Source organism: Gossypium raimondii, chromosome 9 (assembly GCF_025698545.1).
Source record: "Gossypium raimondii isolate GPD5lz chromosome 9, ASM2569854v1, whole genome shotgun sequence".
Classification (NCBI taxonomy): domain Eukaryota; kingdom Viridiplantae; phylum Streptophyta; class Magnoliopsida; order Malvales; family Malvaceae; genus Gossypium; species Gossypium raimondii.
In genome coordinates this window covers 16,819,130-16,891,218 of record NC_068573.1, presented here as the reverse complement: position 1 = coordinate 16,891,218, position 72,089 = coordinate 16,819,130, and the positions used below count along the sequence as shown (strand labels likewise).

At 33.5% G+C, this 72,089-nt stretch overlaps 4 protein-coding genes across 5 annotated transcripts; all 4 read right to left on the bottom strand.

Moving 5' to 3' along the window:
• Positions 1 to 15,983: 15,983 nt before the first annotated feature.
• On the bottom strand, positions 15,984 to 16,976 carry LOC105797503 (uncharacterized). Its single transcript, XM_012627462.1, has 2 exons — positions 16,655 to 16,976; positions 15,984 to 16,606 (listed from the first exon to the last, which is right to left on the bottom strand). Exons 1-2 carry the CDS (start codon positions 16,974 to 16,976, stop codon positions 15,984 to 15,986), a joined length of 945 nt encoding a protein of 314 aa, XP_012482916.1.
• A 5,272-nt stretch (positions 16,977 to 22,248) lies between these two features.
• LOC105798544 (heavy metal-associated isoprenylated plant protein 39) lies at positions 22,249 to 23,284 on the bottom strand. 2 transcript variants are annotated; one of them, XM_012628655.2, is made up of 3 exons: positions 23,116 to 23,284; positions 22,962 to 23,043; positions 22,249 to 22,792 (listed from the first exon to the last, which is right to left on the bottom strand). In XM_012628655.2, exons 1-3 carry the CDS (start codon positions 23,122 to 23,124, stop codon positions 22,575 to 22,577), a joined length of 309 nt encoding a protein of 102 aa, XP_012484109.1. In that variant the 5' UTR covers positions 23,125 to 23,284; the 3' UTR covers positions 22,249 to 22,574. The 2 variants fall into 2 exon arrangements, with proteins under 2 accessions (XP_012484109.1, XP_012484110.1); XM_012628656.2 differs by having other exon boundaries at positions 22,962 to 23,040; positions 23,116 to 23,283.
• Positions 23,285 to 47,648: 24,364 nt separating this feature from the next.
• On the bottom strand, positions 47,649 to 49,999 carry LOC105798543 (actin-depolymerizing factor 7). The gene is made up of 3 exons (XM_012628654.2): positions 49,764 to 49,999; positions 48,865 to 49,124; positions 47,649 to 48,047 (listed from the first exon to the last, which is right to left on the bottom strand). Exons 1-3 carry the CDS (start codon positions 49,764 to 49,766, stop codon positions 47,897 to 47,899), a joined length of 414 nt encoding a protein of 137 aa, XP_012484108.1. The 5' UTR covers positions 49,767 to 49,999; the 3' UTR covers positions 47,649 to 47,896.
• A 17,500-nt stretch (positions 50,000 to 67,499) lies between these two features.
• Positions 67,500 to 67,895, bottom strand: LOC105797502 (uncharacterized). The gene has a single exon (XM_012627461.1). The coding sequence runs from the start codon at positions 67,893 to 67,895 to the stop codon at positions 67,500 to 67,502; it is 396 nt and encodes a 131-aa protein (XP_012482915.1).
• Positions 67,896 to 72,089: the final 4,194 nt, after the last annotated feature.

Sequence of the window (72,089 nt, the reverse complement as noted above, 5' to 3'; positions counted from 1 at the left end):
ACCATTCTTACCTCATTTCTCACGCCCCGACGGACTTACCTAGAATTTACTCTCCTGGAAGACTTACCTCATGTTTACTGTCCTGATAGACTTTATTTGTTCGATGTTTATTGTCCCAGTGGACATTCTTTGTGGATACCATGGAGTTTTTCATCCATGGTCTTATACCTCTTCACCATCCTAGCGTAGTACCTCATGATGCCATTAAGTTTTTCATCCATTGTCTTATTCATCATACCTAGTTGTCATGGCATCTTTCATCTATGGTCTTACACCGTATACCTTATACCTTATACCATGACACCATGACCTTTTTCATCAATACTCTTACGCTACATAACTTTTACATTGTATCATGCTGTTATGACATCTTTCATCCATGGTCTTACTCTACGTACCTCATACCAGAATACCACAACATCTTTCATATATGGTCTTACATCATATATCATTGTCACAGTGTTGCCCCGAAAGACCAATTCATATTGTCGTCGCGATAAACACCTTTCCATGATTTCATTTCCTGAATTATCCTATTATTACCTCCTTTACACCACTTAACCTTTATGCTCAAACACCGCAGTGTTCTCTTTGCAAGGCTCGAAGTTTTGCACGAGGTAGTATTTAATAGGTTCACTCCCCATTTCTCATCCTAATATTCACCTATACCCTTAACAATTTTTCCCACAAACATGCTATGAATGCATATATCATCATATTTCATGTTTATCCAAACATGACATACTTAAACAACATAGACCATAACAATATTTTTGAAGTCTATAACTCACCTGAAACCTTATCGTTTCCACAGCTTAGCTTCTTCGAACGCCAGAGTTTCCATTCTCCTAGTGGCTAAGCATTTCAACCAAAAACCTACTAGTTAAACTTGCACTTCATCTTAAAAGCTTAAACTTTCATAACATACAAAACCTTTAAAATAATTCTGAAGATCCATAATCTCATTTCTTAACTTTTATGTATACAGAAGGGTTAAGAACCTTACCTGCTTGCTAGTTTCCCTTATACTTTATGCAGAACCTTCCATGACTATATCTTCTTCAAGCTACCGAATAAGACGAATAAGAGAGAAAATGAAATAGAATCGGGAAGAAAATTATCCCTAGGAGCCATCTCCCAGCTATTTATAGCTCTTTCCACGCTATTACCAACCTTATAAGAACTGTGCATTCTAAATCATTATGTCTATCACAATGGAACGGATTGGTTCCATTTTAACCAAACTAGAATTGGATCTTAATCATGTCCAATTATGTTTCCAGCTTTCTCGTTTCTTTCAATAGAGACCGCAAACTTGCAATCTCTTTCAATTTAGTCCTCCAATTATTTTAAGTTTTTGGGTTACTTTGAAATTGGGTGTTAAAGGTCCTCCTTATTGCAGTTACACAAAGCGGTAACCAAAACATACTACCAATAAAGCCTTTGCAATTGTGGAGGCTGAGAACATGGAATCGCGTCAATTTTTCTTGATGAACTTTCGGAGGCATGTTGTTAGAAATGAAAACATTTTCATAATTTTTGATCGATCGAAGGGGATAATTACGGTGATTCGGCATTTTGGTGTTCCTTGGAGACCTGTGTACTGCATCCGCCACATTGCAGTTAACTTTCGCAATGACTGCAAGAATGCATATTGACATAAACAAGTCATGAACATGAGTAATTCAACAATCATATTTTTTTCATCTTTTGAATACATTTAAAAACTCAAATAAATGATAACATGTATTATGGACCTACGTGCGTAGGGTATAGGCTAGAACAACACCGTTTCAAATAGAGGATGGTGAGGCTTCAGGCTGAAATGAACCATGATTTACACAACTATTTCAATAGCATGGAGTAGTACCAATGGGCTCAATGTTTCGATACAGGTCCTGCTATATGGTCATATGACCACCAACTTTTTAGAGTCTGTTAATGTCGTCTTGAAGCGTACATGACATCTGCCCATTTTAGTTGTTTTCTCAGCTACATTCTATATGCTGGAAACCTTGATCCCAAAATGGGGTAACAATAAGCAAATTAGTTGGCGGCGGGACAAGTTCACTACAAGGAGGTTAGAAAGGCATTGGCGGTCAATGCACGAAGAGAGAGGTCAATAAATGTAAAACTATATTCCTAGTACTTGGAAACTTTCTAGATGATGAAGTCTATTGATCATTGAGTGGGTATCCCGACTAGGTCATATGGAGTTGATCTCCAAAACAAGCGATGCGACTGCAAGAGGTTAAAGACTCTTCGGTACCCATGTTCACACATCGTTGAAACATATGCATGGGTCAATGTCGATTGTGACCAATACATTGATTAGGTGTACACACTGGAACGCACGTAAGGTATTTGGGAAAACAAGTTTCCCACTTTCAGAGATGTCTCTCAATCTGGGAAGTGCCTGCACCTACATTCACTTTGCTCCCAAACCTAGGGCTACGTAAGGGACCCAAAGGTCGCCTGCATGCCACCAGGATTCAAAATGACATGGACTTGAGGGAAAAAGTTGAACCCAAATGTTGTGGTCTATATAGAATAGTTGGCCACAGTTGAAATAATTGCTCGTATTGAAACTTCCATCTTGGAAAATCGTCGCAATCGAGGAAAACATAAATTTATGTATCCGATGTTCAAATGTATATGAATTATTTTTTTTACAAAATTGAAACAATATGTATTAAATTCATTTACAGTAAGAACTTAAAATCATGATAAGAAAAATATTTCTTCTCATAAATTAATTTAAAATATATCGTAAGTAAGTAAGCTTTAGCATTAATTCAAACAATTTTTAATTCAGATAATTTCAAAAATAACTTTAGAATAAGGAAAAAATTTGTAAATAATTACAAATAAAGTTACACTTACTTCACAATTTACATGTATCAAAATTGATGGTTGGATGGAGTTGTCCGTGGGATGAAACATTGTGGTGCCCTTCATTGACGTCTAGGTTGTTCATGATGGTCAATCGGGAGCTCAATGTTCTCCTCACCCAAACTTGCATTCTCATCATCTATCGACGAACATTGGGGTGTGTCGACGTAACTCAAAAAATCGTATGTCCCAAAGGTTTGACGCCTACCATCGATGTGACCAATCAGTCATGGCTCCCTACCCTATGTCGAAACCATTTTTCAATATTTGAGAAATGGGAATCTATTTTGAAAATGGAGTCGCCACCAATCTTTTATTAAGGTGTGATCGGATCACCTTAAACATAATTTTTGGTCTACAAATTTTGAGAAAGTAAGTTCGGAAGTCGATTACGCACGAGGAAGGGTTAGCACCCTCGTAACGCCCAAAATTGGTACCGAATTGATTATTTAATGTCTTAGTGTCGAAACTTGTAAAGATTTTTAAATACAATCCCATGAAATGAAAACTTAAATAATTGAATTGGTTAAATGGATAGATTCATTTCAAAGAAATAGACCGCCACACACAGTGAGTTAGAGTGCAACAGTTCAATCTTCAAAGTTAGATTCGTCCCTTTTAAACTTTTAAAAAAAACATGTTTTAAGAAGGATATTTGATTACTTAAGTCAATCGAGAAACAAGAATCTAGTAAGTTAGGGTTCAGTTTCTCAAAATTCTTAAACATCAAATATTGCCTTTATTTTAAAATCGAGATAACAAAATATCGTATCCAGTAAGTTAGGATCCAACATTTTGAAATCTTAAGAATTTTATTTAATAATCGTATGATTTTAATAAAATGAACACTTGATTATCTAAATTCATCGAGAAGAATTGAAGCCCAGTAAGTTAGGGCACAATTCTCTCGAGAACCTATGAACATCAAGTTTTTTAAGGATTATGAAATAAAACGATTATAAGCTTTAATTAAATTCAACTCTTACAAATGGAACATGATTGAATAACGATACATATAATGTAAAAGATAAATGACAATTTAAACTTAAACTAGAAGCAACTAAGCGAATAATAGACAAATACAAACATTGACCTTAATCATATCATACAAACATCCACATTAATAATTTAATAACCTATAAAGCGAATAAAATAAATAAGGTTTAAGAAGTAAAACATTTATATATAAAATTATGTAAAAAGGTAATCCAAATTAATGATATACTCTATATATGTATGTATACTAAAAATAACTTCATATAAATTATATATATTTTAAAACAATATTGATAAATTTAAAACATATTGATAATAATTTAAAAATAATGTATTTTTTAAAAATTTGTACTAATAATAAGTTTGAAAACAATATCATACTAAATATCAAAATAATGTTAGAAAATGAATTAAAATAGGGATCAATTTATTAAAAACATTTTTGAAGACAAAATTAAATATAATAAAACAACCTTGAAAAATGATAACAATAATTATAAAAAATATTAATGAATTTAAAATTGGAGCTTAAATAAAATTTGAACAAAAAGAAAAAAACAAAATTAAATAAATATATATAGTAGATTCAAAATGTCATTATATAATGAATTTAAAAGTATCAATAACAAATTAAAATAATAATTTAATATATCTTAAAACCATAGTAATAGTGAATTTAAAATGTTATCAAAAGTTAAATATCAAAAATTATGTTAAATTTTATAATAAATGAAAGTAGGACTAATTATAATTTAAAATATTGTTGAATTTTTAAAAAAGGAAAACTAAATTTGTATTAAATTGAAATCTATTTAGACCTTGAAGAACCAAATCAGTAATTAAACGCAGACTTGAATATTCCACAATCAATCACAGAAACGGCACCATTTAAGTTTGGATCTAAATGAATACAGAATCAAATATGCGGTACAAATAAACCAACCGATCCATAATACGCGGATCCTTCCCGGATCAGGTCACCGTTCGGATCGGGTCTTCAAAGCGACATCGTTTTGAAGCCATTGTATTAGCAACAAACGGCAACGTTTTAGTCCCTGTGTTTAAAACTAAAATAAACTTAAAAAAAACCTAGCACTTTCATCAAAAACAAAACCTAAACTAAAACTCCCTCCACGCCGCTCGGCGAATCCTCTCCTCAGACCCTCCAACCCCCAGTCAACTCCGATGATGACGGAGAGAGAGAGGATGCAGTCACCAGGTACATCTTTCTTTCTTTTACTTTTATCTCTTCTCCTCTCTCCCGATTAATGAACACAAAAATGAATAAAAGAAAGAAAAGAAAGAAAACGAATAACTGGTAAAATGAAAAAGAATAGAAACCCAGAAAAATCACCTTTCAGTATTTTGATTCTTTTTTGTATTCTCAATGCGTGTAGTGTGTAACCCTTACAAATTCTAGAAAACGGCTTTATATAGCCGAAAATAAAATTAAAATAAAAATTGCAAATACATTTCGCTCTTTTTTTATTTCTTTTTTATTGGTTGTTGATTTCTGCTCTTCTTTGTTTGTTTGCTTGTCCTTCTTGCAGGTACGGCGTACGAAGGGTGGACGTGACGTGTGGAGGCGTTGCGCGCGTGCAAGGGAGAGCAGAGAGGTGCTACTGCTGTGGCTCTGGGAGACATTGCTGCTAGGGTTTTTTTTGAAACTGTTTTGCATCGTTGGGCCACATAGTAATTGGGCCACCATTTTAGGAATTGGGTCTGGGTTAGATTTGGTTTCAATTGTATGGGTATTGGGTTGAAAATGATTTGGGCCATGTTGGGCCCATGTATTTGGACTTTGGACTTTTTAAATTTTGATTTGGTTTATTTATTACGGGCCGGGCAAATATTGGGCCTTATAGCTGCCCCTCTTTGCTCGTTGTTGTGTAACGAGAATAGAGCAAAGACTAAAAAAAGAACCAATTTTGCCCAGTCGTGCTTGGACCTTGGTGCTCTTCTTCTTCAAGTAGCTTAATTCCATCCTACTGCATCTTCAGAGTTATAGAAATTGGTGCTTCGATCCACTCCAATGGGGGAAGTAGGATTTGTACCTTCTAGCTTTTTAAAAGAACAAAATTTGCTATCTTTAATCTGCTCCACTGCAACTTCAGGGAGATAAGATTGGTTTCTTCTGTCTGCTCCACTGCAACTTCAGGGCTATAAGACTGAATGCGATCTACCCTACTGCAACTTCAGAGAGATAAGATCTTCCACTCCACTGCAACTTCAGGATGATAGGATTACTGGCTTCAATCTGCTCCACTACTCCTTAGGGAGATAAGATCTGGCATCTTCAATCTGCTTTGCTATTGCTTAGGGAGATAAAATCTGCTATTCTTCGGTCTACTCTGCTGCAACTTCAGGGAGATAAGACCTGATGCGATCTACTCTACTGCAACTTCAGAGAGATAAGATCTGTTATTTTAATCCACTCCACTGCAACTTCAGAGAGGTATGATTAGTGGCTTCGATCTGCTATCTTCAACCTGCTCCACTGCAACAGAGGGAGGCCAGGCTTTGTTTTCGATCTGCTTCACTGCTGGTACAGGAAGGCGAGATTTGTTGTCTTCACTGATTTGTTCTTTGGGGAACATGACTTGTATGACGAACTTAATTATGCCTAACGATTAGGATGGCATGATCAAAATGAATCAAATACTCCTAACTAGACATGTGTGAATGGTGTTTGCATGAATGCAAGGTGCTACTGTTTGAAAACGACCCCTTTTTTATCACTTAGATTATCAATACTCAAGGTTTATTAAGGTTTTGTCACAGCCGTGCTTCAACACCTTCCTTCTTGGCCGGCGTCTTCTATGAAACATTTAATTAAATTGTCCCCACTGTAAATCTCCAAGTTCAATCCACTAGGTCGCAAAAAGTTGTATCTTCATTCTCAAGATGTAACTAAAAAATGAGGAGATCTGGTTTTTTCTCAATCCTTTCCCATCGCCATTTAAGGATACCAAATGTGTAACTCTTTGGTTTTTATACCATTCTAAAAGTGCCACATCAAATATTTATGCACAAAGAATTTTCTCCCAAAGAGATCTCTTCTTACTAACTCATGATTATTTTGTTCAATCAATGTTTCTGTCAATAAAATCCAAAAGGATTGTCTTAATTCAGACTTTTCCTTCTTAGATTTCTGACCTTTAAACTTGGTTCGTTCTAAACAATAGTTTTGTTTCAGGTTACTGTATTATTTAGAAACTTTTTAGAGTAATATGCAAAACTTCCTTTGTGAAAGTTTTATTAGTCCATTCATCATTATTTTAATGCAACAAGCTTGCAAAAAGGGCATAACAATGGGTAAGAATAAAGTTAATTTTGAGCATTACTCGAAAGAAATAAAATATCGAAAATAGTAAAAGGAGAATAACAAAAAAGATGATTGAGAATGTGTATATTAGAAAAAAAAGAAAAATGTATTTCAAGAGTAAAACATTCAATATAAATAGTATAAGGACTAGGTGCCCCAGTTATTGCAGCTTGAATTTCTCGGTACAAACTTTCTAAAGACCATTCTGAGTTTGACATGTGTTTAAAAGATCTACAGTACTCTGTCAATGCTCCAAGATGTCGCATACCCTTTCCTATTGACTTAGGTATAGCAAGATCATCATATGCCCCAATCTAATCAAAATTTGAGCAGCTTAAATCACCTCATGCCCCATTCCGATCAATATTTGAGCCTCCTTTTTCGGGTTTTCGACTCAAATCCCCTTTGGTCTCAAGGCGCCCTTTGCGGGTTTTCACCTTGGCCTCTCCAATTTTTTTTTAGGAATCAAAGCGCTCTTTGCGGGTTTTCACTTTGGTTCCCTTTTCTTTCAAGTAAAGTATTTCTCGACAGTGTTTGCGTTTACAAGATTTGGAAAATTTTTACCATCCATCTCACTTAGAATCAAAGCTCCACCGGAAAAGGCCTTCTTTACAACATAAGGACCCTCCCAATTTGGCATCCATTTTCCTTTAAAGACTTTTTGTATAGGAAGAATTTTATTCACCACCAGATCTCCTTCATGGAATTCTCTGGGACGAACATTTTTGTTATAGGCTCGCATCATTCGTTTTTGATACATATGACCATGCTGAATGGCTTTTAACCTTTTCCCTTCTATTAAGTTCAGCTGGTCGTATCAAGACTGAACCCATTCTGCTTCATCTAATTTTAACTCAGCGAATACCCTGAGGGAAGGAATTTCCACCTCAATGGGTAAAACAGCTTCTATCCCATAAACTAGAGAAAATGGTGTTGCCCCAGTAGAGGTTCTAACAGATATTCGGTAGGCTAGGAGAGCAAATGGTAACTTCTCATGCCAATCTTTGTAAGTTTTAGTCATTTTCCCCACAATTCTCTTAATAATTTTATTGGCCGCCTCCACTGCACCATTCATTTTTGGGCGATATGGCGACAAGTTATGATGTTTGATCTTAAATTGATCACAAACCTCCGTTATTGTATTATTATTCAAGTTCAACGCATTATCAGATATGATCCTTTCAGGCATTCCATACCGACAAATGATCTCTCTTTTCAAAAATTTACAAACTGCTGACTTCGTGACATTTGCATATGAAGCAGCTTCCACCCATTTGGTAAAGTAATCAATGACCACGAAGATGAAACGATGCCCATTTGATGCCTTCGGTGATATTGGTCCAATAACATCCATGCCCCACATGGAAAATGGACACGGAGCAGTCATAACATGTAGAGGTGAGGGAGGTACATGTATCTTGTCTCCATAAATTTGACATTTATGACACTTCTTGGCATAATTAATGCAATCTCCTTCCATGGTAGACCAATAGTACCCAAACCTCATGATCTGTCTGGCCATTGTGACACCATTTGCATGAGTTCCACAAATGCCCTCATGAACTTCTTCCAGGATCTTTTTAGCCTCCACGGCATCCACACATCTTAACAGCACTTGATCCTTCCCTCTTTTGTACAGCACTTCCCCATCTAAGACATATTCAATGGCTATCCTTCTTAGAGTTCTCTTGTCATTCTCTGTTACTTGATTAGGGTATTCCCGATTCTTCACATACTGTAGTATACTCTGATACCAAGGATGATCATCTTTTCCCTCCTCTTCAATACTGTAGCAATGAACTGGGGTCTCATAGATACTCATCTGAATAGGCTTCATTACCTCAAGTCTGTTATCCTGGATCATTGAAGCTAGAGTAGCTAATGCATCAGCCATTTGGTTTTCCTCTCGTGGGAGGTAACAGAAAGTGATGTCATCAAACTCATCAATCAATTCAAGAGCCAGCTTTTTAAACTGATCAACTTAGGGTCACTAATTCCCCATTCTCCTTTGAGTTGGTATATCACCAATGCAGAATCTCCATACGCTTTTAGCACTTTGATTTTACGTTCAATAGCTGCACGAATGCCCATAATACATGTTTCATATTCTGCCATATTATTTGTGTAATCAAAGTCCAACTTGCTAGCGACAGGATAATGATCTCCACTTGGGGATACCAAGACTGCCCCAATTCCATATAGCATTTGAAGCTCCATCGAAATTTAACTTCCATATGTGATCCATTTGGGGATTTTCTTCAGTGTTTGCCACATACATTAAGTCTTCATTTGGAAAATCAAAGTTCAAAGACTCATAGTCTTCCAAGGCTCTGCTAGCAAGGAAATCAGCTATCACGCTTCCATTTATGGCCTTCTGACTTACATACACTATGTCAAATTCAGAGAGCAAAATCTGCCATCTAGCCATTCTCCCATTTAAAGTAGTTGATTCCATCATATACTTTAAAGGATCCAACTTTGTACTTAGCCAAGTCGTATGATACAACATGTACTGCCTTAGTCTTCGAGTTTCCCAGATTAAGGCATAACACAACTTCTCAATGGACGAGTACCTCATTTCACAATCAGTGAATTTCTTGCTGAGATAGTATATTGCCCTTTCCTTCTTTCTCGTCTCATCATGTTGGCCTAATACGCATCCTATGGAATTGTCAAACACCGTTAGATACAGTATCAATAGCCTATCTGGACTAGGCGGTGATAGTATTGGAGTATTAGCAAGGTATTGCTTTATCTTGTCAAAAGCCCTCTGACATTCCTCATCCCATTCACTCGGATTATGTTTCTTCAAAAGACGGAATACTAGATCACATTTCTCAATCAGTTGTGAAATGAACCGAGCAATGTAATTCAGTCTTCCTAGGAAACCTCGGACTTCCTTCTGAGTGCGTGGAAGAGGCAGATCTCGTATTTCTTTAACTTTATCCGGGTCAACCTTAATCCCCTTCCTACTGACTATGAAGCCTAACAACTTCCCTGATCTGGCTCCAAATGTGCATTTTGTTGGGATGAGCTTGAGCTGAAATTTTCTCAATCTTAAGAATAATTTTCTCAAGACTCGAAGATGTTCTTCTTCATTTCTAGATTTTGCAATCATATCATCAACATAGACCTCAATTTCTTTATGCATCATGTCATGAAGCAAAGTCACCATGACCCTTTGATATGTTGCTCCCGCATTCTTCAATCCAAAAGGCATTACTTTGTAACAAAATGCTCCCCATAGTGTAATGAATGTGGTTTTCCCCATATCCTATGGATGCATCTTTATTTGATTGTATCCGGAAAAGCCATCCATGAAAGAAAATAATGAATAGCCTATCGTATTATCTACCAAGGTGTCAATGTGAGGCAACGAAAAATTATCTTTTGGACTAGCTTTATTTAAGTCCCTGTAATCCACACACATTCGTACCTTCCCATCCTTTTTAGGAACAGGGACGATGTTCGCTACCCATTCTGAATATTTGACCTCTTGTAAAAATTCAGCATCGAATTGCTTTTTGACTTCTTCTCTTATTTTTAGTACAATATTGGGTCTCATTCTCCTGAGCTTCTGCTGAACTGGTTTACAATCTTCTTTTATAGGCAAACGATATACCACAATGCTAGTACTTAGCCCGGGAATATCCTGGTATGACCACGCGAAAACATCTTTGAACTCCCGGAGTAACTCAATGAGGTCTTGTTTTGTCTTCGCGGTGATATCAGTTCTAATTTTCACCTCTTTTCCTTCCTCTAGGCTCACGATTTCCAATGATTCCCTATGGGGTAAAATTTGTTTATCCTCTTGTTCCACCATTCTCAACAAGTCTGGAGATATACCACAGTCTACGTCATTTTTAAAGTCATGAGATCCCTCTAAACACATGTCTTGCTCAAAAAGAGACTTCGTGTTCGAAGCAGTATCACTCATGTCATTGATATCTGAGGACCTATGGGGGGTACACCAAAGAATATACAAGGAATATAAAAATTTATGGATAATTATTTGTACAACAAGGTTATAAATGTAATGAAAGAATAATTTAGAAGACAATCAGCCGAATGGAAAATATTTACTTGCATGGAAAGAAGAATAATTACTCGAAATGAATGCAAATATGTATTTTATTACAATAATGATATTCAGACTTGAGCCTATTTCACAAGGGATTTTCTATCATTTTTAGGCTAAAAACAACAAGAATGTTCTGAACATTACTTTGAATAAGCTTTAAAGACTATAGGGATTTCTTCCGCGGTCCAATTGTTTAGCTCGCTCCCAGGTTAGTAAGGGCAGATATCCAACAAGGTCATTCTTTCAGTTGTTTCTAGGGCATTGATATGAACATTTTCCAACATTTCTTCAATGCCTTCAGTTCTTGGCACCCCTCGTTTAGGATAAATAAACCCACCCGACACAAAGGTTTTAGATATCTGGGGAAAGGTCAGAGGCTCCCATTGGACTTCGTCCCCGCTCAAATGTGCTCTTCTTCTCTCTTGCCTTTTCTCCGCTTCCTTCCTCTTCTGTTTCATATCTGGCTTGTAACCTAAGCCAAAACGATCAAGCTTTTCCTTCAGCATCGGTGCTTCAATCCTTCATTGGAGATGTTTTCCCAATCCTTTCCCTAGCGAAGCTCCTCTTCCTACCATCAACTGTAGACCTGTCTCGGTGGTTTTGAATATCTTTGGTACAGAAATTTTGTGCCCCTCAGCAATAAATGTTGCGTTCACAAATTCTAAAGACCGGAAAGAACATTCCACTGCCTCATCATTAGTCTCTACATAAGGTGCATCACGAGTTACCATCGCAATGATATCCTCCTCCGCACTTATTGTTACCAATCGACCTTCTGACACAACTTCACCTTCTGATGTAGTGATGAAGGTACTGCCCGTGCCGAGTGTATCCATGGCCTCCCCAATAAACAGTTGTAGGAAGGCTTAATATCCATTACCAGGAATTCAACCTCATAAGTGGTTGGGCCAATCATTAATGGTATTTCAATTCCCCCCATAACCCTCCTTTCTGTTCCATCAAATGCCCTTACTATATTCTGGCATATTTTCATATGCGAACTATCCATAGGTAGTCGATTAAGAGTGGATAAAGGTAATACGTTCAGTGCGGATCCATTATCAATCAAAACCCCCAGCAATATGTACCCCTTGCATCGGGTAGTAATGTGCAGAGCTTTAGTAGAACCTCTTCCTCCAGATAGTATATCATCATCATTGAAGAAGATAAAATTGTCAACACTTATATTGTTAACCAACCGGTCTAGCTTACTGACTAAAATGTCATTCGCCACATATGTTTCATTCAGTACTTTTAGCAGTGCACTTCGATGTACTTCTGAGCTTAGGAGCAAAGCTAATACAAAAATGCGGGCTGGCTGTTTGTGCAGTTGCTCCACAACACTGTATTCACTATGTTTCAAAAATTTTAGGAACTCCTTTGCTTCTTCTTGTTTTATTGGCTCATTAACCAATGACTCAAATTCAACTGCTTTCCCTTTCTTCTGTTCTATCACCAGAGTCTTTTCTCTTGGTAATTCTGCTTGAGTATCATAACGCTTCCCATTAAGCGTATAAGAACCTATCTCCTGATTGCCCTCAACTTCTTCTCCTGCGATTGTCACATTGCATCCATAATTCCACGGGACCATTGTATTATCCTTATATGATAAATTTGATGGTTTCTAAATTACAATTTTTAGTGTTGCTCGAACCCTAGCTTTATTATTCTTAGGGCACGAGATGATGACCACGGGATAATTTGTTTTCAAAATCCTCGTCGTTGATTCTGACGCGCATATGCTTCTTTCTTTCTCTGTTTCCTCATAGAACTTCATCTATTTGTTATCCATCATGCTTTGGACCAGAGCTCTAAATTCTTCACATCTTTGGATTTCGTGCCCTGTTTCATGATGGAATTCACAATAATTTCCATTCTCCCAACCTTTCTCGGGACCCGAAAGGACTAACCCTCTTCTTGCCATCTCTTTCCAGACCCATTTCAATGGAGTTTTTACTTCAGTAATATTAGTCTTGACTCCTTCTCCCATATTTCCACTCATCATATTCACTCCCTTATCGTTATGATTGGGCAGCGAATTTTTTGTGTTGGATGAATCACCAAAGTTGACAACACCCATGCTGATGAGTCTTTCAACTATTTTCTTAAAGGTAGTGCAATTCTCTATTGAGTGCCCTAAAATTCCCCTATGATAGTCACATTGTGCATTTATATAGTACCATTTGGGATAAGAGGGTTGTAAAGGGGTCAAGTAATAAGGAGAAACAACATGTGCATTGAATAAATTCTGGTACAGCTCCTTATATGACATCGGGATTGGCGTGAACTGGGGCTTTTCAGTATTTTGCCTCACTCCTGCTCCTTGTTTCGATGAGCCTTATTGATTAGCCACCACCTTTCTTGGTTGAATCACTGTGATTGACTTGCTGTAGGCATTCACGTTATTCACTTCATTTTCTCTTTTCTTTGGGGCTGATCTTCTATTATTCTCCCCACCTCTATTCTTCCACTTTTAATAGCATGTTCAATCATTTCACCATTCATGATTATACCAAAAAAATTCTTTGAAGCACTTCCCAACATGTGTGTAAGGAATGGGGCCTTCAATGTATTTATAAAAAGCATCGTCATTTCCTTTTCCCAAAGCGGCGGCTAAACCTGAACAGCGATCTCTCTCCACCTCTGTGCATACTGTCTGAAGCTTTCATTCGATTTCTTTTCCAAATTCTGCAAAGTGATTCTATCAGGTATCATTTCTGATACATGACTGTACTACCTCATAAAATCCTGCGCCAGATCTCTCCAAATACCGATTTTGGTTCGGCTCAACTGGTTATACCATTTAGATGCCGCTCCAATGAGGCTATCCTGAAAAAAATGTATTAATAGCTGATCATTGTTAATATACCTAGTCACTCTCCTACAGAACATGGTGATATGGGCTTCGGGGCAACTGGTCCCATTATATTTCTCAAATTCTGGCATCTTGAACTTATAAGGAAACACCAAGTCCGGGACCAAACTTAGATATTTTGCATCTATTCCACGATAACTTTCAATGCTCTCCATTGCCCTAAATTTCTCTTCAATCCATTTCCATTTCTCCTCAAACTGTTTTGGCAATTCTTCTTTTACTTTATTTTTCTTAGCTACTTCATCAAAATCTGGGACAGCAAGATTAATCAGATTATCACCGGGGTTAAAACCTGATCCGGCCTGGAAGTTCATCGGTATTGAAACACCAGCTTGAAACTGCTGAGGCCTAATTGAAACAGAGGACCTGCGCGGATGCACCTCAGTTTGAACTTGCACATGCGGAGGCGTAAAGCTTGGAGGATATAGAGGTTCATCATTGTCTTCTTCTTCTTCATCAACCATAGGACCTTTCCCCTTATTTACTCCATTAGTAAGTAGTTGAGTCAGCTTAGTCATCATGTCCTTTTGAGACTCCTGCATCTTTTCTATCATGTCATGTTGATTTTTTTCCAACTGCTCCTTCATTTGCATCTGTAACTAATCTTGCATTTTCTTTTGAAGTCGCTCAAGCTTTTCCAATCTTTGATCCATAATTTTTGACTTTGTACGGGTACCGTAACGGTGCTTGGTTGATGAGTTTTTGTTGGTTTCCAGATTAACTGAGGCATAATTTAAACCAATTAAAACCCTTTTTAATAATCATGAATGCGTATGATGTTATGTAATGTAGATGCATGAAATGAATGCAAAAAGGGTGTCGATTTTGATCCAATTCCTTTTGGAAAACTTTATTGATAAACAAAATTCTTTACATAAAATGGATTACAAATATGGCTTTGCCCTAATGCTCAAAGTTTTAACTTCCTTTAACAGTGAAGCCAACTCCTAACCCTGATCTGATTCCAGCTCATACTTTGCGCTTAATACGTCAGCCTGAATTACCATTGTTTGTAAATGATTTGCTACCTCCGAATCTGAGACACGGCCTTGCCAATAATGTAATCTCTGTTCTGGATTTGATTCCTTGAGTGATAAAGTTGTTCCTTCCAATGCTCTTCATTTCCTTCCAAAAATTCAATTCATTGCCCACAACTTTGTAATACATACTCCAATCAATCTATCCTCTTTTTCATTTCTTCAATCTTGCACAGACTTGCCTTTAATTCTACCACAGAATTATGACTTCTATATAGAGCAAGTGATCTCTCAAGTTCTGCTATTCTAGCTTTTCAATTCTGCTTAATGGTTTTGAGTTTCTAACATCTGTCGTTCTAAAGTCTCTTTCTGCACTTGAGTTTCCTGGGACCTTCTTTCCCACCAATCGGCTTTGTTTCTTTCTTCCTGAATCTCTTACCACCATTGCTCTGAAGTTTTTCCCATCCCCACAGTTCTAATTGATAGTCGTAACTTCTTGTAATCAGTCTTTAAACTATTTAGGTCCTCTTCTGCCTTATTTTTTCCTTTTCTTAATTTTTCAGCCTCTAACTTTTGAACGTCAGCATCTAACCGCAAATGCATCTTTTTTTCTTCCAACCGCTCTATCATCTTTTCAAGCTCCAAATTCCTCCTTTTGAAGTCTTGTTTTATAATTTCCAACTCTCATGGAATAACTTGCAAGTATTCTTCCATTGGTTGAGTACCTTATGAATTTAACTCCGGAATATTACCATTAATTCTCTTGCTTCGCCACTCACCGTACTCTGGAGTTGTCATTGAACCCACGGCTAGCCTTTTCATCCTACGAGCCTAATTCTAAGCCTGAGAAATTTCTTTTACCCTCTTCTTGTAATTATCTCCTCGGTATGAGAACTCACATTGAGCTAACCCGTGCGTTGCCTGCACGAACTGTCTTGAATTGTATTGCCTTAGTACCAGCAAAGGCGCATATCCGACGGCTCCCCAAATTCCAAGCAACGGAACCCAATCAAAATTCCCGCATCGGTAAAGAATCCTGTCAGGAATCAACGAAGGAGCTCTCCACTCAACATCTTCTTCTCGGAGATTATGAAGAATTGCCATCCAATTTTCCTCTAATATGTTGTCCCTTCTTGGCGTAGCCACTATCTCTTTTAACGAGGAGTAATGTTCAGAGAAAACCCGGTACGAAATCTTGTTGACCTTCCAGAAATGACTATGAAACCAAGCTAGCAACAACTGCGCACAACCCATAAATCTGCCCTCGCCAGCTCGCCTACAGGCATTCAAAGATCTAAACGTTTCAGCCAAAATCGTAGGAACATGCGTAACCCCTTTATCCAATCGGTCAAAAAGATCTGAAATCACCTCATCAATATGCCCCAGTGCCCTAGGGAAGATCACCAACTCGTAGATACTCAAAGCAAACACATCAACCTTCTTTTTCCCATCTGGATGCGCTAGAATCAAGTCTCACAAATTCTTCCATGGAATACATTTACACTCACTTTTCTGCTTGATCCTGGCCGTAATCCACTGCTCGCTCATTCTAGTAATATTCATCAATTTCTTCCAAAATGTTGGGACATACGCGGCTCTGGAATATGCTTTATCCACCTGAAGTCTTGGGCAATGTAGTAAAGCTGTATATTCCTCCACTATAGGCACCAAATCTACATTCCCAAAATAAAAATAGCTATATGCAGGATTCCAATATTGAGCAAGGGCCCGAAACAATCGTTCATCCACCTTGATGTCATATAAGTACGGCAAGTCCCCATAGTTAGAGTAGAACAACTTTTTGGTCTCATCATTCCACCAATCCCACATCTCCTTTAACTCCGCAGGCTATTTTACGTCACACTAATACGAGTGTAGTCCCATAGCTCTGACACATATCCCTTAGCTAGATTGTCTCCCTTTTTCGATTGCGCTTTCCCTGACCATATACGGACGATGGCATTGTCCTCCACTTTATCAAGAAATTCATTTGCCATGTCAATTTTCTAATTTAGTAACTGAACTTGAATCGACACTCTTTGGAATATGCAATGACATGCAAAAATATCAACAAAACACAAACAAGTCAGTACGACCCAAAAACAACAATTCAAAGCAAGTATAAGAAAATCAAGCACATATTTGGGAAATCACTAGAGTTTGGGATAGTTCTACCTAGGTTAGGCTCCAAGGTTTTCTATATGTGGTTTAGTTCTAAAGACAAGATACCCGAACAAGCAGATTCCTCGATCTTCACGCATTATAGGGTCATACAGACCGAGTTCGGTTCAGGGGAATACATTTCCCTATGGCTGCATGGAGATGAAAATCTCACGAAGACATAGGTACGGATGTATCCCGAAAGTGTTTCACTATCTTGCACGGAGGTGAAAACCTCACGAAGGAGTAGCTTCTCACTCCCACTTAAAAAGGGTAAGACAAAACAGTATTTATGCAATATGATGCCAAGGTATAAAAACACAATTTACAATAATCATACAAACATATGCAAAGAGAGGATCGTAATTTTTAAAATCAATTTTTAATTTTCGACAACAAGACAAAAAATAATCAATTTTATGGCTTGACTCTCTAGTATCCCTAGTGGAGTCGCCAAGCTGTCGAAACCATTTTTAAATATTTGAGAAATGGGAATCGATTTTGAAAATGGAGTCGCCACCAATCTTTTATTAAGGTGTGATCGGATCACCTTAAAAATAATTTTTGGTCTACGAATTTTGAGAAAATAAGTTCGGAAGTCGATTACGCACGAGGAAGGGTTAGCACCCTCGTAACGCCCAAAATTGGTACCAAATTGATTATTTAATGTCTTAGTGTCGAAACTTGAAAAGATTTTTTAATACGATCCCATGAAATGAAAGCTTAAATAATTGAATTGGTTAAATGGACAGACCCATTTCAAAGAAATAGACTGCCACACACAGTGAGTTAGAGTGCAACAGTTCAATCTTCGACGTTAGATTCGTCCCTTTTAAAATTAAAAAAAAAACATGTTTTAAGAAGGATATTTGGTTATTTAAGTCAACCGAGAAACAAGAATCCAGTAAGTTAGGGTTCAGTTTCTCGAAATTCTTAAACATCAAATATTGTCTTTATTTTAAAATCGAGATAACAAAATATCGTATCCAGTAAGTTAGGATCCAACATTTTGAAATCTTAAGAATTTTATTTTAATAATCGTGTGATTTTAATAAAATGAACACTTGATTATCTAAATTCATCGAGAAGAATTGAAGCCCAGTAAGTTAGGGCACAATTCTCTCGAGAACCTATGAACATCAAGCTTTTTTAAGGATTATTAAATAAAACGATTATAAGCTTTAATTAAATTCAACTCTTACAAATGGAACATGATTGAATAACGATACATATAATGTAAAAGATAAATGGCAATTTAAACTTAAACTAGAAGCAACTAAGCGAATAATAGACAAATACAATCATTGACCTTAATCATATCATACAAACATCCACATTAATAATTTAATAACCTATAAAACGAATAAAATAAATAAGGTTTAAGAAGTAAAACATTTATATATAAAATTATGTAAAAGGGTAATCCGAAATTAATGATATACTCTATATACGTATGTATGCTAAAATAACTTCATATAAATTATATATATTTTAAAAAATATTGATAAATTTAAAAATATTGATAATAATTTAAAAATAATGTATTTTTTTTAAATTTGTACTAATAATAAGTTTGAAAACAATATCATACTAACTATCAAAATAATGTTAGAAAATGAATTAAAATAGGGATCAATTTATTAAAAACATTTTTGAAGACAAAATTAAATATAATAAAACAACCTTGAAAATGATAACAATAATTATAAAAATATCAATGAATTTAAAATTGGAGCTTAAATAAAATTTGAACAAAAAGAAAAAACAAAATTAAATAAATATATATAGTAGATTCAAAATGTCAAGATATAATGAATTTAAAAGTATCAATAACAAATTAAAATAATAATTTAATATATCTTAAAACCATTGTAATAGTGAATTTAAAATGTTATCAAAAGTTAAATATCAAAAATTATGTTAAATTTTATAATAATGAAAGTAGGACTAATTATAATTTAAAATATTGTTGAATTTTTAAAAAAGGAAAACTAAATTTGTATTAAATTGAAATCTATTTAGACCTTGAAGAACCAAACCAGTAATTAAACGCAAACTTGAATATTCCACAATCAATCACAGAAACGGCACCGTTTAAGTTTGGATCTAAATGAATACAAAATCAAATATGCGGTACAAATTAAAAACAATTAAAGAAATTAAATCGCAATTCCAGTAAACACGGAAGGACCTGTTGAATAAATAAACCAACCGATCCATAATGCGTGGATCCTTCCCGGATCGGGTCACCGTTCGAATCGGGTCTTCAAAACGACGCCGTTTTGAAGCCATTGTATTAGAAACAAACGGCAACGTTTTAGTCCCTGTGTTTAAAACTAAAATAAACCTAAAAAAAAACCTAGGACTTTCATCAAAAACAAAACCTAAACTAAAACTCCCTCTGCGCCGCTCGACGAATCCTCTCCTCAGACCCTCCAACCCCACTTAACTCCGATAATTACGGAGAGAGAGAGGATGCGGTCACTAGGTACATCTTTCTTTCTTTTACTGTTATCTTTTCTCCTCTCTCCCGTTTAATGAACACAAAAATAAATAAAAGAAAGAAAAGAAAGAAAGAAAACAAATAACTAGTAAAATGAAAAAGAATAGAAACCCAGAAAAATCACCTTTCGGTATTTTGATTCTTTTTTGTATTCTCAATGCGCGTAGTGTGTAACCCTTACAAATTCTGGAAAACGGCTTTATACAGCCGAAAATAAAATGAAAATAAAAATTACAAATACATTTCGCTCTTTTTTTATTTCTTTTTTATTGGCTGTCGATTTCTGCTCTTCTTTGTTTGTTTGTCCTTCTTGCAGGTACGGTGTACGAAGGGTGGACGTGGCGTGTGGAGGCGTCCCGCGCGTGCGAGGGAGAGCAGAGAGGTGCTACTGCTGCGGCGCTGGGAGCCATTGCTGCTAGGGTTTTTTTGAAACTGTTTTGCATCGTTGGGCCACATAGTAATTGGGCCACCATTTTAGGAATTGGGTCTGGGTTAGATTTGGTTTCAATTGTATGGGTATTGGGTTGAAAACGATTTGGGCCATGTTGGGTCCATGTATTTGGACTTTTTAAATTTTGATTTGGTTTATTTATTACGGGCCGGGCAAATATTGGGCCTTACACCCTATGTACAACAACTTTTTCTTTTCACCAATTTTTTTTCTATTTTAACTCTCTCTTTTTTTTGGCCCTGTCAGACCCTTTTTAAAAAAAAAATAAAATAACACCATTGTCGCCAAAGTGTCAAGTGACATCACGATAAATTTTTTTTTTTTGTATTTGTATAGTTTATGTTTCATATTTACAAAAATACTAGTATTTTTGGGTGTTGCTTGGCCAGTTTACCTCTTTGAAGAGCATTTGCAGCAAGAGGTTTAGTCACACCTCCTGGCGGTGAACACCTTAATTTCGACAAAAAAAAATATTTTTGTTTTAGAATTTTTTTAGTTTTCAAAATTTCATTAACCTAATTTTTCTTAAAACAATTATTTATTCAAACAAAACAAATAAACTAGCTAGTATTTTGAATTGATAAAATTCAAAATTATTCATTCAAACACACTCGTAAGGTTGTAATTTAAGCTATTTAATTTAAAAATATATTATAAAATTATTGAAATACATAAATTCCTTTATAATAATTTTTTTTTAATTTTGATTTTTTAGTCTTTTTCCAATTAAGTTGGTATTCTATTAACTTTCATAATAATATATAATTTTTTTGGATTATAAATATAAATTTTGAAATAAAAAGTGCTAAAATAATATTAACCATTTATTAATTATTCTAATTAAGTTTATTTAACATTATATATTAGAAAACTACTTGATTAATTTATTTAAAATTACAAAATATAGTTTCTTTTTAAGATGCATTACTTTAATTTTAATTTTATCTGAAAATAAATGAAGTTTTTTAGTATATATATAATACTTATATTTAAGTACTTTATTGAGTTGGTGTCATCCATAACTGGGTCACCAACTAAGTTATAAAATTAGAAAATGCTCTTTTTTTTTAATTATAATAACATTATTATGATAACACTTTGTCTTTTCATATTTTTATATCATTTTAAATAAAATAATTAAAATTAAAATTAAGAGATCAAACATTTGTTCATTAGTATTAAAATACAAGTTCATTACCATTCCACCTATGTTCATTATTAAATAATTTTAAAAGAAAATAATTTTAATATAAATTATTTTTCTTAGTGACAAAATCTAGTATTAGTTAAATTTTTAATGTTGATTTAAAATTACAAAATATAGTTTTATCTGAACATTTAAATATATTAATATTTTTATCAAATAATTAATTGAAATTATAAGACAAGCGTTAAGATCATAAAGATTAAAATATTTATTTTTTCTTAAGTAACTGAAAATATACATGAACTAACGTTGATAATATTTTTAAGTTATTTCTAAATTAACAATAACTATAAAATTGCAATGAAAAATTAATAAATAGAAGATATGAAGGTTTTATATATAAAAAAAACGTGAAGGTGTTATATATAACGTAAATCCCATCTCTTCTTCTAGATATAAAATTGTGCTACTTGTTATTATTTTAATTATGCCAATAAAGTTTTGTTTTTTTACAAAACCTTATTTTACTGTATATTATAATTTGAATTGGATCGGATTGATCAGTTAAATTGGTTTAATAAAAATCAATTGAAAAATTTGTTCAAAATTGACTTTGAATCGGTTAGATTGAGAATTAATATGAATCGATTGAATTGATAATTAAACCGAAATTTTAAAATTTCTTACTTTTAATAATTTTAATTAAATTAATTAAACTAATCAGATTAATCAAATCAACAAATTAACTGATTTAACCATAACTACGATTTAAAAGAAATGGTATATATGTGATAAAAAGTAAAGATTTGAATTGATTTAACTAAAAATTTTAACACAAATATTTTGTCAGAAAAATAACTATAAATTAACTATATAAAAGAATTTAAATTTGTTTCTATGTAAACTGTAACATAACTTCAAATTGTTGAATAACATAAACTGGCAAATCTCTCGTACTCCAGCAATTAATTGCCTAGAAGCTAAAGATGATATTCTAGTTTATATTCCTAAACCAACCTCCATTTCCCATTGTTCATTGATTTTGCTTGATGGGTTTTTTTATTTTTTTTTGAGACAGGGACTTGAAGAAATTGTATCCATGCAATTCTTAAAAGCTTATTTCTATAGAAGAGAGACAATAGGATGATGGGAGATTTCTAATTTCCATTATTTTTGCTCTTCCTTGACTTCCTCTTTCTTCTCCTCGTTTTTCTCTTCTTTCTTTTCCTCTTTCTTTTCTTCCTTTTTCTCTTCTTTTGCAGGTCCTACTGATACTAAGTCCACTTTCCCTACTTTCTTCAACTTCTTCACCACCGCCACTGCATCCATCTGCCCTATCACTGTAAGCTTCTGATCCTTTAGATCCGCCGCTATCGAATCAACCCCTGCCACCACAATTAAGCTTTTTCTAATTTCTACCGGCTGAGACCCAATTTGTTAGGCTAAAACAAGTTTAGAGCAACACCCCCAATCAAGATTTTAATTTTGATAAAGACTAAGCTGATAAAGCATTTATTTATTTATGCATGCAAACCGTATGACGAAATGCCATACCATAGATGTCTGCAGCAGCTTCTATGGCTTTTTGCTTTGTCTTCTCATCAGTCATGGTTAGAACTTTGAGAACCACCTTCTGCTAGAACATTAAACATGAAACTCAGTGAAACAGACAGAGCGTAAACATGAAAATAAAGAAACACAAATTTACCTGAGCCATTCTATCTGGTATGAGAAATAATTTGAAGCTTAAGCAAACTGGAAAATTAAAGGAATTATTGAATGAGGTGAAAGAGGAGTTTTTGGCCTTTATAAATGATGAAATTTGAGGAGGTCCCTCGGTCACTGATTATGGCAGCCTTGTTTTTTTTGGTGTCAGTCTTGAGTCTTCAGGCTTTAAAATGGATGGCTATTACGTACCCTTACTGCTTGGCCACATGGGCCAATTTACTAACACACAACAAATGTTAGCTTGATTCGCCAAATTCATCACCTCCCAACTTAAAATTTGTCTGTTTTTCAAATAAATTAAACGCATAATGATATTTTTCAACTCCAACATTGTTAAAAGAGTTATTTTAAATCTTCGAAAGTTTTCAGCCTTTTTTCAGCCTTCAACTCACACTATTTGTTAAAATTACTCAAAATGAATGCAAACTTAACGGAACGTTAAGTTGCTGAGGTGATGCACTAAAAGTCAGTTTCATTTAACACGTGGATATTTACGTTTGCTTGGAGGAAAAATGTGGCAAATTAGAAGAAGAAGAAAAAATGCATAAAAACAATTTGTACAAAAAAAACGCTTAAAATCAATATTCCCCAAATTTTCTTGTCGTAAAACCTAACTCCCACTCTGAAAATTTTCCAATCTGAAAAATACCACAAAAAATCTCAAAAAAGCTTCTTCAATAATCAAGCATAGATCGGATCGTGAAATCGTTTTCCTTCAATTACCCTTAACGCTAGCAAAGTTGGTTGAATGGATAATAGTAGGAAGGAAACTCTTGGGACGAAATCGCGAAGGGAGTACATATTTGACAGGGGAAGAAGTAAGATGTTATTGCAAGAAATTAGCACCACATGAGATGCCGTGGAGTGATGTTAACCTAGGAAGAAGGTTCTACAGTTGTCAAGATTTTCGAGTGTAATATCCCATACCCGTCCCAATCATTGGGTCCGAACTTCAATATGTCACATCTATTGTCAGAGCAACTACGATAAATTAAATACACAATATAACCATTTAAACATGCAAATAGTGTAATACACAATCATAATACAATACATACTCATTTTTAGGTCTTAAACGAGCTTACGGAAGTACTTTTGCTAACTCGAGGTTGAATTAGGACCAAATTGTAAATATTGTAAAATAACGAGTAGATGTTGCGACTTCGGGGGTTCCTCGTTGCAATACAACTCACTAGCTAGGTCTTGTCGCGACGTGACCGTTTGTTTACAGATGGTCCAAAATGGTACCAACTTGCTTCACCTAAAAATCAATTTTTATCAACACCATTCACTTTTTTATCCAAAATGTCATTCCCAAATGTTCATTTCTAACATATCTCTTCATTTACATATACATTTGTATTTCATAACTATACATTCTATATTAAACACTTATGGAAACTTCAAACCATTTAACAAATAGACATATGCATTCATATATGGTCACGAATATTTCATCATATGTAAACAATTTAAGTGTCAAATTCATATATATACTATCCAACCATTTGAACATTTCTAATTCACCAATACTAGATTCAAATATTAACATGATTATGTATTATGCCAAAAATCGACTCAACTTAAGTACATGCCATATATTTAGTAAAACAGGACTATACAAACATTGTTAAGTCGAGGATCACTGGCTGGATGCTAGAATTCACTTCTCGTGACCTTAAGATTCACCTATACCTACACATAGAATAAACAAACCGTACGCTGAGTGATAAAGGCAACGGCGCCAAAAATTTGCTGTCTACAAAACCAACTAAAAATTCGACAAAGGCAAGTGCACATATCAATTAGTAGTATTGCTATGGTGAGCACAGATATTGTTCCCACAAAGACTAAAAGTACTAGTAATTAGCATCTTTCTATTATTTAACCGACAAATTGAAGTGGTTGATTAAAAACTAAAAGTAACTAATTAAATTACCTAAAGAACATGACAAAGAACAATTCTGAAAAATAATCGAGTAAACAACCAAGAAGCGAAACAATACCTAGGAAAGAATCCACCTAGATTTCATTTGTTATTATCAATTTGAATGAAACAAGTTCTTCGTTTAGTATCTTGATCCGTAGAAATCCCTAAATTATGCTAATATCTCTTTTCAAGACTAAGAGCAACTGACTCTAGGTTGATTAATTGAAATTTCTTTCTAATTAAAACCCCTATTGTCGTATTAACTCGATCTACACATCCCCCTATTAGATTTGACTCTAATTCGGTAGATTTATGTCGTCTTATTTCTAGGATTGCATGCAACTCCACTCAAATATGCTAGATCTATTCTCAAACAGGGTCTATTCCTCCTCTGATTCAAACACATCAAACATGGATTAATAGTCCAAAAATATTAAACCAAGAATTAAGCAAACATAATTGAGAACAAGATCCAAGTATTTATTGCGTAAAACATAAATCAAAAGACAAAATTCATCCTAGGGTTCATCTCCCTAGGTACTTAGAAAATTAGTTTATAAACGCAAATTAAACATCTCAAAGACAGTATAACCACAATAAAGAAGAAAGCCCATAACAAACTTCAAAGAAATTAAAAGGAGATCTTCAAGCTTGGTGGAAATCTGCTTCAAAGTCAGCTTCAATGGTGTTTTTCGAGTTTTTCTTCAATATTCTATGATGACTTACTCCTTTCTTCTTATATTTTGTATATATAGGTCTTAGAATGCCCGAAAAACCTAAAATTGTGTTTTTCTAAGTGTTTGGAGTGTAGTTCGCGATTTTCACACTGTTTGGCACATGACTGTATGGCAGCTAGTGTGGCTCCTGAAACTTGCTCCGATTTTTCAATTTTTGCTTTTTTCGCTCTTTTTGCTCCCAAATGCTCTTATAAGTATCGAAACATGAATTTAAAGGATTAGGAGCATAAAATTCACCATTTTACATTGAATAATCATCCAAAAATGCATTAAGAATGGGATTAAAACATGTTACTTTTAACACTTGTCAATTCAAGTCAATTAAGAAATTACAACATCATACACATATATACACATATAACATTATTTATTATCATCTATTAATCAACCAAAACATTTATCATTCATGTATCAAAACCGAGATTATACACAATTTCTATTAACCGAATCCATAAACTATCACCATTAACAATCATAGTAACATAACATATTATATCATGTACTTAACATTAAGGTATTCAATTTGAATTCAAGTTCAAACATTTATATATATATATATATCATTATTCCATTTTTTAATTGAATCTATTGATTCGCCATGCTTCTATATTGGCCTCCAAGCTTGTATAAGAACTTTTCATGGATAACCAATTTTATTAAATATAACCAATTATATTTCTGCGAGACAATCTAATTTTAATAAATAAAATCTAATTTTAATTAATTTTACAGATTTAGTATCCAAGATGGATAACCAAATCTTCATATACATTCATTTTGATGGAGTAATTTCACAAACAGTTGTTGGTTTTTTATTTGAATCTTGCTAGCAAATAAGAATGAAGTTTAATAAGAATGTGCCTATTGACGATATGAAAGAAAAGATCAGTGACAAAATTGGTCGACGTTGTGGGAGGAGGATGTCAAGACTATTCTACAAATTTCCAGTTTTGTCAAATCCTATCAAATTTACCGAGATGAAACTTTTAGACAATGAAGACGTGGAAACAATGGTCGCACTTTATTTCCTGACTAGGAGGGTTAACACTGAACTGGTCAAGTTGTTTGATGATTTAGTAGATGTGGAGCTCATTCAAGATGTCACTCCATTAAGTCAACAATATGGAGTTCAAGACCCGTGTACAGAGTTTCTGAGAGCGTCCGTCGATAGGCGATCGTTTGTCTGCGAGTTTAACATTGATCTTAATGTTGGATGGGTAGAATAGTATGGTAGTGGAGCGACATTGACATGGGCCGAAAATCCACACCATGCTAGGATTGCATATGACAACCTTAATTCAGGTCTTCGTTTACAGATACATCCAGTTGTGATTGAGACTAATGCAGATGATGAAGATATATCTGATAATAATGGTCATTCTAATCACGAGGATGAAGATTTTAACGACCCAGTGATAGCTCGATGAAGCAAACTGAAAATGCTAAGAGGGGGTAAATTGGCCTTTAAAAAATTGTTGAAAGAAAAGACAAGAATGAAACAATTAACACAAAAAATTTAGAGTTGTTCGGCCACAATTTCCTACTCCACTACCTTAGCTTTCCACCACTAAGGATTTTCCCAAATTCACTAATTTGTTCAACCATTTAGGACAAGGATTAACCTTACAACTCCTTAAGATTTCTACCCCAAATCTTAAGTTTCAAACTCTCTCAAAGAAATACAAATGAGTAAACAAATAAACAACCCTTGCAAGATAAAATTGTTTGCAAATTGAAACACAAATACAATGAGATACACTTAAGCAAAAGAATAGAGATAAAGCTCACAAGTGTGTGTAAGAAGAATATGAAAATTTAAGCTCTAAGGTTGTTTGTTTGATGATTTTTGCTTGAAGTACTTCCTTGGATGTTGTAGGACTTTAAAAAAATGGTATTTATACCCACTAATAGATTTCCAGCCGTTGAGGTTGTTGGTGGTTGGGGATGTAAAACACTAGAGCATTTATTTCTCTTGCAACTATAAGTATCGATACCTCTAAAAAGGGTATCGATATTTTTTATCATAAATTCTAATTCAGTGACTGTTGGAATGAAATAATCGTTACTTCAAAAATATTTTATCGATACTTCCTGGAATAGGTATCGATATTGGATCGATACTTTGTAGGGTTTATGAGAAACATAATAAAATTTTAGTATCGTTTTTAAGAAAGGTATCGATTATTTTCAAAAAGTATCAATACTAAAAACATGGTATCGATAATTTTTAAGGTTTTGACAGAATGCCTTTTTGGTCTCGATTTTTCTAAGGGTATGATATTTTAAAAAATCGTCAATACTTGGCCAAATGGTATCGATACTTTTTAGCCTGAAGCAATTCTGACTTGTTTGAAAATCATTTTGATGTGTTAAAATGATTTTAACTTAATTGAGATCATTTTGACTTGGTTAAATCATTTTCACTTGATTTTAAAATTGTTTCAAAATTTTCTAAGAGTTTATTGTATATTCAATATTTTATTTCTTAGAATTCAAATTTAATTTTTTTTATCATTTTTAGCTTACATTCAAAAATACTTTTAATTTGTTATATAAAAAATCCTTTATCAAATAAAGCCTAGTTTAACACCCAGATCTAGATGAGGTCTTAGATGATATCAACGATGAAGTCGCGGACGATGGTTAAAATGTTTTCGCCCCTTCGATTGAGAAATCGAGTCGTGGCATTATCCTATGCAATGACCTTGGGGCCTACATGTCAAGCATAAATCTTGATGCGGTGTATGCATCTGAGTTCCTAGAGTACCCCGATATAATACTTGCTCGCCGATTGGTGACAAATCCCGAATTGAAAGAGTTGTTTGGGCCAACAATTTGCAAACAAGGATGACTGCATATTTGCCATCAAGAGGTGTAGCCTGAATGTAACACCCCTAACATGTCTCCGTCACTAGATTAGGGTTACAGATTATTATCGACCAACCGTAAATCATACAACATCATAACATTTAAACAACTAAACATATTATAAACCATTCATTCATATACTTTCTGTTCCTAAATCGAGCCTTCGAGGCCCTAAAAATAGCTTAGAAGTAATTCGGGACTAATTTGAAACAAAACAAAAAGTTCAAGAAAAATTTAAAAAAATTAGAAAATAGGGGTCATACAGGCGTTTTACTAGGCTGTGTGACAAAGCTCTAGGCGGTGTAATATTTGAACAAGGAACACACGAGCGTGTCTCAGCCCGTGTTCTCACCCGTGTAACTCACTGAGTAGGGTCACACGGCCATGTCACACGCCCGTATGACAGGCTGTGTAACTCATTGACTTGAACCCTAAGAAATCCTCAAATGACACATGGCCATATGCCTCACATGGCCGTGTGACACCCGTGTCCCAGGCCTTGTACTCACCATTTAACCCCTAATTCAGGTCAATTCAATACCAAATCTTTCATAGTCACCACATTTCAAACACTAATCCTAAAATCAATTTAACATGATAACTTCATTCATTTCCTTCCTAAATTCAAAAGAACCATGCTCGACCATTAACAAAAGCAGTAAGGCACACCAAGGTTTGCCACAACCAATAACATAACAAATAGACATTCAACCCTATATATGCCACTTGTAACCATAACCAAAGTAATCAAAAACTACCAATATAATGAATGAATAGTGTGATGGTGCTTCGATGAGATTCCAATCGATCAAGCCTTCTGATGCTCTACAGGAAAAGAAAACAACTAACGTAAGTAATAATGCTTAGTAAGTTCATATAAAGGCAACTTAACTACTGAACATATTAGAATAAATAACTAAGCATAATTTTCATTATATCTAAAATTAACTTTTGTTTTATATTCACTACACCTCTCATGGATAATTGGTGTAGTCTTGCATATGCATATATATATATATTTCCTTATAAGCATTTCATATGACCATTTCACTTAAACATTTCTTCTTACCATGACACTTCCACACACTTAACATATAAACATTCGTAATTCATCTTTAGTTTCAGACTTTTATATAAACATATCATCCGGAATCACTTACTTTCACTAAACAATGTGAAAACTAAATAAATAGATTAATCATAACAGTTAATCATTTACGAAGCACTTATAGAATTAGTACTAAAATGGTTCATCCTATGCTTCTTGTACTATAATAATTCAATCCAAACTCATTCATATATGTATATAAATACCTATCTTTAACCGTACAATCATCAATATAATTATACTCACGTATGATCAAGTAGTTCATTGAACATTTTATATTTACTAATATCTTGACTATACATTAGCCTTTGAGCACATAAATAATTTTTTAAATCCATTAATATTTAGTCCGATGAACTAGTAACATTACTCGTATACTCGGGTAACTACACCACAAGCATCATAGATGCATAAAAGGAGCACCGAAGTGCAGACAGGGGCACCATAGTGCGAGCAGGGACATCAAAGTGTATACAGAGGCACTGAACTACAAATCTCGTACAAGCGCGCTTACTAACCCTATTGGCTTGCCAATTGTATCCTAATGATTACTACGTTCAACCGGGTATTTTATGTAATTTATTACCTTCATACATATTTATCAATCAAAGACACTTCATCATTTTCGTACACATAATATGATATCAATATATATTCATACTGTCAATGTGCCATTACAAGGATTGTCACCATCCATTAATCACTTTCATATGAATTTAATTTCAATATTTAAAATACTATAATAACATATAAAATTTCACATGTATTTATACAATTTACCAGCAACAATAACTTATTTTCAAGAAACTTACAATTTACACATCAAACATTATGAACGTACCTTAATCTAAGAAACATTTAACTAGACAATCTATAATTCATAATCACCAAATAATTAGCGATGAGTTCACCTATCCTTTTATTTGATTAATTCCTCTAATTGATCCATAATAATAATTTGTCACATCTTTATCAATTAATTTAACCATAACATAAATAACTATTTACATTCATCCAAAATAGAAAATAATAATTTCTATCCATCTACGAACTTACCTCGACAAATACAGTTGTAACAACAAAGTTGACGACTAATCCACCCACAACTTTTCCTCAATTCTGATCCGTTTGGTTTGTTTTGTGATCTAAATAATAATGTTTCACTCAATTAAACCATTCAATAACTTAAAATAATTAATTTAACTTATAACTCTTATTATTAGGAAATTTACAAAATTACCCATAATATTTTAGCTTTATGCAATTTAGTCCTTAAATCCGAACTTGAAATTTCACCACAATTAATACAATTTCATGTTAATCGATTTTCTTAGGGTTCTATATCAGCCCACATATTTCCTAATTTCACACAATTTACCTTGAACTTTACTTTTCAATAATTTAATCCCTAAACATTAAAATTATCAAAAAATCACTTAACAAAACTTGTTTATTTAACAACTAAGCTTAACAATCTATCATAAAACTTCAAAACATATTAAATTCATCTATAACACAATTTATAACATTTAAAACTTTACAATTTGACCACCGGGTTAGCTAGATTAAGCTAATACGAGCCTATAAACATAAAAATCATGAAAAACGGGTAAAAGAATGCATACCATGCGTGTGAAAGAAACTTGGTCGAAAACTTGGTTGAAGCTTCTATGGAGTTTCCACCTTCTCCCCTTTAAAAGATGATAAAGATGACTTTGTTCATCTTTTTTATTCATGTTTTAATTTTATTTATTTATGTAATTACAAATTTATCCTTTATTATTTAATAAAATTTCATAAAAAATCTTCACTTAACCGTCCACTCACAATTCATTTGGTATAATTACCATATAAAGCCACCAATTCACCTTTTCATAATAATTAGAATCATTTAACATATAGAATTCAACTTTTGCATCTTTTACGGTTTAGCCCTTTTACTCAATTAATTATCTAAACGTTAAAATTTCTTAACCAAATTTTAATACAACCTTAATAACACTTCGTAAATATTTAATAAAATATTTATGGCTCATTTTATAGAAACGAAGTCCTGATATCTCACTTTAGGTACATCCTACTTGAACCTAATTATTTTTTTCATTTAATATAAATCATTAAATAAAATTGTATCATTACACTAAATTTGACTCGTAAATATTAAATAATAATATTTACGAACTCACTTATCATATTTGTGGCCTCGAAACCACTGTTTCTGACATCACTAAAAACGGTAAGTTACAATGAAGGTGTCAATTCACTACAAAGTCACTGTGTCTAAACCAACATTATACATTGGGGAGTGTTTGAGGTCGATAGAAGGGTGCAACTAGCGAGAGTACGTGCTGCATTTATCTAGAGGTCCCAACTGTGGGAGGTTTGGAAATTTGTTGGGCCTCATACATGCACTTTTGCACGTATGACACAAGACCATCGCAAACTTGATGTGAAAACTATTTGCAATTGCATCATGCCACTGGTGAAGGACATGCCCACCATTCATGTATTAGTCCTGATTGCTGAAATGCAAGAACGGTTCAAGTATCGAGTGTCATACTAGAAGGCATGGTTGGCTAAACAAATGGCCATGAAATAGTTGTACAAAGATTGGGATGTGTCGTACAACATACTTTACGGGTGGATAGTCACTATGAAAGAGTATGTGCTAGGGTCTGTCATTGACTTGCAAATGATGCCTTCTTATGTCTCAAACGGCCAACTACAACCAGGGAGAAGAATTTTCCACTGGATGTTCTAGAAATTCAATCCATGCGTTCTAGCGTTTCCCCATTGTAAGTCGCTTGTGCAAGTTGATGGGGCTTGGCTATATGAGAAACATTGTGTTGCGTGCTTACGTGTAAGTGTGCACGTTCGTACAAGTAATAAGTAGTAAGTAAAGTGTTATCGTCTTTAGAGGGACTGTTGTGTAAATTAATTACAAAGTTAATTATAAAATAATTTGGTAGAAATTTAACTAAAGAAAAATATTGTTGATGAGAGTTTAAAATAATTTTAAGGATGTAGTCATATTTTAAATACCCATAAAATAAAACAACATACCTTGCAGAAAATAATCACAACAGAAAGATCAAACAAGATTTAATAAAACATAACATGAATAGACTATAACAAGTATTTCACTTAATGAGAGTTTATGAGCAATCATAAAAACAATATCATAAATGGATCGTGGCAATATGAAAATCCATTAAACCAAGTTTCAATTAAGGCATAGGCTTCTCTCGAAGTCCTATTAGGTCCCTAAGTTATTCTACATATGCCTATGTGAAAACTAACTTAGAAATCACCCTTTTGGGCATTTTTACAGTTTATGCATACATCAATCATCTTTCGATATCGACATGATATGCACCATTTAGGTCTTTTGTCTATTAACTATTACTTCTTCTCCGAATTAAACAATTTATTCATTAACCTACAAATGTTGGCCATACATTTACAAGTATTAACATGAATTAAATCTAAATGAATGAAATAATCATTTTCACAAAATATTCACAATACAAAAAACCAATTAACTCAAATCATGATTCATACTTTTTCTAAATAAACAAAATTAAGTCATGTAATATTAAATTGAAAACATAAAGGTGAGATGCAAACTTGTCTTTCAACAGAGAAAACGCCAATTAAGAATAAAGAGAAAAGGAATAAGGGCAGTCGAAGGGGTTATCCAAGGCCACTTCACAATAAGAAGATAAAATAGTTGAACTGTAGTGGGTTAGCTGCAATTGCTCCTTGCAGAGACCCATGGTGGCTCTCCTCTTTGTCTTTACATTAAATCATTAAAATGCTCTCAATTTTCTCTCTCTGTCTACTTTCATTTTTAGCAAGTGAATTGCCTTATTTCATGGCAAACAAGTATTTAACAAGCCATGAAAAGACAAGAACACTCAAGAGATTTTTCTCTAAAAATTGGTACATTTTTTAATAAAGTGAAAGCCTTCTTTTATAGCCTTTAAGCCCCCCAACATCCTTTGCAATGTTCAGTAAGGGAATCCTTGATTTTCTCCCCCATATGTGTTGTTCCTTGAGATGTGGATGAGCAGGTGGTGTTTTGCTAATTTTATCAAAAGGAGTTGCTTATTTTTCTCCTTGTATGGCCGACCATTGAATGGTAAAAAGGGGGTGGTTTTAATTGCTATTTTTAGTAGAGGAATGGAAGGTTTGAGGCTTGAATCAAAGGGAATGGTTGTTGATTTTTATTTGATGAACATTGAGGTCAAATCTGCTATTTTTGGAAGATGAGTAGTCGGTTCTAGACTACTAGTTTTAGCAGTGGATGTTGTCATTTTTATTTCATGGAAAAATGGGTAAGTGGAAAAATTTTGGGCCTCCATGTAATTGAATCTGGAATGAAATCATTTTAAAGCCCACGTGACTACATCTTGGATCTCCCAACCTATACCTGTTTAAGACCCAAATACACCCAAAATTCTGTCATCCTTTCCCTTAGTCGAATTATTGCAAATATATATGTGTTTAACATAAATTCCACAAACTGAATACATTCCCATGGATATTATAAAATATCATGAAATTAAGTGAAAAACCATAGAAAGTGTTATTTATATACTCGAAATTAGCATAAAATGTACATGTAAATAGGATTTTGTGTTTAAAAATCGGTACATTTTTAATTAAGAAAATTACAATCATAGGACATGATATAATCGTATCAACCTTAAAAATATGTAAGTATTACAGGGTTCAATACTATACGAATGATTTCTTACATGAAACAGATTTCAATTTGTTTCACAACATTGATATGGACAAGGTAATAGAGTATTTAACTGACGGAAGAGAAGAATGAAAATGAAAATTAGGTACAAATATTTCGTTATCTTTTAAGCAAAATAGTTTGACCCTTGAAGCTAAGATGTAGTTACAATTTATTTGTAATCGGATATATCTTTCCAATAATATCTCTAACATCGATACATTTAGAGCTATTGTGCTTTATGCTATTTTGTAGAGAAAACCTATTTTCATAGAAACATTGATTTATAGAAGCATGATCAATTGTGTTCGTAATAAGAAGGTCGGATTGATATTTCCATATCTAGTGACCGCTAAATGGAAAAAGGCCGAAGTACCTATGTGATGCGATCTCGTACTCGTTGGTTGAATCGAGTCTCTTGCGTTCTTGATCGTAAAATTAAGTAGTAAGGGCTTAGTTTAAGAAAAGGCTGATTTCAGGAAAAGATGGGTTTAACAAAGGGGTTGCTTGGTTGATTTTGTAGATAAATGAGATAAGGATGGACTTAATAGCTGAAGAACGAACCAATATTAGAGAATATCGACCCAATTCTTAGAATAGCTCTTAAGATGAAAAATGGTTGATAGTTTGAACCGTGACCCACTATCTATTAGATGAATGCCACACTTGTAAAAGTGATAAGTTCACAAAGGAATTAGATTGATGCCACTAGACTACATAGGTAAGTCAATTTGAGTCACAAAAGAACAATAAGAGTTGAACAACTCACAAATAGATTAAAATTCATCAAAGGATCAAAAGTTCTTTCTACATGTTTCAAGCCTAATATTTATAGGCTGCAGAGAGGTCAGCCAAATAGGCATATTAGAATCAGATTAAATGGAGCTAAAACTCTATTGAATTATCTAATAAATCCCTTGAAGACTTTTAGGTATGAAAGTTGCCATCAGCTTTGTCAATTGCAATTCCCAAGTAGTCAATTCAGTGGACTTAGAAGTTGAGCTGAATAAGCAAGGAACTGATCGGTTAAGAATGGTATGGACATAAGTTAATGCCACTTTAGAACACCGAATGTGCATGCAACTCTTAAATGCTACTTGAGTGTGGACTCAATTGATGCCGTAGCTTTTCATGAATAGTCGCTTGGAAGAGTGTACCCAGCAGCTCCCATATGCATGAACGTCCTAGTGCATGTCCCTTCATAAATTCGGTCCAATGTATTTGAAACTATACATGCATGTTCAGCAGCCAATGTGAACATCCTGAAAGATAAATTGAAAACTCAGTTAAATGCAATATTAATACAACATTTAAACATAACTTAATTTGTATTAAACTTAGACACACAATTATAATGTCTGACTTAAGACCGAAGTAAAACACACATCAATGTTATCCAAACTAGTACTTGATTAAAAACAAAAATTAATGATGTTCGAACTATTAATGATGTTTAAACTTAAGTAACTAAATTAACTAAAATAATTTAAGCAGCCGAATTAAGCTAGTCGAAATTAAAATTGGCTTGAAGTAAGTTGCATGGGACACATGGAGGGCATTCCCAAGCTCGATCAATGAATCCCACTACAACTTCTCTCCAAACTTGATCAACAAGACCCGAGATAGCTTCCTTGGATCTCTTGGCTCGAGCAAAGTGATTGGCCCTGTTGGCAGCTCAATTGGATCACAAGCTGTTTTGGTTGAGTCATTGGCCAAGATCGCATCACTATGGGAAGATCATACTGACGGCTTAATCCATCCAAAAATCCTATTGGCAACACACTATACAAAGAATTTTTGGAGACTCAAGCCAAACGAATAAAAGAACGGATTGAGAGGTAGAAGCATAGACAGATGCATCCTCAAAACCATAAGAAAGAGGAAGAAGAGTCGGCCCACGATGATGATTGCAACGAAATGTTCCAACCGGAGCAGCCATCAGTCGGAGGAGTTAAGATTCGCACCCTAAGCCGCACAAGCCCCACTAGTTCTGCAAGTGCAAGGGCCGCCACACTAGACACAAGTTGAGGGAAGGACTGATGATTAAGAGAGTCAGTCAGATGTTGGTTCTAATTAAAAACTTCCAGACTTTTAATTTTATTTAAATTTTTGGGACTTGTAAATTTTAATTTTTGAATGTTTTTATTTTTTGTGTGGACTTTGTTTATTTATTTTTGTTTTAGTTTTGTTTTAGTTAATTTCTGTGTAGGAACCCCATACGACATGCCCCATTACATTTTGGAGTGAAACCGACACGAGGACTAGTCGATCCACATCTGAGGACCCTCAACAATAAAATCGAGTAGTCTCTTCTCCTAGTTTGGGATGCAAATAAGGGATAATATGTCAAATAAAGTGTAAAGGTAACCTAGAAATTTTTAAAATTTTTATGTTTTTATTAGTTATTTTTCATTTATTTCTATTATATTCGTTTTTTTATGTATTTGTTTGTGCGCGAGCTTGTAGCAATATAAGTGATTTTTTTGGAGCATGTAAATAGGATTTTGCGTTTGAATTGTAAATTTAATTCAAAAGAAATTGTTTTTAAGTTGTCTGATATTACACTATTTAGTTCATTTTATTACAATGTTAACAGGTGATAGTGTGTTAGGTGCACCAAGTGACTAATAGGTACATGAAAAACATATATGTTTGTTTGAATTGTAATTGTTAGTGTTTTAATATTTAGTTAATTGTAATCTATAAATTGAGACACTTAGGGATAACCTAATACGTTGTTTAGTAGAGGTTTCGAGCAAAAAAGTTTACCTTAATTTAAAATAAATAATACCCCAATTTTTTAGACTAATTCCCTATTTCTTGATGAACCACAATGGAAGCCCTATGCCCTAAACTATAATCTATTGATCTGATTTTCTTGGTCCTTGCACGAACTAAAATGTTAGGCCATTTATATTGAGGGTTAGGTAGATACGACATGGTGGTTTCCAAATAAAAGAAAAATAAGAGTGAACCTAAGGGATAGTATAGTATGGTGAGTATAAGAGTCTTACAAATTTATGCTTAAATTGAAAATTTTGAGAATTAATCAAAATAATTTTTTTTGAAGAGGCTAAAATAGCTGAGTGATAAGATCTCGAGAAAATAGAAAAGCAAAGTGAGTGAAAAAGAAAAGCAAAAGAAGAATAAAAGAAAAAAAAAACTCATTCTTGCACATTTGTCTTGCTAGGACAATTGTATTCACTAATAATTTACTATACATTAGGAATTGCAGAGAAAAGGTAGGTGAGAGAATGAGACATAAGGTGGTGATCAAAAGGGTCTAATCGAGCATGTAACATCCCAGAATAGAGCTTAGGAGTTTGAGGCTTGGCAAGCTGGTGTTCGCCAGTAGGCCTGGCAAATTGGTGTTCGCTAGTAGGCCTAGCGAATTGGTGTTCGCAATAGGCCTGACGAGCTAGTGTTCGCCAATAGGCCAGGCGAGCTAGTGTTTACCAGTAGGTCTTGCGAGCTAGGGTCATCAGTGGATTTAGTGACTATGATCGTATGTGGGCCTGGCAAAACAGGGATCACCAGTGGGCCTGACAAGCTACGGTTTCTATTTTGGGGCAAAAGTCAAAAGTAGGAGTAGCACAAGGGTAATTATACCAAAATTAGGATCTCAACTTATTTTTTTTCTTCGTAACACCATTCATGCACGTAACTCTTTCCTATTTCTACTACGACTAGGGTATTCTAAGAACGCCAAAACACTTAGTGCCTATAAATTAAGCTCTTCTCATTCCAAATTCATATTCTTTTGAACAACAAAATTCTCTTAAATTTCTTCATCGATTATCTTATTTTCAAGCTTATATGAAAAAAAGAATCAAGAACTTAACTTTTAGAACTAAGACTCTGTTTCTTTAGAACTCTTAAGATGGTTCATAATAAAAGGGGACTAGGTTCGCCAAAAGACTAGCATATGCGAACCTAGGTACGGTTGTGTCTATGTATGAGTTTTCATGTGCTTTGACTGTTAAGTGACTTGTGTATGTTTGTGAAATTGTGAAACTAATAGAACCGTCTACACGTAAAAATAAGGGAAATTCGAAGCTTGTTTAGAATTTTTAAAAAATTGGTGAGTGTTCAAGGATCGCCACATGTATTTTGTGAATATGTTAATTATGTGATATCTATTAACAGTGATATGTGAGCTCTATATTGCGAGCTAGATATGAACAGTGATTTGCGAGCTTCTCATGACTTGCGAGCTCTATGTTTAAGTAAATGTTTTGACACTATAATCTTTTGAAACCATTGGCTATAATGGCATGCCATAGGATTGTGATTACTCACCCTTATGTTTTGTGATTTGGGCGAGAGGCCCTGGGACAAGTTGCGGAGATAAGGGAATGTTGAGCTAAGCTCCATTCAATGGGACATGCTGGTATGTTGGAGAGTGTTAAGCTTTATAGTACACTTATGGGACATGTTAAGACTTTTTGAGTCAAAGAGAGGAGTTAAAAGGAGATTAAGCTAGTTTTTGTACTTAAGAAGCTTAATACAAGCATTTTTATTATGTTTTAATTAAGTTTTCATAGTTTAGTCTAAATGCAATAAAAAGTGCATAATGAGTCTTTTATTGACCTTAAGGGCCGAATAAGGCTTAAAGGTGAGCTTATATACTTAGTGAGTGGGTAAGAGACCATCAGGGGGCGTACAAATTCAATATTGGTCGTTGTGTTGAAGGACGGGAAGTTTGATGTCATAACATAGATAGCAAAATACAAGAATCTCGATACTGCCTTTGGTGTCGCAATACACCCTTGAAGCTACCATGAACCTGAGCATACTGCCTTCGATGTCGCAACACAGGCACTAGGGTTTTTTGAGATCAGTCCTTTTATGGGGGATGAGAGAAAGAAAGTGAGATTAACTGATTTCTATGTAGTGCTTCCTTAACGGATCAACTGTTCGGGAGAGGAAGAACTTAAGCTCTAGGCTTGACATCCCTATGAAGTCATTTAGGTGGAAATTAACCGAAAATTGGACTGTGAGGTCGAAAGATAAGTAGTTCTTGCCGCATCATTAGTTTAGTGGAAGATTGAAAGATCCTGCCAGATTAATGACTAGTTGATTGAATAGGAAGCCGAAACAAAAATTAGTTATGACCACTAAAGCAAGCTAATCACCCATACCTAGATTTGATAATGTTTATATATTAATTTCCCAAAAGTCTCTTTATTTATGCTATTCTCTTTATTATTACAAAAACCCTAAAAATATCTCTCTCTGTTTATTCGTAATATAATTTATTTAAAGTACTAATTAGATCTAGTTGTGTTTAGGTTAGGATTAATTTAGTGCTAGCCTCCCTTGGGTATGATCCTTGGAGTACTTATCTACTTCATTGTAACTATACTACAACCTGACTTGTATACTTATGGACACCACTTATTTCTTATCTTTTGTCCATCATTTTTACTCTGGACATTGGCACATCTGGAGGCGGTCAATATAATGTGTCAACTATTTTCATACTTTAACCGTTTTGTGTGCCTATTTTTTTATTCTAAACCAACCGAAGTCGCAAAATGTTACAAGCTGAAAAGACCTGTGTGACCTAAGTGATATGATTTATGGATGAAAATTGATTCAGTTTTGACATGTCTAATTACTGTGTTCTTCGAGTATAAATGTATATTTTGTGTACCTGTTTCAGTGGACCAATGTACTTAACACTATTAAATTTGTTTGTTTTATAATTTTATGAACTAATGTGTGTGATATTGAAGATCGAGAGTAAATTGTATATCGTGTTAGAATTATATATCCGTTCACTTGGTTCTATGTACATAGCTCCAATCTAGTCCTTGTATATGATAAGCTCAAGCATTGTTTGAATTTATTTATTTATTTTGTGCGTGCTTGTTTTTATTTTCTTTTTATCTTGCTACTTGAGGACAAGAAACGATATAAATGTGGGGGAGTTTGATTTGCCACAATTCGTTTTAGCAAATTAAGGTATTTTTGGCACTTAACAAACTTGTTTTACAACATATTTATATATTTTTATTTCATTTTTAGTTTTTATTGATTTGTGTTTAATTTATGCAAAATAAGCGTTTTTACGCAATTTTGAGTTATGTAACAACCTAATAGGCCACCATGGGCCTAGGGATGATCTAACGACTATATCTAGTGTGTAGGACATTATTTCAAGCTTAGAAGCCAAGGGACAATTGCAGCATTGTGACACCAGGAAGTGGTGTCATAACACCAAACTTCGAAGATAAAATAGCCAGAAAATGAAAGCAGTGTCATGACAACAGTCCAATTGTGTTGGGACACTGAATGACGAACAGAAAAATTTAATCAAGGGTATTTTGTCCCCACAATGTATCTTAATAAGATTTTTGGGCTATTTAGCATCCTTAATTAGGTCTGAGCATAAAATTTATAAATATGCATGTTAAGTCTCACTTTGAGGAGGCTTGGCCAAGTGAGCCGTTTTAGTATTTTTAGGATTTTTAGTTTAGTTTTATTTTCTTTTTAGCTTAGTCTTTTTTATATTTTTTTATTGTTTTAACTTGGATTAGATTTCAATCCAATGCTTTATTATATTACCTTTTCATTATTTTGGTGTTAATTCCAATTGCAATAGAAGTGATCTTTACAACAGTTGAAGGAGATTTCGCTTCCGAGCTTCAATCGATACCAAAAATGAATTTATTTCTATACATCTTACTTTTATTTAATTTTTCGTTTTGCATGTTAAATATGAGTTTAGGAATTTTTGTATTTTGATCCTTGAGTAGCTAATTTCCTTAGGGAGTTTAACGAACGGATGTGTGAATAATTAATGATTGAACGAGCGCTGAAATCCAGGTTAGTTGGTTTAAATTATGTGCAATTAAACCCTAGGAAGTGATGCCCCTAGGAAGTAATTTAGGATAAACGAGATCGAGAGATAAGTTTACCGAGTAACTCATAATTTATCTCGGTCAAGAAAGTGAGGTCGAGAGATAAGTGTGCATTGGTCGGTTAGTTAATTAGTTAGAGGCCGAAAGGTTATGACTAGTTAATTAATAGCTAACTCGATAAAACCTGAGTTTTGAAGTTAATTAGGATCACTGAAGTGAGTTAAGCTCCTATCTGTTTTATTTAATTTCTTTCGGTTGTTTAATTGGTTGATTATTTTAGGTTAATTAGATTAATTGATGATAATTTGGTTTTTCGTAATATAATTTTAAATCGATACTATTTTCACTTGTTAGTGTATAGAATTAGTTTTGGTTTAATTCAACCTCCCTTAGGTATGATCCTCAGAATACTTTATAGAGTGTTTCATTGTAACATTCTTCTATATTACAGTTTGACCCTTATACTTACGGACACCCCTGTTCCATTTTTATCCATTTTACTGCATTATTTCTAGTCTAGACATTCGCATGTTTAGTCAAGACCCGAGTTCAATTCTCCTCTCCTACGTAATTTTTATTTACTATATTTTTGCCCAAAACCCTAGCTATTGTCGCCCCATGCTTCTAAACCTTAATATATAGCATCTTCTATTTGTTTTCAGCCTATTTTTGCTCTCAGTTTCTTCTCTATTGTCATCCCAATCTTCTTCTTCCTCTCTTTCACTTTACTTTTCTCTTATTTCTTCTCATTGTGCCGCCCCATCAACTTTAGTTGTGCTCCATGCCACATATTGTTGTTCCCTTTTTTCTTTTCATTCATTCTTTGTTTAGGGTCAAATATTGTTGCTTTTTTATTTCATTGTTGCTGCCATTTTGATCTCCTTTGCTACCATTTTTCCTTCACTATTGACGTATCTCTTAAGGTTTTCTACACCCTCTTTCTTTTACTTGTTGCTACCATTGTTGTACATTTTTGCTTCCTTTTTACTCATCTTTTTCTTTCATTTTTGCTACTGATTTTTCTTCCATTGCCGCACCCTTTTTGCCTACTTTTCTTTCATTTTATTGCTGAAATCAGCCTCATGTCTTGGCCGACTGAAGTGTTCATCCATTTTTTATTGATTCATTATTTCAGATCTAGAAACTAGGAAGTGTAAGTGAAGCTTTTTAAATCTGATCTAAGTCATTTTTCTCCTTTTTCATATTTTGTAATGAACGATTGATGCTTGTAATGGTCGAATCTCACATGTCCCTTTCTTTTTATTTTTTGATTGATTCAAGATCCAAATCCAAAACCATACAGATCAGTAATAACATCATAATTTTTTTTGCAATCCTGTCATAAGCCAAATGGAGTAAGTATTGATCTCTAACTTTAGATCTGAAAATTTCGATGTATTTCCTTCTTTGGTCGAATCTTCTATAGGTGATTGAAGGTTGGTTTAGTCGTGTTTTGTATGTATCACGTATAGATTTGATCAGGATCTGTCTAGATCTAAATGTTGGAGCTGCAGGATAGCATTAGTATTTGGGTTTCGCGATTAATTAGGTGTGGGTCTTACCTTTGGGTGTTTTGATGTTTATTGAAATTAAGTATTGTGCATGTTGATCAATTATACATATTGATTTGTGCATGGCTAAATGGCCTTGAGTTGGATTAGGGATTTTTGATTAAGGTAATACTAAAAGGGTAAGGGTCGAATGTTTAAGGGCCTTTATTGTGATTAAGTAAATGTGTAAGTGTCGAAAGAAATTACTAATTGTACACCTTATGTATTGTATGATGTGTTATTATTTATGGTTGCATGAATAAGCATGCCACTGAATTTTACTATGTATAGTGGATGCAAAGCATGTTAAGCATGTCACTATTATTGGTTCCATTACTCATTAGCATGATATGCTATATTATTAGTTTATCATATTGCATTGCATAAGTTTGGGATTGATTGCGTGACAGAAAAGTTCCATGGAATATCGACGATTTATCGCATTATTTTTTAGCAATATATTTGCGCCCTCTGAGTATTGTTGGAGTGCTGGTGACTTATCGCAACTTACTAGAAGCTTGTCTACAAATTATTTGCAGTTTCAACTACATATTTTTACTGGTGGTTTATCTACATCAAGCTTCAACTCTTATTGTTTTCATGTTCAAAAGATGGGCTCTGGGGAACTCGTGGTGTGTAGTGGATGGGTGGGAAGGACTTTTTGCATTGTTTCATATGAGCATGCCATTTACAAAATATTGTCATGCCATGATTTACTGTATAAATTATTTTAATGGTTGTATGCTTCATTGACTGATTGTATGCCTATAAAATGTTTTTGGTATGCTTAGACTCACACTGAGCTTTTCAAGCTCGCCCCCCTTTAGTTTACTTTTTATAAATAACCCACAAGGTTAGGATCGAACTCAGCAATTCGGAGGTCTCGTCTCAGATTTTCAGTTAATAAAGTATTTTTAATTTTACTTTATCTATTTTGGTTTTATTTTTGGGACTGTAAATTTTGTTAATTTGTATTATGGAATGAGTTGTTTTTATTTGTTTTTGCATGCATGGTATTTTGGATAAAAATCGAACAAATTTAATAATCGAATTAATATGGCTTAAAATACAGATTTTCTAACAAAAGTTAAAGCAACACTTTTTCCGTTGCAAAATGGTGAAACGTATTTTTCTAAAGGTTTACTGACAAAATCAATTTGAATAAATTGGACTTAAATTATAGACTACCTAACAGTCGAATGTTTTTAATAAACCTAAGGCAACCGTGCTAAGCTTTTTGTAAATTGATCAAAATAGTGGTTTTCAAACCGAACGAACTTACTTGACCATTTCGATGGCTAATGTGGTCTTCAGAATTTGGCCGTAATGTTTAGACCGAGTTTGGGAGGTTACAGTTGAGGAGTCTTTGTTTAGTGCTACCTTTGAAAATAATGAGATATGTCAACAAGAAACTTTTGTCGATGCCTATTGTTGAGATTTCCTCTAGTGATAAATAAAGTTGTGATGATAAACTCATTGTTCAAATTTTTTGTGAGGTGTTAAAAGGAAGTGAGAATGATTTATGTAAAAAGACTGAGAGAAGAAATTTTAAGCAATAAAACTTAATTTGATAGTCCAACTTTGGCGAGTGAAAATTCCTATGAGGTAAAATTAGAGAATTCAATTCTCATTGAAAAAGAGAATGCAAAGAAAGAAACAAACTATACAAAGGAGATGAATGATTATGTTTTCACTAACCTGAACTTGAATTTATCTAGTAGAGCTGTTTCTTTCTTTAAGAAATTTGTTGATCCTTTCAGAGAAGCTCAATTAAACCATTCTACCTATGAGAAAGAGTATTTCTTGTTTGGCCAAAGACAAGGTTTGAGGATGAATTTTTTTTGAGGAAAAGGGGAATGATACATGCTTGTATGGGGTGAAATTTATTAAATTCCATTTATCGAAGATGTTAATTTTCAAGTTTGAAAAATTAGTTGACTTGCAGTGACTTTTTGGATGAGATCCAGACATTTCTAGGTTGAGATGTCTTCGTAACATTCAAATATTTATCTTTTAACTTCGAAATGCACCTTTAATCACCCGATTTCAAGTCCAGGATCTCAAGTTATAGCTATTTTAGTGAAGACCACACGAGCAGAATTTCTGAATGGGATTATTACGGGAAATTACGAGTTTCGGGCTTTAATTCAAGTTTAAGTCATATTAGGTTTAATTTTTAGGCTTAATTTTGATTATATATGAGTCTAATATTGTATCTATTAGGTTTTATATTTTTTTATTTTTTATACCGAATTTTAGGATATATTTTAAGTATTTAAAGTATTTTAAGAGTTATATGTTTCTTAGTCAACAAGAAAGTTTAGTTCTACTAAAACTACTTATTGTTTAGATTTATTAGAGTTTCATTATAATTGAGAGTTTTATTTAGATGTAATTAACTAGCCTATATAAAAGCTTCTTCATTATTCATTCTATGATTGATTCATTCATTGATAAAATTTTCAACTCTTAGAGTTAATTTCTTTTGTGCAAGATTGCTTTCTTGTAATTTTCAAAAGTGATTTTTCTTTTGATTTTCTTAAAGGAATCATGAGAATCTATTCTCCATCCTTCAATTTGCCAAAATTATTTTTGGAGGGTTAATTAGAGCTATTAATTAAATTTTTAGGGTTTATATCTCAAAGGGTTTAGATGGACAACTATCTTCTATCCATATCCATCGCTTTATTCGATCCATCTTTCACCTTTTAATTTCCTTTGTCTTAATTTATTTATGTTTTTAATCTTTATTTTTTTTGAATTTCTTATTTTAGTTATTTTAGTTTTCTTTGTTTTTAAATCTATTGTTTCTTCTTTCAGGTCAGATCGAAATCTTTTTCCGAGTCGAACAATTTGAATACGATATTGGTCCGCTGTCCCTATCACATGTTCTAGTTGCACTAGCTTTTTTAGTCCAATTTTAATCACACTGATCGAAACATTATACATCAATTGGTGTGTGAATAATGTTAAAAGATATATAAAATTATTATTTTTACCATTCATAGTTATAAATAATAAAACTTTAATGAGTTAGTTTGTGAACTTTAAACTTTAATTAAAGTGAAATTAGAAACTCTAATGTTCAAACTTCACCAGCACTTTGTATGTTTTTATTAAATTTCCATTTTATATGTTTAAAAGGTAGGATTTAAGTTTATTTTATTAATAAAATACTTGTAGTTATTAATAAAAGGTAGGATTTAAGTTTATTTTTCATAAAATATTAATATAAAATAATTATAACTATAATTATTTTATTAATAGTTTTTATTAAATTGTACTTGTTATTTTAGATAATTATCACTTAATTAGTGATATGGTTATAAATGAATTAAATCAAGTTTTAGCACTATAATTAAATGCATTAACAAGGTATTTATTATTTAAGTAGCATTTAAAGAATCATCAGGAAAAAACAACATTTAGTATTATTCTATATGTTTTGTGTTCTTCATAAAAGAAAGTTTGATTTTCATTCTTATTTGATATACTTATTTTTATTTTTTATTTGATATTTAATAATACTTTATTATTAATTGATATTAGTAGGCATTTTTATGAAGTTAAACAGAGGATTGAAAGTTAAAATGCAACTGATTGCATTAAAATTAAACAAGTTGACAAATAAGAATCATTGTTGATCAAAGATGATGATGAGAATGATAGATTAAAGAATAAGATAAATATATATATATATATATTTGTAATATTATTAGTACTTAAAAATATTTGTATTTTTTTTTTCAAGTTAATGTTTTATTTTAATTGTTTTTAGGAAGTTAGATTTTTTTAATTTCTATAAATTATTCATATTTTTATTTAATTTTTAAAACTTGTTAACTTAATTATGTTTTCTTTTTATAATTTTAAATTTAATTAAATGATGATAAATTGGCATTAAATACAATAGGTTTACTCAGCTCGATTTCCTTACTTTTATGGGGCCTTACTTAAAGAGAATATTCACTGTTTTAACACCTTGTACCTAAGATCTAAATATCTCCTCTCTAAGATTTTTCCTCAAAAACTTAAGACACTAATCAAGTCACTCACTTGATTATTTCACTCAATGTACTCAAATATACATTCCACAATGAACAAAATAAAGTGCTCTCTTGATTAGTACATAAAATATACACAAGACATGTCTTTTAGCAACTCAAGATAAGTATGGACAATATGCACAAGACATATCTTTTACAGTTCATCTTTCCTCAAAATAGATATATATCTTTTAGTAATTCAGGATAAGTCTTAATCTTCGTAATATTCTTAGGAAGTTATTTTTTAGCAAATTCATGTGGGCTGAATAAGCTAAATCTGAAGAAAAAAAACCTATTCTAGGTTTTGTGCTTTAATTGGTTACAAATGCTAAAGCAATTAAATTTTAATGTCTTAACATTTTAATGTGATGATTGCCAAATTTAATCCGAAAAATTTAAAACCAACTTGAGAATAGTGGTAAAATGCATATACCAAATAATTATTTAAGTCTTTTGTTTATTTACTTTGATTTTTCCCACTTCCGTGTTTGCTATTTAAGCAAAAAAATTTATTTTTGTTGGTAACTTTGATTACGACCATTTGATAGTGGCAGATAAAAATTTTGATTAAAATTTAATAAATAAATTTAAGTTTCAGATAAATTAAATAGATTTAAATCCAGTTATTTAAAACAAATTAAATTAGAAGACAAAATAGAACTGATTGAAAGGACATTTAGCATTAAGGAATGGATAATATTAGAACAATTAAATTACACAGTCAAGTTTAAATAACACACAGACACGAAGTAAAAAGAAAAAAAAAAGGTGAAATAAATTTTTTTAAAAGACGAAATGTTTTTTTTTTCTTTTTAAAAAAAAATACACATAAGCAAGTGATGAAAGTTTGAAATTGCTTCGGACAGGGAATGTCATGGAATTGAAAGATTTAAAGCGCAATAAAAGCGTTTAAATTGCCCGAGCTTTTATAATGTCGAAGCTCATTTCACTAGGATCCGTTGCCTGCAACTCAACTTGAATTCCATCTAATTCTCTCTTGAATCTGTCTTTTGAACTCGCATACACCATTTTACTTCTCACCCTGGATGAATCCGGTGCCCTGCATATAACTCATTATTAAAATATATTATTAAATATAATAATATAAATGAATGAATGTACACAAATTATTTAAATATTAATGGCAAAATAGTTATCACATTAATAAACTAACTATTAAGCCATTTTATTGGTGCCAATTAACTCTTTAAGCCTAAATATTTGTCCAACATTTGAGAGTATTTGAATAAAATATTAAATTTAAAATGGGTTGGATAAAATGTAAGCCTAAGTTCAACCATTCATAACCCTAATCTTATGTGACTTAACTCATTTTTCAAGTGTATTATATTATTTTATATATTATGTAATAATATCATATGAAAATAAAATATTTAACATTATAATACAAATATTAAAAACTTAAGTTAATTTCTTTATAATAAAATGGTAATAAAACAAATAAGTATAAAAATACTAAATATTAAATCAAAATTAGCATATTTTTTATTAAAAAATTTAACAAGTAATATGGGCAGATATATACAAACTTAGATTAATTATCTATAAATAAAGATAGATTTACACAAAAATTAATATTTATATTTTTATCCGACTAAACTTAAGCAATCATTTATGATATCGATACCATGATTTGAATTAAAATCAAGCCAACCCATTACACATTACTTACTTTACATAATGAATCCCGTATTCCAAGTTGGTTTAAATTTACCTCCAATAATGTTCCATATATTCAACTACATGTTTTCCATGAGAAGTAGAGGAAAAATAGAATCATTTCATGTAAGAAAATTACGGAGTGTTGAATGAATGCGGAAGAGTCAGACTAATTAGGACAAGGGAGAGCAGGTTACCATGCAATGAAGAAAATTTTGCTTTTCTGGCAGTTCTCAGCAGTAGTGAAATCAAAATCGAAGACAGCGTAGCGACACTCATCCTTTGGCAGAGCTGCGGTGAAATCTTCATAGGTTTCAGCAGGGGTGCCAAGTTTGTCAACCACCACCTGCTGGTTATGAATCTTGAAAATGATGAACCTGTAATTCCTTTTCGCTTTTAGCTCCAAGAATTTCAGCTTACATTCATCATCCACTGCCATTCCAGACGCCGCGTTCGCCTATTCCAAATTTTTTTATTCCCCACATTTATATATGAAAATCAAACAATCAGTCCTAACAAGTTGCAATAACATTTAAAATATTTGCTCATTTCTGTTTATTTGTACTCGTGGTTTTGCTTAAAAATATACATCATAAATAAATAAAAGGGAGTACTAACTTCAAGACATTTTGGTATGGGATAAGGTCGTGATAGAATACATTGATAACTTAAGCCTAAAGAGAAGTGAATACATGTTTTGAATGTGTATAAACGCAAACTGACCTAGGAAATGAGCTACTTGTGTTGAGATTTGAATATAAATCTACTAACTTGCTGATTTTCATATCATAAAGAATATCACATAAATGAACTAACTAAATTAAACTAAATTTTAAAAACTTTAGATTTTATAACAAATGTTGGTAGATTTGATTAATTAAAATGAAGCGTAAAACCAAATACTTGTATACATTTTTTCATTTGGGTAAATTTTCCTTTATTCTTATTCTCTTGTTTCCTTTTAAATCAACTACTTAGAAAAAGAAGATGATATCTTAATTGGAAACGAAAAACAAAATAAACAAATAAGTCATATTTAAGATATATAAGATGATGAATTCAAAAAGATGAGAAATATGGGAAAAGCCAAACTTACCATTTTGTCGATCAAATGGGAAACAAAAGCCTTCTCAGGAAATGAAGAGCAAGAAGAAGAAGAAGAAGAAACGTAGAATGGGGTAGGATAGGAAGGGGATCCTTAATTGAGGGGAGATATTGAGAAACGAGACAAATACGGTGGCGAAGAGAAATTTGAGGGCAAACAAGGGTAGACAACTTTTCAAAGCTTTCTAAGGGCTTTAATAATGTCCACAATAACAGTTCTTGTAGAATATTAGTAAACCACGTTGTTGGTTTTTATGCCCAATCTTTTTGTTGCCTATTTTTATCATTTTTATTTTATTTTGGGCAATACTTTCTTGAACATTTGCTGCGCCTAAAACTTATTTTATCCGAACCTTTTTTAACTTCTTTCTGTAAAAGCTCTCTAAGGTATAGAATATGGATTCGTTTTAAATGAAAGAGAAGAAATAAAATATATACACTACACCAAAACAGGCTTTTAGCGGCATCTTTTGTGGCGTTTGATAGACAAACGCTGCTAAAAATCGACCATTAGCAGCGCTAACCCTAAAACGCTGCAAAAACCTGAACATCTAGTGGCATTTTTTACAAAACGCCGTAAAAGAACATCATTAGTGGCGTTTATATGTAAGCGCTGCAAAATACCTTAACCAAAACGCAGCGTTTGATTTTGAGGTATATTAGTATTAGTGGCGTTTACGAAAAAACACCGCTAAAGAATGGTATTAGCGGCGTTTTACAAAAAGCGCCGCCAATATCTTAACCAAAACGCACCGTTTGGTATTGAGTTGGATTAGAGTTAGTGGCGCTTATTAAAAAACGCCGCAAAATATTGGGATATAGCGGCGTTTTGAGAGAAACGCCGGTAGAGGTAAGAAATCTGAGGAAAAAATTTCAGCAAAACTGTACCGTTTTAATTTTTCCTATTATTGCTTTAGTGGCGCTCAGTAAAAAATGCCACAAAAGATACGGATTTCGCGGCTGTTGTTAACTATAAGTAACTAATTTGCGGATTTCGCCACAATGTCGTTTATTATTCTTTCCATTGAAACGCCCTTTCAAACCTGAGTAAATGCAATTTGCCTTTTTCTTCGAATATAAAGTTATAATATATATTTTTGAGTTTTAAAATTTGGTTTAATATTCGAAAAATTTTGGGATCGATTGGATATTGAATTCGGATTTGTAATATTCAAAGTAAAAACAACGATAATTAGTAATGTATTTATTTCGGACATCTCAATGGTACTAAATTAAATTTTTCTATGTATAACTTAGAGCATAAAATTAAAATTGTAAGACATTATTGGAATAGTAGTGTCAATAATTTATAAATTGGAATGCCGATAGTAGTTAAATAATACATATATACTTACATATATAAAATGTAATTTTTTAAAGATTAATTTGTACAAAAAAATGTTAGATCCGTGTCATAATTTTAAACTATTTTAATTGAAATGAAATTAATAATTTCATATTAATGCATCAATTTAAAAAAATGTCATAACATTTATCCAATTTGAAAATCCACTAAAACGACAAAATAGTTATAAATATAGACATATAAAATATTATTAAAATTGAATAACTAGTGGCGTTTTAACTCAAAACGCCGCAATAGGTATGCTTTAGAGGCGTTTATTTAAAAAACGCCGGAAATAAATTTGCAAAACGGCTTCGTTCTGCTTTCACTATATTCCTTTAGTGGCGTTTTCTGATAAAACGCCGCAAACTTATTTGCAATACGACGACAAAATGACGCCGCTTTTGGTTGGATCTAGTGGTATTAGCGGCGTTTTTTGAAAAAGCGCCGCAAAAAAGAAATAATATATTGCGATTTCCGTATTAATATTTATAAATAATTGTATGTGGTTTGGGGTTATAGGGTTCGTTACACAATGTTTATTATTTTAGGATTACAGTTTTGACGAAACGGGTTTAGAGTTTAGGTTTAGGGCTCGGGGATTTGTGTTCAAGGTTTAGAGTTTACATTTCAGTGTTAATATTAGGTTAGGCAATTTCCGGCTTATAAGATAATGAAATTTAATGTTTTAGGGCTTCATGTTTATGGTTTATGATTTAGCGTTAATTATTTATGGGTTATGATGTTAATTATTGCGTTTCAGGTTTAAGGTTTGTACGATTTACAGTTTAGGGTTTAATGTTGTGGTGGTTTTAGGGTTTTTTACTATTTTGATACAAAAGTCAAAAAAAATTCGAATACCATGTTTTTTACTTCTTATTATGTCATTATTAGGTTCAGAACTGACAGGGTTTAGGGAAACATATATATATTCATGGCACGATATCATGTATGACGAAACAGTTTAATATTGTGTACGAGGTAGCGTACGTTATCAAGATTTCCATAACTGAGAGCATAAAATTAAAATTGTAAGACATTATTGGAATAGTTGTGTCAATAATTTATAAATTGGAATGCCAATAGTAGTTAAATAATACATATATACTTACATATAACATAAAATGTAATTTTTTAAAGATTAATTTGTACAAAAAAATGTTAGATCCGTGTCATAATTTTAAACTATTTTAATTGAAATGAAATTAATAATTTCATATTAATGCATCAATTTAAAAAAATGTCATAACATTTACCCAATTTGAAAATCCACTAAAACGACAAAATAGTTATAAATATAGACATATAAAATATTATTAAAATTGAATAACTAGTGGCGTTTTAACTCAAAACGCCGCAATAGGTATGCTTTAGAGGCGTTTATTTAAAAAACACCGGAAATAAATCTACAAAACGGCTTCGTTCTGCTTTCACTATATTCCTTTAGTGGCGTTTTCTGATAAAACGCCGCAAACTTATCTGCAATACGACGACAAAACGACGCCGCTTTTGGTTGATCTAGTGGCGTTTTTAACTAAAATGCCGTAAACGGTAATCAGCAAAGATATGACACGTGGCTTTTTCACGGACGCGTTTAGGGTTCAATGGCGTTTTTGCTCAACGCGCCGCAAACCCGTAATATTATTGGCGTTTTTGTTAAGTGCCACAAAAAAAATAAATTAAGACGGTGTCGTTTTGAGGGGAAATTAGATTTGGGGTATACCCCCGCAGCCAGCCCCAAATCCCTTTTCTAAATTTCCCTAAGTCTTTCTGCGATTTCCCCTCATCCTTTCTGATTTCCCCTCATCCTTTCCGATTTCCCCTCATCCTTTCTGATTTCCCCTCATCCTTTCCGATTTCCCCTCATCCTTTCTTCATCTCTTATAAGGATTATTTAGCTTCATTGTTTCAATTTCTTGCTAACTCACATAACCCAGACAGAGAAGACGGAGAAGGTGGCCAGACATTCGGATTCTATCGTCGGGGGAATCAGTATTTAAGGTTCGATTTCCCGATTTTGGGCATTTAAACATTGGGTTTTCTTGTCTTTCTTAATTTTTTTGTTTGTTATTTGTTGATGACCCTGTAATGTCTTGAAATCGTCTTCTCTGTGTTTAGGGTTTTCGATCGTTTCATTTTTCTTCATCGTCGCGAAGGTACACTATAGCTTTCACTTCTTTTATATTGGGAATGCTTTCATTGGTTTGGAGTAAATGTTATGTTGTTCGTGAAGACGGTTTGGAGTAAATGTTATGCTTTCATTTCTTTTCTGTTGGTGTCAATGAAATCATGTGCTTGTTTTTTTAGATGAAATTTTTCCCATGTAATTTAGGTTTTATTTTATTAATTGATAAAAAAAAGTTGTTACAAGTTTATGATGATTTCATTTGCAGGTAATGAATTCGATTTTAATGGATTTTTATGAGACTATGTTTCTCAAGATTTTAATGACAGATTCCTTCAATTTAGGTTTTGAGGTTCGTAAGAGTAGTATAAAATCTCCAAAAATAAATTCAAAGAATCATTCCAGAAATCAAAAAAGAAATCATGAATTTAGGTTTTGGATTTTAGTTGGTTTTTGCAGCTAAGATGGTACCTTCTATTGGTTTTTGCTGCTAAGATGGTACTGCTTCTATTGATTTCTGCTGCTAAATGGGAAATAGCTCATCCATACCATTTACTTTCTCATCATAATCTGGTTTGCACATTATGCATAATCTGGTTTTCCATATCATTTAAGCATATGAGTGTCTTTAAATCACTATTTTTTAATTTAAGAATGTGAGTTAAAATATAATGTTGGGTTCTTATCTATTTTCTGGTTTGTATCTTAAATTATAATGTTCTAACTATGACTCGTAATTGGATGTAAACTTATTCATAATCACATTTAGACTTTGCTTAAATCACAAATTTTAAAAGTTAAAATACGCTCGGTGTTATTATATTTTTCAGATATTTAAAATGTAGTTTCTATACTTTTATTTTCAAGAGTTTAGTTACTTTATTTTTGAATTAAAAATTCAGATTTATTAGTTTACACCATTATAATTTTTTTGTTAAATTTGGTAGTGTAATATTTTGAAATAAAAAAACCTCTCTTGTTATCCCTATAACAAAAAGTGACATTGTATCTCAATTTCCTTTTAAAATTCCACTGAAGAGATAGTTTTTCAAATTTCCTCATAAATTTATTTCATTTATTAAATTAAAAAAACCTTAAACTTCAAAGATCATATTTATTAAATTTTGATATATATTTTAATTTAATTTATTGAAAATATTTATAATTTTTTCAAATATAATCATATCATATTGATTTTTTTATATTATATATTTTTAATATCATTATTCTTCTTTTGTAGTTATTTTTATAAATTGTAAGATTCTAGTACAACAAACAAATCAATTACATTTACTAGCATTTTGAAATGAATAAAAGAAATTTGTTTGAATAAAAAATCATTAGGATTCAAAAATCGAGGTAGTAACATTTATTAAAAATGTGTTTTATTCTTAATATTTCAACATATATCGATAATTTACGTAACATGTTATTAATTTTTCGGATTATCATACCGTATGTTAAACTCATTTTAATATTGGCTATTGTGACTTAAGAGAACAGGTGAGATGCTAGATTGAAGCAAATATATTAGGCAATGAAATATTCTTAATAATAATATTGTATTAAATTATTATTAAATATTATTAATAATTATATTAGTAAAGTTGTTAAATTATATATTATTTTATTAAATTGTAATTAACAGTAATTATGTTAAAATATAATTAAATTATTTATTTTATTTTATTAATTATTAAAAATATTTAACAATAATCTTATTAAAATTTAATAACAATAACTCGACACTTGTACATTACAAAACTTACATAACCTAAATAACTTACATAATACAAAACTCACATAACTTAAATCTCTTACACAACTTACATAACCTACATAATACATTTAACTTACATAACTTACATAATACATAAATTCATACAACTTACATAATACATTTAACTTAGGTAACTTAAATAACTTACATAATACATTTAACTTAGGTAACTTAAATAACTTACATAATACATAATAACTTACAACTTACATAATACATTTAACTTACAACTTACATAATACATAATAACTTACATAATACATTCAACTTACATAGCTTACATAACTTACATAATACATAATAACTTAAAACTTACATAACATACATTACTTTGATAACTTACATAACTTACTTAATACATAACTTACATAACTTATACACGTACATAACTTACATAATTGACTTAATACATAAATATATATCATATGATATATATTTCAGAAAACTCATTTGTAGTTACCACTGTTCAACTTACCCTTGTAATTTCTGGTGAAAATCAGACATCAAGAAATAAGAAATGGACCGGTCTTGGATGAATCTGTCAAGGGTAAGCGACGGTTATCGAAATGGAGTACAGACTTTTCTAAATTTTACATTTCAATATGCAAGCCAGGAGAACATGATTCTTTGCCCGTGTAAGAAGTGTGTCAACATAAACTGGCATTATCGTGAAGTTGTATACGAGCATCTAATTGTTGATGGGTTTGTTCGAGGTTATAAACAATGGTCTTTTCATGGAGAATGCCAGCCTAGTACTTCATCTTCAAGGATGGATGTATCTTATGATAGTACTACTTACCACCAGTTTGATAGAGGGGATGACATGGAAGGTATGTTGCGGGATGCATTTAATATGCACAATCATGGTGTCCAGTCGTTCCCAGCGGACTTTTTGGCTTCTGATGGTTGTAATATTGGGAGAAATGCTTTTACCGAACCGGGAAGTAGTGTACGTCATGAAGAGCCGAACGAAGAAGCGGCGAAGTTCTACGCACTACTTAATGACATGAATGACGAACTGTATGAGGGAGCAAAATTTTCAAAAATGTCTTTCTGTGTTCGTCAATTAAAATGTTTGGGAGGGTGGACCGGAAACTCTTTGACAATGCTGTTAGAGTTCTTGAGAGAAATGTTTCCTTTTGCAAAAATCCCTCAGTCATGCAAAGATATGAAGAAATTGATAAAAGATTTAGGCCTTTGGTACAACAAAATCCATAGTTGCCCAAATGACTGCATGTTGTATTGGGGCGCTCGGAGAAATCAACAGTGCTGTCATGTATGCGGCCACTCCCGTTGGATAAGTAAAAACGCAGAAGGTGGGAACGACGATGAAAATGATGCACAGTCAAGAAAGAAGCCAGTCAAGGTTTTACGGTATTTTCCGCTAATACCGAGGCTTCAAAGGCTTTTCATGTCGTCAAGACCATGGAGTCTATGACGTGGCAAGATGATGGACGAACCGATGATGGATTATTAAGGCATCCGGCAGATTCTTTAGCTTGGAAATCATTTGACAATAAATTTCCAGGCTTTGCAAGCGATCCTAGGAGTGTGAGGCTTGGGCTAGCATCTGATGGATTTAATCTTTTCAAGATCATGAGCACTGCGTACAGTTATTGGCCAGTAGTGATTGTTCCTTACAATCTGCCTCCGTGGATTTGCATGAAGCAATCTTCCCTTATCTTATCTATGATTATCCCTAGAGAGAAAGGGCCCGGGAATGATATCGACATTTATTTACAGCCACTTATTGAAGAGTTAAAACAATTGTGGGCTGGTGTCGAGACATACGATGTGCTGAGAAAGGAGAACTTTAATTTACGTGCAGCTTTGATGTAGACCGTTAATGACTTTCCCGCTTATGCCAATTTATCCGGTTGGAGTACCAAGGGTCGTTATGCGTGTCCTTGTTGTGCTGCAGAAACATGTTCGTAATGGTTGTACAATGGGAAGAAGTTCTCTTACATGGGGCATCGTCGGTGGTTACCGGAAAGTCATAGATTTAGATTTTAGAGTTCTGTATTTGATGGTACTGAAGAGTTTAGAGAAGCTCCTTCGCAGACCAGTGGCTCTGAAATCTTGTTCATGTTGGAAGATATGAATTTCATTTATGGGAAGATGAACCAACCGCCAAACACGCAAAGAAATAGAAGATCAAATGATGAAGTTGATGATGACTCTGATGTAGATGACGATCCTAATGAGGCGAACTTGTGGAAAAAAAGAAGTATTTTTTTGAGTTGCCTTATTGGGAGCATCACCTGCTACGACACAATCTTGATGTTATGCACATTGAGAAAAATGTCTGCGAGAACATTGTGGGTACAATTTTGAATGTCAACGGAAAATCAAAAGACAATCTTCAGAGTCGACTTGATTTACTCCAAATGGGAATCCGACCTGATCTTCATGCCGATCCACTTTCGAATGGGAAATATCGGTTGCCGCCTTCTATTTTTTCAATGTCAAAGACGAAAAAAGAAGTGTTCTGCACGGTGTTGAAGGATATAAAGGTTCCAGATGCGTATGCATCAAATATATCTCGATGTTTTAGTGTTAAAGATCGAAGATTATATTCGCTAAAATCACATGACTATCACATCTTGATGCAAGATTTATTGCCAGTGGCTCTACGATGTTGTATGTCCAAGAAGGTAACGTCTTGTATAATTGAACTATCCAACATAATGAAAGCCATTTGTGGCAAAGTTTTGGATGTTCAATAACTTCAGAAGGTACAGGATCGAGCCGCTTTGACTTTATGCAACATGGAGAAAATCTTCCCACCTTCCTTCTTCACCATTATGGTTCACTTGATAATCCATCTCCCGCATGAAGCAATTCTTGGCGGACCCGTTTTCTATCGATGGATGTATCCCATAGAAAGGTGGCAATTAGTAAATTTTCTAAATTTTCCTTTATTCACCTCTATGCATTTAGTTTCAATAATTAAGAAAAGTTGTATATTGTGTTTAGGTTCCTATCCAAATTAAAGTCTTACTGCCGCAACAAGCGATATCCGAAGGATCGATTCTTGAAGGCTACTTAGCGAAGGAATGTATGACCTTCGCTCAAGATATTTGGAAGATGTTGAAACAAGGTTAAACAGACCAAATAGGAATGCTGGACTCACGGACCATAACTTAGCCAATACTTATTTGTTCCAAAGTTTTGGAGAACCAATCGGCAAAGTTGAAATTGCAGAATTAGATCATTTATCGTGGGTAAAAGCACATCGATATGTTCTGTTTCACCACGAATATTAGAACCTTTACGGAAGTAAGTTCTACAAATTTGATAAATATTTATCAAACTAATAACTATTTATCTTCTAACAAGGTGAACATTTTTTTTAACATAGTAAGTACAAACAAATATTGAGATCTCGTTCGCGCTCTCGAAGAACACAACATCGAGATATCAATAAGATGTTTACAGAATCTTTTTATGAATGGTTAAGCCAAACGGTATGCAGTTGGAGCTTCCGCTTAGAAATAATTATGTTTTCTCATAAATTTTTTAATTACTCAGTTTACTTTCCGTTCAATAGGTTTGGAGTGGGAAGAACGTAAACGACGAAGTTAAATGGCTCTCCCAAGGTCCAAATCGAGTGGTTAAAAGATATAGTGCGTTCCTCATCAACGGATTCAGATTTCATACAAAATATCGTGAGAGGTTGAGGAGAACGCAAAATTGTGGAATAGTTGTCAATTCTACAATTACAAGTTATGCTAGTGCTAGGGACAATAATCCTGTCGAGGGAAATGTGGAATATTTTGGACATCTTACTGACATAATTGAGTTAGATTACTACGGAAAATGGAAAGTTGTCTTATTTCGAGGTGATTGGGCCGATGTTAATACAGCTCGTGGAATTAAGCAAGATCAATTTGGTTTTACAATGGTGAATTTTGACCGATTGATTCACACAAGACAACAACTGATAGATGAGCCGTATGTATTCTCATCTCAAGTCAAACAAGTTTTTTACTCAAAAGATCCAACTGATGAGGGTTGGTACGTTGTACTCCGTGACATCCCTAGAGACTTGTTTGACATGGGCAGTGAAAGTAGATATAACATCGACGACAGATCAGAAACTTTACCCTTTCCAGAACAAAACTTAAACGACAATATCCCTAGTACTAGTGCACAATTTCAATGGGTTCGTCAGGATACCGATGAAGATATTTACGAATAATGATGTAGTAAGATTTTACGATTGTTTATTTATATGTAATATATTATAATTTAAATCTTGGTCTTATTATATATTTCAACTGCTTTTATATGTGCCGATATTGTTGTAATTAGTTATTAAGTTGTCAACTATTTTATGTGTATTGCGATAAAATGCCTAGAAGAAAAATTCTAAGGGAAGCATTACGAGGAATGATCCTAACTCGACAGAGACAAATAGTATCTTGAAAAGACACAAAGAATTGGATCTTCGAATGTTCCGATTACAATGAGGATCCTCTGAAGTTCAAAGTAATTTTACGTTTAATTTACATGCGTGTTTCGTTAAAGTTGATTTATTTTTCAAATTTTATATTATAATATACCATTTGTAGCTGAAAATGGTGGGACGCGCAGAGGTCGAGGACGTACGCTACTTAGAGAGTTATACGAGTTAGATCCAGTCGAGCGTGTCAAAGTTGGACGAAACAGTTTTGGTCAGCCTGTTGGATCAGAAGCTCGACTTTTAGCAGGATACATGGGCATTTTAGCACGAAATCTGAATATGTTGCCTATCAACTACGAGTCATGGCATCAAATGCCCGAAAGCAACAAAAACCAAGCCCTCGATAATATTAAGGTAACAAAATGTTAATGCCATCTGTAATGCTTGGGAAATAGTTTCATTTATATTTACTTTATTAACTTGTGTTTTTTGTTTTTTGTAGGCGAGGTTTGCTTTAGAGGTCTCGGATGCTTACGTAAAGAAGGCATTGGGAAAAAGATGGAGAGACAATAAAAGTACTTTGAAGAAAAATTATTATAAAACCAAAACAACCCTAGATGAGAAATTGCAAAATGTCCCGCTGGGTATGTTGAGGTACCAATGGGAAGATGCAGTTAGATTTTGGCATTCGAAGAAAGGCGAGGTATGACATGCTTCCAAACTATTGTAATTCTTTTGGTTTATAGTATTTTCTATTTACGTACTAAAAATTTCATAACGTAGGATCGTGAACAAGTTGGAAAAAGCAGCAGGGAGAAACAAAAATTCACCCACACAGCCGGGTCGAGAAGTTTTGCATGTATAGCTGAGGCGGAGGTATTTTTAATTTTTTAATATTGTCGAATATGTATAACTTTCTGTTAAATAATATTTATACTACCATATTGTAGGAACTGTCGTCCGGTCAAAAAGTTGGACGCCTTCAACTTTTTGAAATTACACATAGGAAGAAAGATGGATCTTCTATGACTCCTGAAGCTGGTGAAATAATGGTACGTTTACTTAATAAGATTTGAGTTATTTTAGTTATTTTTAGTGGTTATTTTCTAATGGTTTAATTCATTGCTTGTAATGCGACTATTGTTATGTTGCATATGATTTTTAATATATATTATTGCGTTCCTAACTATGTGATTTATTTATTAGGAAAAACTAAAGGATAAAAAGGCGGAGTATGAAGCGATTGCTTCTAGTGATAGTTCTGTTCATCTTGAAGACATTGATAACAGGATTATTACTGAAGTTTTGGGTCCTGAGAGGTATGGTCGGGTTCGATTTCAAGGATCTTTTGTTAGCCCAACCCAATATTTTGGATCCAGCTCCCACCAATACATGGCTTCGGGGAGTCAAGCTCAAGCTGAAGTTCAGAGGTTGAAAGACCAGATGGCTGAGATGCAAGCGACCACAGTTGAGGTTAAAAGGAAATATGAAGAACTCTAGCTACAACTTAAAACAGAGGCGGCAGCGAGGGAAGCAGAAGCTGCAGCGAGAGAAGCAGAGCGAAGCTAAAAGTACGATTTAACTCCAAAGAATAGCTTTGATCGTGATGAAGATGTTTCAGTCGCAACTTCCGCCTTCATAGTGTATGACATAAATATTTTTATCATTTTAACATTTAACATTTTTGCAAAATACTATGAATTCACTTTTATTTATTGATATTAATATTATTTTATTTATTTAATTTGAAATATTATATAAATTTATTGCTTTTGGCTAGTTTAAATCTGGTTCCTTTCGATTTGTTGCTACAGGAGGGCTGAAAAAATGAAAAATTTAATATAAAAAAATCCCAAAAATAGTGGCGTTTTTGTATAAAAGCGCCGCTAAAGAACATATCTTTAGCGGCGTTTTTTTCTAAGCGCCGCTAAAGAACATTGTCTTTAGCGGCGTTTTTTTCTAAGCGCCACTAAAGAACATGGTCTTTAGAGGCGTTTTTTTCAAAGCGCTACTAAAGAACATGTTCTTTAGCGGCGTTTTTTTTTCAAAGCGCCGCTAAAGAACATGATCTTTAGAGGCGTTTTTTTCTAAGCGCCGCTAAAGAACATGTTCTTTAGCGGCATTTTTTTCAAAGCGCCGCAAAAGAACATGTTCTTTAGCGGCGTTTTTTTCTAAGCGCCGCTAAAGAACATGGTCTTTAGCGGCGTTTTTTTCTAAGCGCCGCTAAAGAACATGGTCTTTAGCGGCGTTTTTGTTTGTAAATGCTGCAAACGTTTGTGACGTTTTCGTTAGCGGCCTTTTTTGTGGCGCTTCTGGAAGCGCCGCAAATACCTTTAGTGGCATTAAAAAGCGCCGCTAAAGGCCTAAAAAAACGCCGCTAAAGACCTGTTTTGGTGTAGTGATAAGACACATGTTGGATTCAATATCTAAATATCTACTTCAGTGCTAGTAATATCGCATTAAGAAAACTAGGGTCGGTTGCGTGTCCTTCCAAAAAATTCAATGTTGCCATTGTGCTAGAAAACTCAAAACCTTATACAACAAATAAGATAGGTGGAAGAAAATAATACCTCATTTGATTACTAGTGCAATAATATAGGAAAAAAGCTTTATTTATTAGGTATGTATTACAATAGTTAGACATAAAATAAAGAATAATTGGTACAAATTTAAACTTGAAAATAGAAAGATAAGAAGAAGAAAAAACTCTCTTGTAAAAAGTAACACTTATTCAAAATAAGCAAAAAAAAATCATTCTCTTTCTCTAAAATAAGTCATGTAAGTGGCTAAAATTACCAATTAAAATTAGCTTATTACTAGTGATATACTAAAACATAGTGAATAAATAATACTCCTACCAAATGTAGCATAAATGTATTTGAAATACTATAGGACAATTGTGATATAGCAATAATCTATTAGCACTAATTTAAATATATATAGCAAGAATCTATCGCCACATATCAGAATACTACCTATGAATTTCTTGGAAAGAGAATACTTCCAAACATTTGTTTCCCGCTTGTTTTAGCACCTTTTACATAAGAAAAATCATGTTTTTACTCAAGCCCTGTTTATGAATTCATCTTCAAGATCATCCCCACTTATGAATTTTGTGACTTGTGTTGAAAGCTTTTTTCCGACTTTTCAATAGTTAAACCGAAAACAGAGGATAAGATTATGATTGTATCATGCATATGCCTACACTATGCTTTTGCACATAAATAATAGGATTTCGTAGAAGGTCGTCCCAAGTGCCCTTGTGAATTTTACATTCACCGTTAAATGTCTCAAAAGACTACAAATGGAATGTCGTAATAGTTTTCCATCATTTCAAGTTTTAGATGCAATGTTTTGGGAGCCATCAAAGCTTGTGCTCTACGAACATTCTAATGCTTAAGTCAACAAAGGGTGTACGCAGAATAAGAAAGGAAGATAGCTTATGGTGGTAAGAGAAAAAGAGTGTATAGATAGATGGAATGACAATTGTGCCTGATTATTTATACCTAGCATTTGTGTTGCTTGATGCTTGACCATTGGTTTCCTATCAAGCCAAGCTAATTGACTTGTCATAAAATGTAGTAGTTAATTTGGTCAATTCCTTACTTAATGAGCTTGTTTTCTATGCAATTTAGGATTTTAATTTATGTTTTCAGTAATTAGGCCTTAGGATTAAAAAGTTAATAAAAATAAGTGTTTTTAACACATTTCTTAGGTGTTGTGACTCAATATGCCGACACGAGCCTTAGGTTGTGCTAATTGGTTCAACTGAGTGTGCAAGATGGAGATATAAAAGCCCAATTGACGTAGAAGCAAGGGCCGAATGATGCACAAGCTTTTCGGGATGTCAAGGCACAAAACGAACGACACAAGACAGTATTTGCATGTCATGTTCGCCATGCAAAGGGTGTGGCGCTATACAAGAGAGACGTGCTACCCAAGTATTTTTGGTATATTGTCGTTCACACAATCAAACTTATTCAAAGACCTAGGATGTATCGAAGACCTAATTTGGGTTGCCAACACCTCTATAAATAAGACATTAGGGGTTGAATGTAATCAAGTCATCTTAGGCACCTTCAAAAACCCGCGTAGTTAGAATTAGTTTTAGTTTATTTTCTTTTCTTTTCGGTTTTTTAAATGCTTTTTTTTGTTTTTCTACTTGAATTAATTTTGATTCAAGGAATTGCTTATTTAATTAAAGTATTCATTTTATATTTTTCTTTGCATTTGTTTTATTTTGTTATTCCAATCGAGAGATGTGCTACTCTGTTCATAACTCTTGAAAAGAGTTATATTTTATGCCTTTGGACCTAGTTAATTGTTTGTACTTAAGTACACCTAGTTACATTTTAGGACATTTCATTAGTATTTTTAGCACGGCATTAGAACTTGGGCTGCGTTTAAATATTAGATGCTTTTAATTGTTCGTGGAAGGGTTGTGTTTTGTGGTATTAGGCTACATTCAAATATCAGATGTTTTTAACTCATGCAGTGACATTAATGCAAAAAGATAGTAAAATTAAGGATAAAATAGGCTAGGATTCACTGAGTTATAAAATGTAATTTACTAAACTGAAAATGCTAAAATATAAGCTAAGGATAACTAAATGGGAACAATTTAACCAATAAGTAAGGAGAAAAACCTATGTTCTTTCTAGTGCTATCACACCCCCAAACTTGAGTTTTTACTTGTCCTCAAGTAAAACAGAAACTAGCAAAGCTACAAAAATTTTACTAAGACAAATGATCATTCTAGCAACTTGAACCCTCTAAATTCCCAATGAATGAATCACATTCAGATAAAAGAATATTGCATCGACAATACATAAGCATGAATGAATAAGGTTGCAACTTCATCAATGCTAGCATCATGCTTCAAACCCTAAGTTCTATCTACCAATACAACATTTATTGTACAATTCTAAGTATTTATATTATATATATTTTCAGAATAAGGGATATCGTTGCATTAGTGTACCCTTGTTCCTGAGAAGTAACGATGGAGTGCAACAAACCCCCAGGGAGTACGTAATTGCACCGACACACATTCATACAACAATAGCTTTTGGCCAGATTGATTTTTCTAATGCTTGTATTGGAGTGTTCCCTCTTTAACATTCCATACTACACCCACTTTAGAGTGTCTCTAATTTATAACTATATATATATATATAAGCCGCTATAAAAAGTAGATTCATTCAAGATTTAAGGAATGATAGCAGTCATCGATTGCTAAAGCAACCTTATCCATTCATTAAAGAATTGAAGCTATGACCTTTTGTCAAATTTATCCAACTCATTCATTGATAATTCACATGATTCAAGAATTAAGCATTGAATGTAACAAAAATTTTCAATCAATTTTCATTAACTATAATTAAACCTCGCATGCTTCATTACTAAAAAAAAATTTTGAAATGTGGGTGCATTTCCAAGCCCCATGTGCATTCCCCCAAACTTAAAGTTTTCATTGTCCCCAATGCACTAACATGAAATTGTAATGACAATAAAAATGCAATGACAATGTGTACTTATCAAAATAAAACTTACAGCTACGTACAATGTATAAATACTACAGCGAAAGCTTAAAATAAACTAATTCAGTTATCCTCAGCCATCAATGTGGCTGCACGATGTTTTTTCCTCCTCCTTTTCTTCTCATCCTTTCGTTTTTTATCCTTAAAACGCTTTCTCTTCTCTTCTTTAGGCTTCACACGGTCCTTAGATTGTTCCTCAGTTTTTGACTCTGTCCCAACATTATCGGCTGCTTCCTGTGTAGGAGAGGCCACCTGAAGTGGTCCAGTGTAGACTACTATTGTCAATGAATTGTATTGCTCCTCACTGGTTACCTCAGTAACTTCCGTCGGTCTCGCTCCAAATTATCAATATTTGCACCCACAGACTCAGGTGCGGTGACAATGTTCACAACAAAATCTTTTTCTTTTTCTTCTTTTTCATCTTCAGCAACTTCTTTTTCAGCAACAACTTCCTCTTATGCAGCAGCAACTTCCTTCTCAACAGTAGTGTACTCTTGATCAGTAAAATATCATCCTCAAACAAGCTATCAATATTTTGAAGGCATTCTTCAATGTCCCTAGATTCCTCTTCTTTGTCATTATCAAAGACCTGAACAATGGGAGGGGATGCCACTGGTCTGTCTCGATCTTTTAAGTCATCATCTGCAAATGAGAGTTCATAATTTCGAATGATTGGTGGAAACACTTGGAATTTCGGTAGTGGAAATGGGCTCAATTGGCTTAATGTGGCTATAATAGAACTGTTCCAGGCTTTTGTATAAGCATAAAACAAATTATAGGATTTCTCCATATCCTCTATTGTAGCAATAAGCCTGATCTGCCTATTATTGATGGAATTGACCAATTTTTTGACATCTTTCATTTTACGCCATAATGATGTCTCTACATTCAGGTTTGTTCCTTTGCTGTTGGTTTTGGTTTTGCCCTTCCTTGTCTTTCTTATTTTTGCCTCTTTCAGTATCGGCATATCTTTGCCGCGGGTTATTCTTTTTATAGAGGCTTCATTGATTAGACCCTTATTTTCCAAGACTTCCTCACCATCGCAGGGGATGGTTCCTCTTTGCTGGCACAATAACATCACTAATGATGGGAAAACCAAGATTCCAGTTTGCCTTGCGGTGCAGTCAACAATTTCCTAGTGAAGTATTATGCCGACATCAATCTTTCTGCCCTTGACGATGGAATGTATCAGACACATTCTACGAGGGTGACTGTGGTGCAGTGAGTAGAGGGTTTTAGCCTACATTTGACAAAATAAAACCAGATTTTGCTTTGCAGCATCAGGAAGCAGCAGTGCATCATATAATTCTTTTGATGAGAACCTGTCCACAATGCTCCTTCGACACACAAGTCTTTTACCAACAGGTCCCACTTTTCATCTGTGATATCCTCCATGAACTCGGAGTGTTCATCTACATCCACCTTGGTGTCGTACAGCTCGTTGATTTTTTTACCGTCCCATTCTATTAAGCCTTCTCGAAAAAAATGAACTCTAACTCATAATCATAAAGGTTAACATAAAACTCACGTACCAGTGAAAGAGAATAGCTTCCAGGATGGGTGCAAAAAGTTTATCACTTCAACTTCAAGATGGTTTTGTAGACTTGCTTACGTAAGTCTTGTTGTTACGAAAGGGAAATGCCCTATTCGGGGTGGAAGTTTCGCTTCAACATGTTGTCTTGAAATCATTCATTTGCCGCTTTATTCAAAAATATTACTGGCTCTTTTTTTCTATACTGGCTTGGGGGATTCCGATTCACGAACTGCGATAGTAGAGGACGCATGTTCTTCAGTAGATTTGGTGGCTTTCTTAACCGAACCTCTCGTTTTTGCCATATTTTGTTGAAGGAGAACAGTTTAAAGTTGAAAAGATATGATCCTGAGAAAAAAAATGAAAATAAAAATGGTTGCTTGAATGTGTTACAGTCGGTACAGTGGAGAAGGATTTATAGTGAGTGAAAGAGGAAGATGGAGAGGCTTGTTGTTTTGTGGAGAGATATAAATCTGGTAGGAATAGTTGTGTCCAATAGAAATTGTGCCCACTCAGAAGGATCAAACGGCTAAGTGATTTTTAATCCAACGGTGGAATCTGAATTTCCCTGAATTCTGATGAGTTATAAATGGTAGTACAGAATTACGGAATACATTGACAGAAAAATAAATAAAATAACTAAAATTAAAACTTTAACAAAACATAAATAAAATAACTAAAATTATTCTGTAAAAAGGAAGGAAAATAAACTTTAACAAAACATAAATAAAATAACTAAAATCACAGAGTAATAATTAAAAATTAAAACTTTTCAACCAATTTAATGGTCTCTGCCTGTTTTTGATCACTGTTGCCAAAATAGTGTTTCAGCCTCTGTCCATTTACTTTGAACTGGTGCCCATCATGTAAATCTCAAATTGTGACTGCACCATGAGGAAATACGTCGACAACTTAAAACGGTCCAAACCAACGTGAACGGAATTTACCTGGGTGCAATTTAAGTTGAGAATTGAATAATAAAACCTGTTAACCCGTGATAAATTATCGTTGTAAAATAATCTTGTCATGCCATTGTTTGGTCTTTTCCTTATAAATCATAGCATTTTCATAGGCATTTCTCCTAATCTCCTCTAGTTTAGTGATATCCAACAGTCTTTTCTTTCCAACCGGTTCATAGTCCATGTTCACTTGATTAATTGCCCACATTGCTTTGTGCTCCAATTCAACTGGAAAGTGACATGCTTTCCCATAATCCAATTGATATGATGACATCCCTAATGGAGTTTTGTATGTTGTCCGAAATGCCCATAAAGCGTCATCCAATCGAAAAGACCAATCTTTCCTTGAAGGGTTTACAACCTTCTCAAGAATGTTCTTAATTTGTCGATTCGATACATCGGCTTGTCCATTGTTTTGCGGATGATAAGTGGTAGCCATTCTATTATTAACTCCATATTTCTTCAGTGCGGTTGCCACTTGGTTGCAATGAAAGTGTGTAGCCTAATTACTAATCAATGCCTTTGGTGTGCCAAAGCGGGTGAGTATATGCCTGTGAAAAAATTTTAGCACTATCTTTGCATCATCCTTTGGGACTGCAATAGCTTCAACCCACTTTGAGACGTAGTCAACAACTACTAATGTATAAAAGTTTCCAAATGAACTAGAAAACGGTCCCATAAAATCCATAACCCAAACATCAAATAATTCAACCTCCATAATTGGTTGCTGCAACATTTCATTGCATCAAGATATCGAATCAGTGCACTAACACCTATTGCATTGATTCACAAAATTATAGGTGTATTTGAATAATTACGACCAGTAGAATCCTGATTGGAGAAATTACAGCAGTTCTCATACCACTGAAATGACCTCCATTAGGAGTATCATAGCAATGCTTCATAATTGAAAGCATCTCCTCTTCTGGAACACAACATCGAATGATGTTGTCATTACATACCTTGAATAAATACAGCTCGTTCTAATGATACTTCACTACATCACAAAGAAATATTTTTTTTATGGCCTATGACACCCAATGGGAGTTTTCCACACACTAGATGATTAACAAAATCTACAGCAAATAACTTCTCATATGGGAATGTGTCGACAATTTGAAGTATGTTTCCATCTTCGCTGCCAACTTCCAATCGAGACAGATGGTCTGCAACTTGATTCATTTAACCCTTACAGTCTTTTATCTCGATGTCAAATTCTTGCAACAGTAATATCCAACATATTAGTCTTGTTTTGGCATCCTTTTTCGCAAAAAGATATCTCAACGTCGAGTGATCAATGAATAAAGTAACCTTTACGCCGACAAGATAAGAATGAAACTTGTCGAAAGCAAAGACTACAACCAGCAATTCTTTCTCTGTGGTGGTATAATTAAATTGAGCCTCTGTAAGAGTTTTGCTAGCATAATAGATGGTGTGAAATATTTTTCCCTTTCGTTGTCTTAGATTTGCACCCACAACAAAGTCGTTTGCATCACACATAACTTCAAAAGGTTGATACCAATCTGGTGCAACGACAATGGGTGCATTCACTAGCTTTTTTTTAACTGAATAAAGGTATCCAGACATGCATCGCTAAAGAAAAATTTTCAATTTTTTTCCAGTAATGAGCATAAAGGCTTTGCAATTTTTGAAAAAGCTTTAATAAACCTTCGGTAAAACCCTGTATGTCCAAGAAAACTACGAATACCTTTCACATTTGTTGGTGGAGGTAATTTCTCAATGATTTTCACCTTAGCTTAGTCTACTTGAATGCCTTGACTAGAGATGTGATGGCCTAACACAATGCCTTCAGTTGCCATGAAATGACATTTTTCCCAATTTAGAACAAGATGTGTGTCCTCACATTGCTTCAATACTTTATCCAAATTGACACAATGCCTTTCACATTGCTTGCCTTCATCTTCCAACTTGATATTGTGCATGCAAAAAGGACTAATACGTTGAATATCGGCAATACTCCAAGCAATAGCTCGTTTATGTTGCTTGGGAATACGAACCAATTTCTCTTCTTGAGTTACATCTAGTGTTACGAAGACAATAATTGGGAGAGTATTGTGATCACCCAGAAAGACATATTTAAGATGAGGAGGTAGTGGTTTCAATTCCAAAGTAGAAGCTTCCTTAATAGATGGCTTGAAAATTGGGGTTGTTCTGTTGGCTAGGTCTAAGGATTCAATCTGTCATCCATGCTTGAGTTCCAAACTATTAGTTTCAACCATTCTGTCACAATCGTCTAAGGACTTGGCATCAAATGTCACTGCAAACTCTTCAGAAAGTATTGTGCTTTTGTCATTAAATTATTCCTCAATTAGATCATCTAGTACATCGACAATATGACATTCTTCTTTGTCTTTACATTGAATAAATTCAAAACTACTGAAGGTGACTTGCTCGTCATTAAGTTTCACGGTTAGTTCACATTTGTAAACATCAATAAGAGTTTGACCGATGGCTAAAAATGGTAGTCCCGAGATTACGGGAACCTCTTTGTCTGCCTCGCAGTCAAGTATTAAAAAAAAGTCAGAAAAATGAATTTATCCACACAAACTAGGACATCTTTGATTTGCCCTTCAGGTTGAGCCAAGGATCGATTGGCTAGCTGTAATGTCACTACAGTAGATTTCATGTGACCAATTCCCAACTTTTTGAAAATAGGTAGTGGCATTAGGTTAATGCTAGCTCCCAAATCGGATAAAGCCTTGCCCAAATAATGATTGCCAATTGAACATGGGATGGTAAAGCTCCCAGGATTTTTCAATTTAGGGGGCAACTTGTTTGTCAAAATAGCATTACAGTCTTCTGTGAGTGCAATAGTTTTAATATCAGTGAGCTTCTTCTTCTTGGACATGAGGTCTTGTAACAGCCGGATTTTAACCCTAGTTGGAACAGTGGTTTCAAGACCACAAATCTGACGAGGGAAAATATAATTATTATTATATTTTTATGGTCTACAATTTCACGGAAAAATTTCGTGAAAATTTCATTCGAAAATTTCAACGTTTGGGCACTCAATTTAGCCAAAAGAACTAAATTGTAAAAAGTGCAAAAGTTGAGTTCTACATGTTAGAAGTGTCCATTTGTTATGACATTTTAAATTGGAGGTCCTTAAATGATAATTAGACCATTGGTTAAATTGTGGGCAAAAATGGACAAGAGATAAGTGAAATAGGAAATTTTTAAGTTAGGGGCATTTTGGTAATTTGGTAATTAAAAAGTATTAAAAAGACAAAATAGGCCAAAAATTATCATCTTCAACCTCATGGCCGAAATTAGCAAGGGGGAAGCCATGGTTAGGGTTTTCAAGCTTCCAAGCTCGATTGTAAGTCCGTTCTAACCCCGTTTTTAATGTTCTTTACGTTTTTGGAGTCTTGGTAACTTGATTTAGCTTATTCTAGCAATAATTTAACCTAGGGTTTATATTTAGAAAAATACCCATAGGTGAAATGGGTTTATTTTGATGTTTTATGGTAGAATATGAAGCTATAAATTATGTTAAACAACTTTTACTAAGGGATTTTAAGTGAAAACGTGTAAAACGACATAATCGGTAAAAATACCTAATGTTCATAAGTAAGTGTTAGAGTGGGAATTTGATGTTGTCATAGAAGGGAAAAATGTTCAGCATGTCATAAACATAAGAATAAGAGATGAAGTTTAATTTCCGAGCTTTGGGGCAAAACTGTAAATATGCAAAAGTTTAGGGGCAAAATCATAATTTTGCTAAAGTTCAAGTCAAGGACTGTTTTGATAAATGTGAGTGTTAAATAAGTTAAATGTGTCATTATAGATCAAGAAAGACGAGAAGTCAACCTTAATCGGGGAAAAGAAAAGATTGGGGATTAAATTCCAAAATCTTTACATTTTGTATCGAGGTAAGTTGTATGTAATTAATACATTGTTATAATTATTTTTGTTATATTTCTTGACAATATATGCGAAAGGGTTGGATATGAAATAGTTATATTAAAGTTAGAAATTTGAAATTGATAGTTGATTTGTTTAAAATCAGTTTGGTTTATGGATATACCAACTACAAGTAATGGTTGAAGTGATTTAAATCGAATTATTAAATTGGTTATGGAGTTGAGTGGAAAGATTGATATTATAATGTGCTACGGAGAAATTGTAAATTATTGGAAAGTAAGAATCTTTGTGGAACTGTCGGAATGGTAAAGATTTGAATAAGGTATCGATGAATACGTGTGTAGTACTGTGTGAAGGCTACTACGTGAATCGATAAATGATGGTCACATGTGTAGTACTAAGTGAAGGCTACAATGTGTAACGAGAAGCTTTGGTCATGTGTGTAGTATTGTGTGAAGGCTACTACGTGAATCGATAAATGATGGTTACATGTGTAGTACTAAGTGAAGGCTACTATGTATACCGAAAAGCTTTGGTCACATGTGTAGTACTATGTGAAGGCTATTACGTGAACCGTAAAACTTGATCACATGAGTAGTACTATGTGAAGGCTACTGCGTGAACCGTAAAACTTGATCACGTGTGTAGTACTATGTAAAGGCTACTACGTGTATCGAATGATAAAGTGACATGGGTAGTACTGTGTGAAAAACCCCAAATATTTGTTGTTATACCGACATGTTCAATG

What these genes read in the sequence shown, in the direction of transcription:
- LOC105797503 (XM_012627462.1), bottom strand. Translation starts at nt 16,976, where the DNA reads ATGTGGGATTGGTGGAATGATGAGACCAAAAAGTTGTTCTACTCTAAC. An exon ending in GGCCAGGATCAAGCAGAAAA is followed by an intron (nt 16,607 to 16,654) that starts GTGAGTGTAAAT and finishes ACTTGATTCTAG; the next exon opens with CGCATCCAGATGGGAAAAAG.
- LOC105798544 (XM_012628655.2), bottom strand. An exon ending in AGCTGCTGCAGACATCTATG is followed by an intron (nt 22,793 to 22,961) that starts GTATGGCATTTC and finishes TTGTGGTGGCAG; the next exon opens with GGGTTGATTCGATAGCGGCG.
- LOC105798543 (XM_012628654.2), bottom strand. An exon ending in AAAATTTTCTTCATTGCATG is followed by an intron (nt 48,048 to 48,864) that starts GTAACCTGCTCT and finishes AGTTATATGCAG; the next exon opens with GGCACCGGATTCATCCAGGG.
- LOC105797502 (XM_012627461.1), bottom strand. Translation starts at nt 67,895, where the DNA reads ATGGCTACCACTTATCATCCGCAAAACAATGGACAAGCCGATGTATCG.